Genomic DNA, 72,089 nt, shown 5'->3' with positions numbered 1-72,089 from the left:
CAACGGGTCAAGCGCTCCACACCATTACGCCAAGGCACCTTTGGGCATTCAGCAGATGTCTCCTGGTGCTTTTGAGTTTATATTTTTTATTCAAGCCTTGAAAAGTTCAAATTACTGCAGCATTGAGCTGTAGGAGGAACAGGACTTGAACATGGAATGTCTGTACTGAAAGCCTGATGATTAGACCATTGCACCATCAGTCAGACACTCTCAGGCTAAGTCTCCTGGTAATTTTGAAGTGATCTTTTGTTCGTTAGCCTTCAGTTAGTAAAGTTTAAATAACACAGAATCATATTAATCAGATGTTTCTTAGCGCTGTTGAGGTCTTCTTTTATATGATAGTGTAACAGCCGGGAATCGAACCCTGGTCTCCCACTTGGAAAGCCAACATAATAATCAAAAAACGATGGGCTATAACCCATGTTTTGTTTTTTTTTTCATTTTTTTCAAATCCTCAAAAATGATGAAAAACGGCGTGCTATAGTATGCCGTACGGTATGGGCTATAGCCCATGTTCAAAAATGATGAAAAACGAGTTTTTTTCTTTTTTTCAAAATTTAAAAAAACGATGGGCTATAACCCATGTTTTTTTTTTTTTTCATATTTTTCAAATCCTCAAAAATGATGAAAAACGGCTTGCTATAGTATGCCGTACTATATGGGCTATAGCCCATGTTCAAAAATGATGAAAAACAAGTTTTTTTTTTTTTTTCAAAATTTAAAAAAACGATGGGCTATAACCCATGTTTTTTTTTTTTTTCATTTTTTTCAAATCCTCAAAAATGATGAAAAACGGCGTGCTATAGTATGCCGTACGGTATGGGCTATAGCCCATGTTCAAAAATGATGAAAAACGAGGTCTTTTTTTTTTTTTCAAAATAAAAAAAAACGATGGGCTATAACCCATGTTTTTTTTTTTTTTCATTTTTTTCAAATCCTCAAAAATGATGAAAAACGGCGTGCTATAGTATGCCGTACTATATGGGCTATAGCCCATGTTCAAAAATGATGAAAAACTAGTTTTTTTTTTTTTCAAAATTTAAAAAAACGATGGGCTATAACCCATGTTTTTTTTTTTTTTTTCATTTTTTTCAAATCCTCAAAAATGATGAAAAACGGCGTGCTATAGTATGCCGTACGGTATGGGCTATAGCCCATGTTCAAAAATGATGAAAAACGAGTTTTTTCTTTTTTTTTCAAAATAAAAAAAAACGATGGGCTATAACCCATGTTTTTTTTCTTTTTTTTCAAATCCTCAAAAATGATGAAAAACGGCGTGCTATAGTATGCCGTACGGTATGGGCTATAGCCCATGTTCAAAAATGATGAAAAACGAGGTCTTTTTTTTTTTTCAAAATAAAAAAAAACGATGGGCTATAACCCATGTTTTTTTTTTTTTTTTCATTTTTTTCAAATCCTCAAAAATGATGAAAAACGGCGTGCTATAGTATGCCGTACGGTATGGGCTATAGCCCATGTTCAAAAATGATGAAAAACGAGTTTTTAAAAAAAAAAAAAAAAAAAAAAAAAACGATGGGCTATAACCCATGTTTTTTTTTTTTTTCATTTTTTTCAAATCCTCAAAAATGATGAAAAACGGCGTGCTATAGTATGCCGTACGGTATGGGCTATAGCCCATGTTCAAAAATGATGAAAAACGAGGTCTTTTTTTTTTTTCAAAATTTAAAAAAACGATGGGCAATAACCCATGTTTTTTTTTTTTTTTCATTTTTTTTTAATCCTCAAAAATGATGAAAAACGGCGTGCTATAGTATGCCGTACGGTATGGGCTATAGCCCATGTTCAAAAATGATGAAAAACGAGGTCTTTTTTTTTTTTCAAAATAAAAAAAAACGATGGGCTATAACCCATGTTTTTTTTTTTTTTCATTTTTTTCAAATCCTCAAAAATGATGAAAAACTGCGTGCTATAGTATGCCGTACGGTATGGGCTATAGCCCATGTTCAAAAATGATGAAAAACGATTTTTTTCTTTTTCAAAATTTAAAAAAACGATGGGCTATAACCCATGTTTTTTTTTTTTTTTCATTTTTTTCAAATCCTCAAAAATGATGAAAAACGGCGTGCTATAGTATCCCGTACTATATGGGCTATAGCCCATGTTCAAAAATGATGAAAAACAAGTTTTTTTTTTTTTTCAAAATTTAAAAAAACGATGGGCTATAACCCATGTTTTCCTTTTTTTTCATTTTTTTCAAATCCTCAAAAATGATGAAAAACGGCGTGCTATAGTATGCCGTACGGTATGGGCTATAGCCCATGTTCAAAAATGATGAAAAACGAGGTCTTTTTTTTTTCTTCAAAATTTAAAAAAACGATGGGCTATAACCCATGTTTTTTTTTTTTTTTTTTTTTTTTTAATCCTCAAAAATGATGAAAAACGGCGTGCTATAGTATGCCGTACGGTATGGGCTATAGCCCATGTTCAAAAATGATGAAAAACTAGGTCTTTTTTTTTTTTCAAAATAAAAAAAAACGATGGGCTATAACCCATGTTTTTTTTTTTTTTCATTTTTTTCAAATCCTCAAAAATGATGAAAAACGGCGTGCTATAGTATGCCGTACGGTATGGGCTATAGCCCATGTTCAAAAATGATGAAAAACGAGGTCTTTTTTTTTTTTCAAAAAAAAAAAAAACGATGGGCTATAACCCATGTTTTTTTTTTTTTTCCATTTTTTTTAAATCCTCAAAAATGATGAAAAACGGCGTGCTATAGTATGCGGTACGGTATGGGCTATAGCCCATGTTCAAAAATGATGAAAAACGAGTTTTTTTTTTTTTTCAAAATTAAAAAAAACGATGGGCTATAACCCATGTTTTTTTTTTTTTTTCATATTTTTCAAATCCTCAAAAATGATGAAAAACGGCGTGCTATAGTATGCCGTACTATATGGGCTATAGCCCATGTTCAAAAATGATGAAAAACAAGTTTTTTTTTTTTTTTTCAAAATTTAAAAAAACGATGGGCTATAACCCATGTTTTTTTTTTTTTTCATTTTTTTCAAATCCTCAAAAATGATGAAAAACGGCGTGCTATAGTATGCCGTACGGTATGGGCTATAGCCCATGTTCAAAAATGATGAAAAACGAGGTCTTTTTTTTTTTTCAAAATAAAAGAAAACGATGGGCTATAACCCATGTTTTTTTTTTTTTTTCATTTTTTTCAAATCCTCAAAAATGATGAAAAACGGCGTGCTATAGTATCCCGTACTATATGGGCTATAGCCCATGTTCAAAAATGATGAAAAACAAGTTTTTTTTTTTTTTCAAAATTTAAAAAAACGATGGGCTATAACCCATGTTTTCCTTTTTTTTCATTTTTTTCAAATCCTCAAAAATGATGAAAAACGGCGTGCTATAGTATGCGGTACGGTATGGGCTATAGCCCATGTTCAAAAATGATGAAAAACGAGTTTTTTTTTTTTTTCAAAATTTAAAAAAACGATGGGCTATAACCCATGTTTTTTTTTTTTTTTCATATTTTTCAAATCCTCAAAAATGATGAAAAACGGCGTGCTATAGTATGCCGTACTATATGGGCTATAGCCCATGTTCAAAAATGATGAAAAACAAGTTTTTTTTTTTTTTTCAAAATTTAAAAAAACGATGGGCTATAACCCATGTTTTTTTTTTTTTTCATTTTTTTCAAATCCTCAAAAATGATGAAAAACGGCGTGCTATAGTATGCCGTACGGTATGGGCTATAGCCCATGTTCAAAAATGATGAAAAACGAGGTCTTTTTTTTTTTTCAAAATAAAAGAAAACGATGGGCTATAACCCATGTTTTTTTTTTTTTTTCATTTTTTTCAAATCCTCAAAAATGATGAAAAACGGCGTGCTATAGTATCCCGTACTATATGGGCTATAGCCCATGTTCAAAAATGATGAAAAACAAGTTTTTTTTTTTTTTCAAAATTTAAAAAAACGATGGGCTATAACCCATGTTTTCCTTTTTTTTCATTTTTTTCAAATCCTCAAAAATGATGAAAAACGGCGTGCTATAGTATGCCGTACGGTATGGGCTATAGCCCATGTTCAAAAATGATGAAAAACGAGGTCTTTTTTTTTTTTCAAAATTAAAAAAAACGATGGGCTATAACCCATGTTTTTTTTTTTTTTTTTTTTTTTTAATCCTCAAAAATGATGAAAAACGGCGTGCTATAGTATGCCGTACGGTATGGGCTATAGCCCATGTTCAAAAATGATGAAAAACTAGGTCTTTTTTTTTTTTCAAAATAAAAAAAAACGATGGGCTATAACCCATGTTTTTTTTTTTTTTTCATTTTTTTCAAATCCTCAAAAATGATGAAAAACGGCGTGCTATAGTATGCGGTACGGTATGGGCTATAGCCCATGTTCAAAAATGATGAAAAACAAGTTTTTTTTTTTTTTCAAAATTTAAAAAAACGATGGGCTATAACCCATGTTTTTTTTTTTTTTTCATATTTTTCAAATCCTCAAAAATGATGAAAAACGGCGTGCTATAGTATGCCGTACGGTATGGGCTATAGCCCATGTTCAAAAATGATGAAAAACGAGGTCTTTTTTTTTTTTCAAAATAAAAGAAAACGATGGGCTATAACCCATGTTTTTTTTTTTTTTTCATTTTTTTCAAATCCTCAAAAATGATGAAAAACGGCGTGCTATAGTATGCCGTACTATATGGGCTATAGCCCATGTTCAAAAATGATGAAAAACAAGTTTTTTTTTTTTTTCAAAATTTAAAAAAACGATGGGCTATAACCCATGTTTTCCTTTTTTTTCATTTTTTTCAAATCCTCAAAAATGATGAAAAACGGCGTGCTATAGTATGCCGTACTATATGGGCTATAGCCCATGTTCAAAAATGATGAAAAACGAGGTCTTTTTTTTTTTTCAAAATAAAAAAAAACGATGGGCTATAACCCATGTTTTGTTTTTTTTTTCATTTTTTTCAAATCCTCAAAAATGATGAAAAACGGCGTGCTATAGTATGCCGTACGGTATGGGCTATAGCCCATGTTCAAAAATGATGAAAAACGAGTTTTTTTTTTTTTTCAAAATCTAAAAAAACGATGGGCTATAACCCATGTTTTTTTTTTTTTTTCATATTTTTCAAATCCTCAAAAATGATGAAAAACGGCGTGCTATAGTATGCCGTACTATATGGGCTATAGCCCATGTTCAAAAATGATGAAAAACAAGTTTTTTTTCTTTTTTCAAAATTAAAAAAAACGATGGGCTATAACCCATGTTTTGTTTTTTTTTCATTTTTTTCAAATCCTCAAAAATGATGAAAAACGGCGTGCTATAGTATGCCGTACGGTATGGGCTATAGCCCATGTTCAAAAATGATGAAAAACGAGGTCTTTTTTTTTTTTTCAAAATACAAAAAAACGATGGGCTATAACCCATGTTTTTTTTTTTTTTTCATATTTTTCAAATCCTCAAAAATGATGAAAAACGGCGTGCTATAGTATGCCGTACGGTATGGGCTATAGCCCATGTTCAAAAATGATGAAAAACGAGGTTTTTTTTTTTTTTCAAAATTTAAAAAAACGATGGGCTATAACCCATGTTTTTTTATTTTTTTATTTTTTTATCCTCAAAAATGATGAAAAACGGCGTGCTATAGTATGCCGTACGGTATGGGCTATAGCCCATGTTCAAAAATGATGAAAAACAAGTTTTTTTTCTTTTTTCAAAATTAAAAAAAACGATGGGCTATAACCCATGTTTTGTTTTTTTTTCATTTTTTTCAAATCCTCAAAAATGATGAAAAACGGCGTGCTATAGTATGCCGTACGGTATGGGCTATAGCCCATGTTCAAAAATGATGAAAAACGAGGTCTTTTTTTTTTTTTCAAAATACAAAAAAACGATGGGCTATAACCCATGTTTTTTTTTTTTTTTCATTTTTTTCAAATCCTCAAAAATGATGAAAAACGGCGTGCTATAGTATGCCGTACGGTATGGGCTATAGCCCATGTTCAAAAATGATGAAAAACGAGGTCTTTTTTTTTTTCAAAATTTAAAAAAACGATGGGCTATAACCCATGTTTTTTTTTTTTTTTCATATTTTTCAAATCCTCAAAAATGATGAAAAACGGCGTGCTATAGTATGCCGTACAGTATGGGCTATAGCCCATGTTCAAAAATGATGAAAAACGAGTTTTTTTTTTTTTTCAAAATTTAAAAAAACGATGGGCTATAACCCATGTTTTTTTATTTTTTTATTTTTTTATCCTCAAAAATGATGAAAAACGGCGTGCTATAGTATGCCGTACGGTATGGGCTATAGCCCATGTTCAAAAATGATGAAAAACGAGGTCTTTTTTTTTTTTCAAAATAAAAGAAAACGATGGGCTATAACCCATGTTTTTTTTTTTTTTTCATTTTTTTCAAATCCTCAAAAATGATGAAAAACGGCGTGCTATAGTATGCCGTACTATATGGGCTATAGCCCATGTTCAAAAATGATGAAAAACAAGTTTTTTTTTTTTTTCAAAATTTAAAAAAACGATGGGCTATAACCCATGTTTTCCTTTTTTTTCATTTTTTTCAAATCCTCAAAAATGATGAAAAACGGCGTGCTATAGTATGCCGTACTATATGGGCTATAGCCCATGTTCAAAAATGATGAAAAACGAGGTCTTTTTTTTTTTTCAAAATAAAAAAATACGATGGGCTATAACCCATGTTTTGTTTTTTTTTTCATTTTTTTCAAATCCTCAAAAATGATGAAAAACGGCGTGCTATAGTATGCCGTACGGTATGGGCTATAGCCCATGTTCAAAAATGATGAAAAACGAGTTTTTTTTTTTTTTCAAAATCTAAAAAAACGATGGGCTATAACCCATGTTTTTTTTTGTTTTTTGTTTTTTTCAAATCCTCAAAAATGATGAAAAACGGCGTGCTATAGTATGCCGTACTATATGGGCTATAGCCCATGTTCAAAAATGATGAAAAACAAGTTTTTTTTTTTTTCAAAATTTAAAAAAACGATGGGCTATAACCCATGTTTTTTTTTTTTTTTTCATTTTTTTCAAATCCTCAAAAATGATGAAAAACGGCGTGCTATAGTATGCCGTACGGTATGGGCTATAGCCCATGTTCAAAAATGATGAAAAACGAGTTTTTTTTTTTTTTCAAAATAAAAAAAACGATGGGCTATAACCCATGTTTTTTTTTTTTTTTTTTTTTTTTAAATCCTCAAAAATGATGAAAAACGGCGTGCTATAGTATGCCGTACGGTATGGGCTATAGCCCATGTTCAAAAATGATGAAAAACGAGGTCTTTTTTTTTTTTCAAAATAAAAAAATACGATGGGCTATAACCCATGTTTTGTTTTTTTTTTCATTTTTTTCAAATCCTCAAAAATGATGAAAAACGGCGTGCTATAGTATGCCGTACGGTATGGGCTATAGCCCATGTTCAAAAATGATGAAAAACGAGTTTTTTTTTTTTTTCAAAATCTAAAAAAACGATGGGCTATAACCCATGTTTTTTTTTTTTTTTTTTTTTTTTCAAATCCTCAAAAATGATGAAAAACGGCGTGCTATAGTATGCCGTACTATATGGGCTATAGCCCATGTTCAAAAATGATGAAAAACAAGTTTTTTTTTTTTTCAAAATTTAAAAAAACGATGGGCTATAACCCATGTTTGTTTTTTTTTTTTCATTTTTTTCAAATCCTCAAAAATGATGAAAAACGGCGTGCTATAGTATGCCGTACGGTATGGGCTATAGCCCATGTTCAAAAATGATGAAAAACGAGTTTTTTTTTTTTTTCAAAATAAAAAAAAACGATGGGCTATAACCCATGTTTTTTTTTTTTTTTTTTTTTTTTTAATCCTCAAAAATGATGAAAAACGGCGTGCTATAGTATGCCGTACGGTATGGGCTATAGCCCATGTTCAAAAATGATGAAAAACGAGGTCTTTTTTTTTTTTCAAAATAAAAAAAAAAGATGGGCTATAACCCATGTTTTTTTTTTTTTTTTCATTTTTTTCAAATCCTCAAAAATTATGAAAAACGGCGTGCTATAGTATGCCGTACGGTATGGGCTATAGCCCATGTTCAAAAATGATGAAAAACGAGTTTTTTTTTTTTTTTCAAAATAAAAAAAAACGATGGGCTATAACCCATGTTTTTTTTTTTTTTTCATTTTTTTCAAATCCTCAAAAATGATGAAAAACGGCGTGCTATAGTATGCCGTACGGTATGGGCTATAGCCCATGTTCAAAAATGATGAAAAACGATTTTTTTTTTTTTTCAAAATAAAAAAAAACGATGGGCTATAACCCATGTTTTTTTTTTTTTTTTTTTTTTTTAAATCCTCAAAAATGATGAAAAACGGCGTGCTATAGTATGCCGTACGGTATGGGCTATAGCCCATGTTCAAAAATGATGAAAAACGAGGTCTTTTTTTTTTTTCAAAATAAAAAAAAACGATGGGCTATAACCCATGTTTTTTTTTTTTTTTCATTTTTTTCAAATCCTCAAAAATGATGAAAAACGGCGTGCTATAGTATGCCGTACGGTATGGGCTATAGCCCATGTTCAAAAATGATGAAAAACGATTTTTTTCTTTTTCAAAATTTAAAAAAACGATGGGCTATAACCCATGTTTTTTTTTTTTTTTCATTTTTTTCAAATCCTCAAAAATGATGAAAAACGGCGTGCTATAGTATCCCGTACTATATGGGCTATAGCCCATGTTCAAAAATGATGAAAAACAAGTTTTTTTTTTTTTTCAAAATTTAAAAAAACGATGGGCTATAACCCATGTTTTCCTTTTTTTTCATTTTTTTCAAATCCTCAAAAATGATGAAAAACGGCGTGCTATAGTATGCCGTACGGTATGGGCTATAGCCCATGTTCAAAAATGATGAAAAACGAGGTCTTTTTTTTTTTTCAAAATTTAAAAAAACGATGGGCTATAACCCATGTTTTTTTTTTTTTTTTTTTTTTTTAATCCTCAAAAATGATGAAAAACGGCGTGCTATAGTATGCCGTACGGTATGGGCTATAGCCCATGTTCAAAAATGATGAAAAACTAGGTCTTTTTTTTTTTTCAAAATAAAAAAAAACGATGGGCTATAACCCATGTTTTTTTTTTTTTTCATTTTTTTCAAATCCTCAAAAATGATGAAAAACGGCGTGCTATAGTATGCCGTACGGTATGGGCTATAGCCCATGTTCAAAAATGATGAAAAACGAGGTCTTTTTTTTTTTTCAAAAAAAAAAAAAACGATGGGCTATAACCCATGTTTTTTTTTTTTTTCCATTTTTTTTAAATCCTCAAAAATGATGAAAAACGGCGTGCTATAGTATGCGGTACGGTATGGGCTATAGCCCATGTTCAAAAATGATGAAAAACGAGTTTTTTTTTTTTTTCAAAATTTAAAAAAACGATGGGCTATAACCCATGTTTTTTTTTTTTTTTCATATTTTTCAAATCCTCAAAAATGATGAAAAACGGCGTGCTATAGTATGCCGTACTATATGGGCTATAGCCCATGTTCAAAAATGATGAAAAACATTTTCTTTTTTTTTTTCAAAATTTAAAAAAACGATGGGCTATAACCCATGTTTTTTTTTTTTTTCATTTTTTTCAAATCCTCAAAAATGATGAAAAACGGCGTGCTATAGTATGCCGTACGGTATGGGCTATAGCCCATGTTCAAAAATGATGAAAAACGAGGTCTTTTTTTTTTCAAAATTTAAAAAAACGATGGGCTATAACCCATGTTTTTTTTTTTTTTTTTTTTTTTTAATCCTCAAAAATGATGAAAAACGGCGTGCTATAGTATGCCGTACGGTATGGGCTATAGCCCATGTTCAAAAATGATGAAAAACTAGGTCTTTTTTTTTTTTCAAAATAAAAAAAAACGATGGGCTATAACCCATGTTTTTTTTTTTTTTCATTTTTTTCAAATCCTCAAAAATGATGAAAAACGGCGTGCTATAGTATGCCGTACGGTATGGGCTATAGCCCATGTTCAAAAATGATGAAAAACGAGTTTTTTTTTTTTTTCAAAATCTAAAAAAACGATGGGCTATAACCCATGTTTTTTTTTTTTTTTCATATTTTTCAAATCCTCAAAAATGATGAAAAACGGCGTGCTATAGTATGCCGTACAGTATGGGCTATAGCCCATGTTCAAAAATGATGAAAAACGAGTTTTTTTTTTTTTTCAAAATTTAAAAAAACGATGGGCTATAACCCATGTTTTTTTATTTTTTTATTTTTTTATCCTCAAAAATGATGAAAAACGGCGTGCTATAGTATGCCGTACGGTATGGGCTATAGCCCATGTTCAAAAATGATGAAAAACGAGGTCTTTTTTTTTTTTCAAAATAAAAGAAAACGATGGGCTATAACCCATGTTTTTTTTTTTTTTTCATTTTTTTCAAATCCTCAAAAATGATGAAAAACGGCGTGCTATAGTATGCCGTACTATATGGGCTATAGCCCATGTTCAAAAATGATGAAAAACAAGTTTTTTTTTTTTTTCAAAATTTAAAAAAACGATGGGCTATAACCCATGTTTTCCTTTTTTTTCATTTTTTTCAAATCCTCAAAAATGATGAAAAACGGCGTGCTATAGTATGCCGTACTATATGGGCTATAGCCCATGTTCAAAAATGATGAAAAACGAGGTCTTTTTTTTTTTTCAAAATAAAAAAATACGATGGGCTATAACCCATGTTTTGTTTTTTTTTTCATTTTTTTCAAATCCTCAAAAATGATGAAAAACGGCGTGCTATAGTATGCCGTACGGTATGGGCTATAGCCCATGTTCAAAAATGATGAAAAACGAGTTTTTTTTTTTTTTCAAAATCTAAAAAAACGATGGGCTATAACCCATGTTTTTTTTTGGTTTTGTTTTTTTTCAAATCCTCAAAAATGATGAAAAACGGCGTGCTATAGTATGCCGTACTATATGGGCTATAGCCCATGTTCAAAAATGATGAAAAACAAGTTTTTTTTTTTTTCAAAATTTAAAAAAACGATGGGCTATAACCCATGTTTTTTTTTTTTTTTTCATTTTTTTCAAATCCTCAAAAATGATGAAAAACGGCGTGCTATAGTATGCCGTACGGTATGGGCTATAGCCCATGTTCAAAAATGATGAAAAACGAGTTTTTTTTTTTTTTCAAAATAAAAAAAAACGATGGGCTATAACCCATGTTTTTTTTTTTTTTTTTTTTTTTTAAATCCTCAAAAATGATGAAAAACGGCGTGCTATAGTATGCCGTACGGTATGGGCTATAGCCCATGTTCAAAAATGATGAAAAACGAGGTCTTTTTTTTTTTTCAAAATAAAAAAATACGATGGGCTATAACCCATGTTTTGTTTTTTTTTTCATTTTTTTCAAATCCTCAAAAATGATGAAAAACGGCGTGCTATAGTATGCCGTACGGTATGGGCTATAGCCCATGTTCAAAAATGATGAAAAACGAGTTTTTTTTTTTTTTCAAAATCTAAAAAAACGATGGGCTATAACCCATGTTTTTTTTTGTTTTTTTTTTTTTTCAAATCCTCAAAAATGATGAAAAACGGCGTGCTATAGTATGCCGTACTATATGGGCTATAGCCCATGTTCAAAAATGATGAAAAACAAGTTTTTTTTTTTTTCAAAATTTAAAAAAACGATGGGCTATAACCCATGTTTTTTTTTTTTTTTTCATTTTTTTCAAATCCTCAAAAATGATGAAAAACGGCGTGCTATAGTATGCCGTACGGTATGGGCTATAGCCCATGTTCAAAAATGATGAAAAACGAGTTTTTTTTTTTTTTTCAAAATAAAAAAAAACGATGGGCTATAACCCATGTTTTTTTTTTTTTTTTTTTTTTTTAAATCCTCAAAAATGATGAAAAACGGCGTGCTATAGTATGCCGTACGGTATGGGCTATAGCCCATGTTCAAAAATGATGAAAAACGAGGTCTTTTTTTTTTTTCAAAAAAAAAAAAAAAGATGGGCTATAACCCATGTTTTTTTTTTTTTTTTCATTTTTTTCAAATCCTCAAAAATTATGAAAAACGGCGTGCTATAGTATGCCGTACGGTATGGGCTATAGCCCATGTTCAAAAATGATGAAAAACGAGTTTTTTTTTTTTTTTCAAAATAAAAAAAAACGATGGGCTATAACCCATGTTTTTTTTTTTTTTTTATTTTTTTCAAATCCTCAAAAATGATGAAAAACGGCGTGCTATAGTATGCCGTACGGTATGGGCTATAGCCCATGTTCAAAAATGATGAAAAACGATTTTTTTTTTTTTCAAAATAAAAAAAAACGATGGGCTATAACCCATGTTTTTTTTTTTTTTTTTTTTTTTTAAATCCTCAAAAATGATGAAAAACGGCGTGCTATAGTATGCCGTACGGTATGGGCTATAGCCCATGTTCAAAAATGATGAAAAACGAGGTCTTTTTTTTTTTTCAAAATAAAAAAAAACGATGGGCTATAACCCATGTTTTTTTTTTTTTTTTCATTTTTTTCAAATCCTCAAAAATTATGAAAAACGGCGTGCTATAGTATGCCGTACGGTATGGGCTATAGCCCATGTTCAAAAATGATGAAAAACGATTTTTTTTTTTTTTTTCAAAATAAAAAAAAACGATGGGCTATAACCCATGTTTTTTTTTTTTTTTCATTTTTTTCAAATCCTCAAAAATGATGAAAAACGGCGTGCTATAGTATGCCGTACGGTATGGGCTATAGCCCATGTTCAAAAATGATGAAAAACGATTTTTTTCTTTTTCAAAATTTAAAAAAACGATGGGCTATAACCCATGTTTTTTTTTTTTTTTCATTTTTTTCAAATCCTCAAAAATGATGAAAAACGGCGTGCTATAGTATCCCGTACTATATGGGCTATAGCCCATGTTCAAAAATGATGAAAAACAAGTTTTTTTTTTTTTTCAAAATTTAAAAAAACGATGGGCTATAACCCATGTTTTCCTTTTTTTTCATTTTTTTCAAATCCTCAAAAATGATGAAAAACGGCGTGCTATAGTATGCCGTACGGTATGGGCTATAGCCCATGTTCAAAAATGATGAAAAACGAGGTCTTTTTTTTTTTTCAAAATTTAAAAAAACGATGGGCTATAACCCATGTTTTTTTTTTTTTTTTTGTTTTTTAATCCTCAAAAATGATGAAAAACGGCGTGCTATAGTATGCCGTACGGTATGGGCTATAGCCCATGTTCAAAAATGATGAAAAACTAGGTCTTTTTTTTTTTTCAAAATAAAAAAAAACGATGGGCTATAACCCATGTTTTTTTTTTTTTTCATTTTTTTCAAATCCTCAAAAATGATGAAAAACGGCGTGCTATAGTATGCCGTACGGTATGGGCTATAGCCCATGTTCAAAAATGATGAAAAACGAGGTCTTTTTTTTTTTTCAAAAAAAAAAAAAACGATGGGCTATAACCCATGTTTTTTTTTTTTTTCCATTTTTTTTAAATCCTCAAAAATGATGAAAAACGGCGTGCTATAGTATGCGGTACGGTATGGGCTATAGCCCATGTTCAAAAATGATGAAAAACGATTTTTTTCTTTTTCAAAATTTAAAAAAACGATGGGCTATAACCCATGTTTTTTTTTTTTTTTCATTTTTTTCAAATCCTCAAAAATGATGAAAAACGGCGTGCTATAGTATCCCGTACTATATGGGCTATAGCCCATGTTCAAAAATGATGAAAAACAAGTTTTTTTTTTTTTTCAAAATTTAAAAAAACGATGGGCTATAACCCATGTTTTCCTTTTTTTTCATTTTTTTCAAATCCTCAAAAATGATGAAAAACGGCGTGCTATAGTATGCCGTACGGTATGGGCTATAGCCCATGTTCAAAAATGATGAAAAACGAGGTCTTTTTTTTTTTTCAAAATTTAAAAAAACGATGGGCTATAACCCATGTTTTTTTTTTTTTTAATTTTTTTCAAATCCTCAAAAATGATGAAAAACGGCGTGCTATAGTATGCCGTACGGTATGGGCTATAGCCCATGTTCAAAAATGATGAAAAACGAGGTCTTTTTTTTTTCAAAATTTAAAAAAACGATGGGCTATAACCCATGTTTTTTTTTTTTTTTTTTTTTTTTTAATCCTCAAAAATGATGAAAAACGGCGTGCTATAGTATGCCGTACGGTATGGGCTATAGCCCATGTTCAAAAATGATGAAAAACTAGGTCTTTTTTTTTTTTCAAAATAAAAAAAAACGATGGGCTATAACCCATGTTTTTTTTTTTTTTCATTTTTTTCAAATCCTCAAAAATGATGAAAAACGGCGTGCTATAGTATGCCGTACGGTATGGGCTATAGCCCATGTTCAAAAATGATGAAAAACGAGGTCTTTTTTTTTTTTCAAAAAAAAAAAAAACGATGGGCTATAACCCATGTTTTTTTTTTTTTCCATTTTTTTCAAATCCTCAAAAATGATGAAAAACGGCGTGCTATAGTATGCGGTACGGTATGGGCTATAGCCCATGTTCAAAAATGATGAAAAACGAGTTTTTTTTTTTTTCAAAATTTAAAAAAACGATGGGCTATAACCCATGTTTTTTTTTTTTTTTCATATTTTTCAAATCCTCAAAAATGATGAAAAACGGCGTGCTATAGTATGCCGTACTATATGGGCTATAGCCCATGTTCAAAAATGATGAAAAACAAGTTTTTTTTTTTTTTTCAAAATTTAAAAAAACGATGGGCTATAACCCATGTTTTTTTTTTTTTTCATTTTTTTCAAATCCTCAAAAATGATGAAAAACGGCGTGCTATAGTATGCCGTACGGTATGGGCTATAGCCCATGTTCAAAAATGATGAAAAACGAGGTATTTTTTTTTTTTCAAAATAAAAGAAAACGATGGGCTATAACCCATGTTTTTTTTTTCTTTTTCATTTTTTTCAAATCCTCAAAAATGATGAAAAACGGCGTGCTATAGTATGCCGTACTATATGGGCTATAGCCCATGTTCAAAAAGGATGAAAAACAAGTTTTTTTTTTTTTTCAAAATTTAAAAAAACGATGGGCTATAACCCATGTTTTCCTTTTTTTTCATTTTTTTCAAATCCTCAAAAATGATGAAAAATGGCGTGCTATAGTATGCCGTACTATATGGGCTATAGCCCATGTTCAAAAATGATGAAAAACGAGGTCTTTTTTTTTTTTCAAAATAAAAAAAAACGATGGGCTATAACCCATGTTTTGTTTTGTTTTTCATTTTTTTCAAATCCTCAAAAATGATGAAAAACGGCGTGCTATAGTATGCCGTACGGTATGGGCTATAGCCCATGTTCAAAAATGATGAAAAACGAGTTTTTTTTTTTTCAAAATCTAAAAAAACGATGGGCTATAACCCATGTTTTTTTTTTTTTTTCATATTTTTCAAATCCTCAAAAATGATGAAAAACGGCGTGCTATAGTATGCCGTACTATATGGGCTATAGCCCATGTTCAAAAATGATGAAAAACAAGTTTTTTTTCTTTTTTCAAAATTTAAAAAAACGATGGGCTATAACCCATGTTTTGTTTTTTTTTCATTTTTTTCAAATCCTCAAAAATGATGAAAAACGGCGTGCTATAGTATGCCGTACGGTATGGGCTATAGCCCATGTTCAAAAATGATGAAAAACGAGGTCTTTTTTTTTTTTCAAAATTTAAAAAAACGATGGGCTATAACCCATGTTTTTTTTTTTTTTTCATATTTTTCAAATCCTCAAAAATGATGAAAAACGGCGTGCTATAGTATGCCGTACGGTATGGGCTATAGCCCATGTTCAAAAATGATGAAAAACGAGGTTTTTTTTTTTTTTCAAAATTTAAAAAAACGATGGGCTATAACCCATGTTTTTTTATTTTTTTATTTTTTTATCCTCAAAAATGATGAAAAACGGCGTGCTATAGTATGCCGTACGGTATGGGCTATAGCCCATGTTCAAAAATGATGAAAAACGAGGTCTTTTTTTTTTTTCAAAATAAAAGAAAACGATGGGCTATAACCCATGTTTTTTTTTTTTTTTTCATTTTTTTCAAATCCTCAAAAATGATGAAAAACGGCGTGCTATAGTATGCCGTACTATATGGGCTATAGCCCATGTTCAAAAATGATGAAAAACAAGTTTTTTTTTTTTTTTTTAATTTAAAAAAACGATGGGCTATAACCCATGTTTTCCTTTTTTTTCCTTTTTTTCAAATCCTCAAAAATGATGAAAAACGGCGTGCTATAGTATGCCGTACTATATGGGCTATAGCCCATGTTCAAAAATGATGAAAAACGAGGTCTTTTTTTTTTTTCAAAAAAAAAAAAAACGATGGGCTATAACCCATGTTTTGTTTTTTTTTTCCTTTTTTTCAAATCCTCAAAAATGATGAAAAACGGCGTGCTATAGTATGCCGTACGGTATGGGCTATAGCCCATGTTCAAAAATGATGAAAAACGAGTTTTTTTTTTTTTTCAAAATCTAAAAAAACGATGGGCTATAACCCATGTTTTTTTTTTTTTTTCATATTTTTCAAATCCTCAAAAATGATGAAAAACGGCGTGCTATAGTATGCCGTACTATATGGGCTATAGCCCATGTTCAAAAATGATGAAAAACAAGTTTTTTTTCTTTTTTCAAAATTTAAAAAAACGATGGGCTATAACCCATGTTTTGTTTTTTTTTCATTTTTTTCAAATCCTCAAAAATGATGAAAAACGGCGTGCTATAGTATGCCGTACGGTATGGGCTATAGCCCATGTTCAAAAATGATGAAAAACAAGTTTTTTTTTTTTTTATCCTCAAAAATGATGAAAAACGGCGTGCTATAGTATGCCGTACGGTATGGGCTATAGCCCATGTTCAAAAATGATGAAAAACGAGGTCTTTTTTTTTTTTCAAAATACAAAAAAACGATGGGCTATAACCCATGTTTTTTTTTTTTTTTCATTTTTTTCAAATCCTCAAAAATGATGAAAAACGGCGTGCTATAGTATGCCGTACGGTATGGGCTATAGCCCATGTTCAAAAATGATGAAAAACGAGGTCTTTTTTTTTTTTCAAAATTTAAAAAAACGATGGGCTATAACCCATGTTTTTTTTTTTTTTTTCATATTTTTCAAATCCTCAAAAATGATGAAAAACGGCGTGCTATAGTATGCCGTACGGTATGGGCTATAGCCCATGTTCAAAAATGATGAAAAACGAGGTTTTTTTTTTTTTTCAAAATTTAAAAAAACGATGGGCTATAACCCATGTTTTTTTATTTTTTTATTTTTTTATCCTCAAAAATGATGAAAAACGGCGTGCTATAGTATGCCGTACGGTATGGGCTATAGCCCATGTTCAAAAATGATGAAAAACAAGGTCTTTTTTTTTTTTCAAAATAAAAAAAAACGATGGGCTATAACCCATGTTTTGTTTTTTTTTTCCTTTTTTTCAAATCCTCAAAAATGATGAAAAACGGCGTGCTATAGTATGCCGTACGGTATGGGCTATAGCCCATGTTCAAAAATGATGAAAAACGAGGTCTTTTTTTTTTTTCAAAATAAAAAAAAACGATGGGCTATAACCCATGTTTTGTTTTTTTTTTCCTTTTTTTCAAATCCTCAAAAATGATGAAAAACGGCGTGCTATAGTATGCCGTACGGTATGGGCTATAGCCCATGTTCAAAAATGATGAAAAACGAGGTCTTTTTTTTTTTTCAAAATTTAAAAAAAACGATGGGCTATAACCCATGTTTTTTTTTTTTTTTCATATTTTTCAAATCCTCAAAAATGATGAAAAACGGCGTGCTATAGTATGCCGTACTATATGGGCTATAGCCCATGTTCAAAAATGATGAAAAACAAGTTTTTTTTCTTTTTTCAAAATTTAAAAAAACGATGGGCTATAACCCATGTTTTGTTTTTTTTTCATTTTTTTCAAATCCTCAAAAATGATGAAAAACGGCGTGCTATAGTATGCCGTACGGTATGGGCTATAGCCCATGTTCAAAAATGATGAAAAACGAGGTCTTTTTTTTTTTTCAAAATTTAAAAAAACGATGGGCTATAACCCATGTTTTTTTTTTTTTTTCATATTTTTCAAATCCTCAAAAATGATGAAAAACGGCGTGCTATAGTATGCCGTACGGTATGGGCTATAGCCCATGTTCAAAAATGATGAAAAACGAGGTTTTTTTTTTTTTTCAAAATTTAAAAAAACGATGGGCTATAACCCATGTTTTTTTATTTTTTTATTTTTTTATCCTCAAAAATGATGAAAAACGGCGTGCTATAGTATGCCGTACGGTATGGGCTATAGCCCATGTTCAAAAATGATGAAAAACAAGGTCTTTTTTTTTTTTCAAAATAAAAAAAAACGATGGGCTATAACCCATGTTTTGTTTTTTTTTTCCTTTTTTTCAAATCCTCAAAAATGATGAAAAACGGCGTGCTATAGTATGCCGTACGGTATGGGCTATAGCCCATGTTCAAAAATGATGAAAAACGAGGTCTTTTTTTTTTTTCAAAATAAAAGAAAACGATGGGCTATAACCCATGTTTTTTTTTTTTTTTTCATTTTTTTCAAATCCTCAAAAATGATGAAAAACGGCGTGCTATAGTATGCCGTACTATATGGGCTATAGCCCATGTTCAAAAATGATGAAAAACAAGTTTTTTTTTTTTTTTTTAATTTAAAAAAACGATGGGCTATAACCCATGTTTTCCTTTTTTTTCCTTTTTTTCAAATCCTCAAAAATGATGAAAAACGGCGTGCTATAGTATGCCGTACTATATGGGCTATAGCCCATGTTCAAAAATGATGAAAAACGAGGTCTTTTTTTTTTTTCAAAAAAAAAAAAAACGATGGGCTATAACCCATGTTTTGTTTTTTTTTTCCTTTTTTTCAAATCCTCAAAAATGATGAAAAACGGCGTGCTATAGTATGCCGTACGGTATGGGCTATAGCCCATGTTCAAAAATGATGAAAAACGAGTTTTTTTTTTTTTTCAAAATCTAAAAAAACGATGGGCTATAACCCATGTTTTTTTTTTTTTTTCATATTTTTCAAATCCTCAAAAATGATGAAAAACGGCGTGCTATAGTATGCCGTACTATATGGGCTATAGCCCATGTTCAAAAATGATGAAAAACAAGTTTTTTTTCTTTTTTCAAAATTTAAAAAAACGATGGGCTATAACCCATGTTTTGTTTTTTTTTCATTTTTTTCAAATCCTCAAAAATGATGAAAAACGGCGTGCTATAGTATGCCGTACGGTATGGGCTATAGCCCATGTTCAAAAATGATGAAAAACAAGTTTTTTTTTTTTTTATCCTCAAAAATGATGAAAAACGGCGTGCTATAGTATGCCGTACGGTATGGGCTATAGCCCATGTTCAAAAATGATGAAAAACGAGGTCTTTTTTTTTTTTCAAAATACAAAAAAACGATGGGCTATAACCCATGTTTTTTTTTTTTTTTCATTTTTTTCAAATCCTCAAAAATGATGAAAAACGGCGTGCTATAGTATGCCGTACGGTATGGGCTATAGCCCATGTTCAAAAATGATGAAAAACGAGGTCTTTTTTTTTTTTCAAAATTTAAAAAAACGATGGGCTATAACCCATGTTTTTTTATTTTTTTATTTTTTTATCCTCAAAAATGATGAAAAACGGCGTGCTATAGTATGCCGTACGGTATGGGCTATAGCCCATGTTCAAAAATGATGAAAAACAAGGTCTTTTTTTTTTTTCAAAATAAAAAAAAACGATGGGCTATAACCCATGTTTTGTTTTTTTTTTCCTTTTTTTCAAATCCTCAAAAATGATGAAAAACGGCGTGCTATAGTATGCCGTACGGTATGGGCTATAGCCCATGTTCAAAAATGATGAAAAACGAGGTCTTTTTTTTTTTTCAAAATAAAAAAAAACGATGGGCTATAACCCATGTTTTGTTTGTTTTTTCCTTTTTTTCAAATCCTCAAAAATGATGAAAAACGGCGTGCTATAGTATGCCGTACGGTATGGGCTATAGCCCATGTTCAAAAATGATGAAAAACGAGGTCTTTTTTTTTTTTCAAAATTTAAAAAAAACGATGGGCTATAACCCATGTTTTTTTTTTTTTTTCATATTTTTCAAATCCTCAAAAATGATGAAAAACGGCGTGCTATAGTATGCCGTACTATATGGGCTATAGCCCATGTTCAAAAATGATGAAAAACAAGTTTTTTTTCTTTTTTCAAAATTTAAAAAAACGATGGGCTATAACCCATGTTTTGTTTTTTTTTCATTTTTTTCAAATCCTCAAAAATGATGAAAAACGGCGTGCTATAGTATGCCGTACGGTATGGGCTATAGCCCATGTTCAAAAATGATGAAAAACGAGGTCTTTTTTTTTTTTCAAAATTTAAAAAAACGATGGGCTATAACCCATGTTTTTTTTTTTTTTTCATATTTTTCAAATCCTCAAAAATGATGAAAAACGGCGTGCTATAGTATGCCGTACGGTATGGGCTATAGCCCATGTTCAAAAATGATGAAAAACGAGGTTTTTTTTTTTTTTCAAAATTTAAAAAAACGATGGGCTATAACCCATGTTTTTTTATTTTTTTATTTTTTTATCCTCAAAAATGATGAAAAACGGCGTGCTATAGTATGCCGTACGGTATGGGCTATAGCCCATGTTCAAAAATGATGAAAAACAAGGTCTTTTTTTTTTTTCAAAATAAAAAAAAACGATGGGCTATAACCCATGTTTTGTTTTTTTTTTCCTTTTTTTCAAATCCTCAAAAATGATGAAAAACGGCGTGCTATAGTATGCCGTACGGTATGGGCTATAGCCCATGTTCAAAAATGATGAAAAACGAGGTCTTTTTTTTTTTTCAAAAAAAAAAAAAACGATGGGCTATAACCCATGTTTTGTTTTTTTTTTCCTTTTTTTCAAATCCTCAAAAATGATGAAAAACGGCGTGCTATAGTATGCCGTACGGTATGGGCTATAGCCCATGTTCAAAAATGATGAAAAACGAGGTCTTTTTTTTTTTTCAAAATTTAAAAAAAACGATGGGCTATAACCCATGTTTTTTTTTTTTTTTCATATTTTTCAAATCCTCAAAAATGATGAAAAACGGCGTGCTATAGTATGCCGTACTATATGGGCTATAGCCCATGTTCAAAAATGATGAAAAACAAGTTTTTTTTCTTTTTTCAAAATTTAAAAAAACGATGGGCTATAACCCATGTTTTGTTTTTTTTTCATTTTTTTCAAATCCTCAAAAATGATGAAAAACGGCGTGCTATAGTATGCCGTACGGTATGGGCTATAGCCCATGTTCAAAAATGATGAAAAACGAGGTTTTTTTTTTTTTTCAAAATTTAAAAAAACGATGGGCTATAACCCATGTTTTTTTATTTTTTTATTTTTTTATCCTCAAAAATGATGAAAAACGGCGTGCTATAGTATGCCGTACGGTATGGGCTATAGCCCATGTTCAAAAATGATGAAAAATGAGGTCTTTTTTTTTTTTCAAAATAAAAGAAAACGATGGGCTATAACCCATGTTTTTTTTTTTTTTTTCATTTTTTTCAAATCCTCAAAAATGATGAAAAACGGCGTGCTATAGTATGCCGTACTATATGGGCTATAGCCCATGTTCAAAAATGATGAAAAACAAGTTTTTTTTTTTTTTTTTAATTTAAAAAAACGATGGGCTATAACCCATGTTTTCCTTTTTTTTCCTTTTTTTCAAATCCTCAAAAATGATGAAAAACGGCGTGCTATAGTATGCCGTACTATATGGGCTATAGCCCATGTTCAAAAATGATGAAAAACGAGGTCTTTTTTTTTTTTCCAAAAAAAAAAAAACGATGGGCTATAACCCATGTTTTGTTTTTTTTTTCCTTTTTTTCAAATCCTCAAAAATGATGAAAAACGGCGTGCTATAGTATGCCGTACGGTATGGGCTATAGCCCATGTTCAAAAATGATGAAAAACGAGTTTTTTTTTTTTTTTCAAAATCTAAAAAAACGATGGGCTATAACCCATGTTTTTTTTTTTTTTTCATATTTTTCAAATCCTCAAAAATGATGAAAAACGGCGTGCTATAGTATGCCGTACTATATGGGCTATAGCCCATGTTCAAAAATGATGAAAAACAAGTTTTTTTTCTTTTTTCAAAATTTAAAAAAACGATGGGCTATAACCCATGTTTTGTTTTTTTTTCATTTTTTTCAAATCCTCAAAAATGATGAAAAACGGCGTGCTATAGTATGCCGTACGGTATGGGCTATAGCCCATGTTCAAAAATGATGAAAAACAAGTTTTTTTTTTTTTTATCCTCAAAAATGATGAAAAACGGCGTGCTATAGTATGCCGTACGGTATGGGCTATAGCCCATGTTCAAAAATGATGAAAAACGAGGTCTTTTTTTTTTTTCAAAATACAAAAAAACGATGGGCTATAACCCATGTTTTTTTTTTTTTTTCATTTTTTTCAAATCCTCAAAAATGATGAAAAACGGCGTGCTATAGTATGCCGTACGGTATGGGCTATAGCCCATGTTCAAAAATGATGAAAAACGAGGTCTTTTTTTTTTTTCAAAATTTAAAAAAACGATGGGCTATAACCCATGTTTTTTTTTTTTTTTCATATTTTTCAAATCCTCAAAAATGATGAAAAACGGCGTGCTATAGTATGCCGTACGGTATGGGCTATAGCCCATGTTCAAAAATGATGAAAAACGAGGTTTCTTTTTTTTTTCAAAATTTAAAAAAACGATGGGCTATAACCCATGTTTTTTTATTTTTTTATTTTTTTATCCTCAAAAATGATGAAAAACGGCGTGCTATAGTATGCCGTACGGTATGGGCTATAGCCCATGTTCAAAAATGATGAAAAACGAGGTCTTTTTTTTTTTTCAAAATAAAAAAAAACGATGGGCTATAACCCATGTTTTGTTTTTTTTTTCCTTTTTTTCAAATCCTCAAAAATGATGAAAAACGGCGTGCTATAGTATGCCGTACGGTATGGGCTATAGCCCATGTTCAAAAATGATGAAAAACGAGGTCTTTTTTTTTTTTCAAAATTTAAAAAAAACGATGGGCTATAACCCATGTTTTTTTTTTTTTTTCATATTTTTCAAATCCTCAAAAATGATGAAAAACGGCGTGCTATAGTATGCCGTACTATATGGGCTATAGCCCATGTTCAAAAATGATGAAAAACAAGTTTTTTTTTTTTTTTCAAAATTTAAAAAAACGATGGGCTATAACCCATGTTTTTTTTTTTTTCATTTTTTTCAAATCCTCAAAAATGATGAAAAACGGCGTGCTATAGTATGCCGTACGGTATGGGCTATAGCCCATGTTCAAAAATGATGAAAAACGAGGTCTTTTTTTTTTTTCAAAATTTAAAAAAACGATGGGCTATAACCCATGTTTTTTTTTTTTTTTTTTTTTTTTTAATCCTCAAAAATGATGAAAAACGGCGTGCTATAGTATGCCGTACGGTATGGGCTATAGCCCATGGTCAAAAATGATGAAAAAAGATTATCCTCGTTTTTCATCATTTTTGACCATGGGCTATAGCCCATACCGTATGGAATACTATAGCATGCCGTTTTTCATCATTTTTGAGGATTTGAAAGAAATGAAAAAGAAAAAAAAAACGATGGATTATAGCCCATTGTTTTTTTGATTTTTTGATTTTTTTTTTAATCCTCGTTTTTCATCATTCTTTTACCATCCCACTGAGCAATAGCCGGCTATTAGACGTGCGTCTAAAAATGGGATAAAAAACGTCATTTTGACTGTCCATCTAAATTCTAAACGGATGGTTAAATATAAGTTCCCGATTGTACCTCACATGCCAGTGTGGCACCGTAGATAAACCTGGGGTTTATAAGCACAACATTCCGGGTTCAAGTCTCCTGAAGAACATTTTCACTGTCCATCTAAATTCTAAACGGCTGGTTAAATATAAGTTCCCGATTGTACCTTACATGCCAATGTGGCTCAAAAGATAAATCTGAGGTTCATAATCCAAAGGTTACTGGTTCAAAACTAATACTCAACCAATGCTGCAGTAATTTGAACTTTTCAAGGCTAGAATAAAAAATAAAAACTCATAAGCACCAGGAGACATGTGCTGATTGCCCCAAGGTGCCTTAGCTCAATGGTGTGGTGTGCTTGATCGGTTGCCTCTGCTACCTCCTGCCTCTGGCAGGTTCAAGTCCCATGTCAGCAAGGTTGCTAGTGAGGACCATCGGGAGACGGTGCTCTCTCCCCCTGTTTCCTGAAAAGTAGCAGTTGGGGGTTATGTTTGAAAGAACCCTGTCCACCTAAAATTTTACAGATAAGAATTAGGTCAAACATTTAAAAATAAAATAGCAATTTGGCCCATCATCTGACAGACAGAATAGTCTGTGTATTTGCATACTGGGCCCTGATTGGTGGCCCAAAACTTGGTTGGAAAGTCTCTCTTTTATGTCTGGCTTCCAGGCCAGTTGGAAAAGGGCACACTGAGAGGTGGTAAGAGTATGTTAAATTGGACATTTTCATGGTAAAAGGTTAGCTGGACAGGGTTCTTTCAGACATAAGCCCCAACCGTTACATCTCAGGAAACAGGGGGAGAGAGCACCCTCTCCCGATGGTCCTCCAGCACCTTGATGTCATGACATGGGACTTGAACCTGCCAACTGCCTGTAGCAGAGGCAACGGGTCAAGCGCTCCACACCATTACGCCAAGGCACCTTTGGGCATTCAGCAGATGTCTCCTGGTGCTTTTGAGTTTATATTTTTTATTCAAGCCTTGAAAAGTTCAAATTACTGCAGCATTGAGCTGTAGGAGGAACAGGACTTGAACATGGAATGTCTGTACTGAAAGCCTGATGATTAGACCATTGCACCATCAGTCAGACACTCTCAGGCTAAGTCTCCTGGTAATTTTGAAGTGATCTTTTGTTCGTTAGCCTTCAGTTAGTAAAGTTTAAATAACACAGAATCATATTAATCAGATGTTTCTTAGCGCTGTTGAGGTCTTCTTTTATATGATAGTGTAACAGCCGGGAATCGAACCCTGGTCTCCCACTTGGAAAGCCAACATCTTAACCACTACGACAATTAGAGTTTTGAGGTAATCAGGCTGAGGCTGTGAGCCACTGCTAGAATAGCAGTAAATTAAGCTCAATAACTAGCATTAAACTTTAGGAAGAGTGGGATTTGAAAATGGACTCTCTGTGCGGAATAACCCCTACTACACCATCACTCAGTAACATCTGCCTCTTTGTACTGTTGAAGCGATCTTTTGCATGTTAGCCTTCAGATAGTAAAGTTGAAAGAATCAAGAGTTGAACATAGAATCACGTTCATCAGAGTGTAACACCCAGGAATCGAACACAGGTCACCTGCACTGAAGGACAACATCTTAACCACTAAGCCAAAGCAACTGCCTATGGCTCAGGGGAGATATGAGACTTTTGAGGTCATCAGGCTGAGGCTGTGAGCCACTGCTATACAATACAAAATAAAAAAAAACGATGGGCTATAACCCATCTTTTTTCATTTTTTCATTTTTTTTAAATCCTCAAAAATGATGAAAAACGGCGTGCTATAGTATGCCGTACGGTATGGGCTATAGCCCATGTTCAAAAATGATGAAAAACGATTTTTTTTTTTTTTCAAAATTTAAAAAAACGATGGGCTATAACCCATGTTTTTTTTTTTTTTTCATATTTTTCAAATCCTCAAAAATGATGAAAAACGGCGTGCTATAGTATGCCGTATGGTATGGGCTATAACCCATGTTCAAAAATGATGAAAAACGAGTTTTTTTTTTTTTCAAAATTTAAAAAAACGATGGGCTATAACCCATGTTTTCCTTTTTTTTCATTTTTTTCAAATCCTCAAAAATGATGAAAAACGGCGTGCTATAGTATGCCGTACGGTATGGGCTATAGCCCATGTTCAAAAATGATGAAAAACGAGGTCTTTTTTTTTTTTCAAAATTTAAAAAAACGATGGGCTATAACCCATGTTTTTTTTTTTTTTTTCATTTTTTTTCAATCCTCAAAAATGATGAAAAACGGCGTGCTATAGTATGCCGTACGGTATGGGCTATAGCCCATGGTCAAAAATGATGAAAAACGAGGTCTTTTTTTTTTTTTCAAAATTTAAAAAAACGATGGGCTATAACCCATGTTTTTTTTTTTTTTTTCATTTTTTTTAAATCCTCAAAAATGATGAAAAACGGCGTGCTATAGTATGCCGTACGGTATGGGCTATAGCCCATGGTCAAAAATGATGAAAAAACATTATCCTCGTTTTTCATCATTTTTGACCATGGGCTATAGCCCATACCGTACGGCATACTATAGCATGCCGTTTTTCATCATTTTTGAGGATTTGAAAGAAATGAAAAAGAAAAAAAAACGATGGATTATAGCCCATTGTTTTTTTTTATTTTTTGATTTTTTTTTTTATCCTCGTTTTTCATCATTCTTTTACCATCCCACTGAGCAATAGCCGGCTATTAGACGTGCGTCTAAAAATGGGATAAAAAACGTCATTTTCACTGTCCATCTAAATTCTAAACGGATGGTTAAATATAAGTTCCCGATTGTACCTCACATGCCAGTGTGGCACCGTAGATAAACCTGGGGTTTATAAGCACAACATTCCGGGTTCAAGTCTCCTGAAGAACATTTTCACTGTCCATCTAAATTCTAAACGGCTGGTTAAATATAAGTTCCCGATTGTACCTTACATGCCAATGTGGCTCAAAAGATAAATCTGAGGTTCATAATCCAAAGGTTACTGGTTCAAAACTAATACTCAACCAATGCTGCAGTAATTTGAACTTTTCAAGGCTAGAATAAAAAATAAAAACTCATAAGCACCAGGAGACATGTGCTGATTGCCCCAAGGTGCCTTAGCTCAATGGTGTGGTGTGCTTGATCGGTTGCCTCTGCTACCTCCTGCCTCTGGCAGGTTCAAGTCCCATGTCAGCAAGGTTGCTAGTGAGGACCATCGGGAGACGGTGCTCTCTCCCCCTGTTTCCTGAAAAGTAGCAGTTGGGGGTTATGTTTGAAAGAACCCTGTCCACCTAAAATTTTACAGATAAGAATTAGGTCAAACGTTTAAAAATAAAATAGCAATTTGGCCCATCATCTGACAGACAGAATAGTCTGTGTATTTGCATACTGGGCCCTGATTGGTGGCCCAAAACTTGGTTGGAAAGTCCCTCTTTTATGTCTGGCTTCCAGGCCAGTTGGAAAATGGCACACTGAGAGGTGGTAAGAGTATGTTAAATTGGACATTTTCATGGTAAAAGGTTAGCTGGACAGGGTTCTTTCAGACATAAGCCCCAACCGTTACATCTCAGGAAACAGGGGGAGAGAGCACCCTCTCCCGATGGTCCTCCAGCACCTTGATGTCATGACATGGGACTTGAACCTGCCAACTGCCTGTAGCAGAGGCAACGGGTCAAGCGCTCCACACCATTACGCCAAGGCACCTTTGGGCATTCAGCAGATGTCTCCTGGTGCTTTTGAGTTTATATTTTTTATTCAAGCCTTGAAAAGTTCAAATTACTGCAGCATTGAGCTGTAGGAGGAACAGGACTTGAACATGGAATGTCTGTACTGAAAGCCTGATGATTAGACCATTGCACCATCAGTCAGACACTCTCAGGCTAAGTCTCCTGGTAATTTTGAAGTGATCTTTTGTTCGTTAGCCTTCAGTTAGTAAAGTTTAAATAACACAGAATCATATTAATCAGATGTTTCTTAGCGCTGTTGAGGTCTTCTTTTATATGATAGTGTAACAGCCGGGAATCGAACCCTGGTCTCCCACTTGGAAAGCCAACATCTTAACCACTACGACAATTAGAGTTTTGAGGTAATCAGGCTGAGGCTGTGAGCCACTGCTAGAATAGCAGTAAATTAAGCTCAATAACTAGCATTAAACTTTAGGAAGAGTGGGATTTGAAAATGGACTCTCTGTGCGGAATAACCCCTACTACACCATCACTCAGTAACATCTGCCTCTTTGTACTGTTGAAGCGATCTTTTGCATGTTAGCCTTCAGATAGTAAAGTTGAAAGAATCAAGAGTTGAACATAGAATCACGTTCATCAGAGTGTAACACCCAGGAATCGAACACAGGTCACCTGCACTGAAGGACAACATCTTAACCACTAATCCAAAGCAACTGCCTATGGCTCAGGGGAGATATGAGACTTTTGAGGTCATCAGGCTGAGGCTGTGAGCCACTGCTATACAATAAAAAAAATCTAAAAACGATGGGCTATAACCCATCTTTTTTCATTTTTTCATTTTTTTTAAATCCTCAAAAATGATGAAAAACGGCGTGCTATAGTATGCCGTACGGTATGGGCTATAGCCCATGTTCAAAAATGATGAAAAACGAGGTCTTTTTTTTTTTCAAAATAAAAAAAACGATGGGCTATAACCCATGTTTTTTTTTTTTTTTCATTTTTTTCAAATCCTCAAAAATGATGAAAAACGGCGTGCTATAGTATGCCGTACGGTATGGGCTATAGCCCATGTTCAAAAATGATGAAAAACGAGTTTTTTTTTTTTTCAAAATTTAAAAAAACGATGGGCTATAACCCATGTTTTTTTTTTTTTTCATATTTTTCAAATCCTCAAAAATGATGAAAAACGGCGTGCTATAGTATGCCGTACGGTATGGGCTATAACCCATGTTCAAAAATGATGAAAAACGAGTTTTTTTTTTTTTCAAAATTTAAAAAAACGATGGGCTATAACCCATGTTTTCCTTTTTTTTCATTTTTTTCAAATCCTCAAAAATGATGAAAAACGGCGTGCTATAGTATGCCGTACGGTATGGGCTATAGCCCATGTTCAAAAATGATGAAAAACGAGGTATTTTTTTTTTTTCAAAATTTAAAAAAACGATGGGCTATAACCCATGTTTTTTTTTTTTTTTCATTTTTTTTAAATCCTCAAAAATGATGAAAAACGGCGTGCTATAGTATGCCGTACGGTATGGGCTATAGCCCATGGTCAAAAATGATGAAAAAACATTATCCTCGTTTTTCATCATTTTTGACCATGGGCTATAGCCCATACCGTACGGCATACTATAGCATGCCGTTTTTCATCATTTTTGAGGATTTGAAAGAAATGAAAAAGAAAAAAAAAACGATGGATTATAGCCCATTGTTTTTTTGATTTTTTGATTTTTTTTTTAATCCTCGTTTTTCATCATTCTTTTACCATCCCACTGAGCAATAGCCGGCTATTAGACGTGCGTCTAAAAATGGGATAAAAAACGTCATTTTCACTGTCCATCTAAATTCTAAACGGATGGTTAAATATAAGTTCCCGATTGTACCTCACATGCCAGTGTGGCACCGTAGATAAACCTGGGGTTTATAAGCACAACATTCCTGTTCAAGTCTCCTGAAGAACATTTTCACTGTCCATCTAAATTCTAAACGGCTGGTTAAATATAAGTTCCCGATTGTACCTTACATGCCAATGTGGCTCAAAAGATGAATCTGAGGTTCATAATCCAAAGGTTACTGGTTCAAAACTAATACTCAACCAATGCTGCAGTAATTTGAACTTTTCAAGGCTAGAATAAAAAATAAAAACTCATAAGCACCAGGAGACATGTGCTGATTGCCCCAAGGTGCCTTAGCTCAATGGTGTGGTGTGCTTGATCGGTTGCCTCTGCTACCTCCTGCCTCTGGCAGGTTCAAGTCCCATGTCAGCAAGGTTGCTAGTGAGGACCATCGGGAGACGGTGCTCTCTCCCCCTGTTTCCTGAAAAGTAGCAGTTGGGGGTTATGTTTGAAAGAACCCTGTCCACCTAAAAATTTACAGATAAGAATTAGGTCAAACGTTTAAAAATAAAATAGCAATTTGGCCCATCATCTGACAGACAGAATAGTCTGTGTATTTGCATACTGGGCCCTGATTGGTGGCCCAAAACTTGGTTGGAAAGTCCCTCTTTCCAGGCCAGTTGGAAAAGGGCACACTGAGAGGTGGTAAGAGTATGTTAAATTGGACATTTTCATGGTAAAAGGTTAGCTGGACAGGGTTCTTTCAGACATAAGCCCCAACCGTTACATCTCAGGAAACAGGGGGAGAGAGCACCCTCTCCCGATGGTCCTCCAGCACCTTGATGTCATGACATGGGACTTGAACCTGCCAACTGCCTGTAGCAGAGGCAACGGGTCAAGCGCTCCACACCATTACGCCAAGGCACCTTTGGGCATTCAGCAGATGTCTCCTGGTGCTTTTGAGTTTATATTTTTTATTCAAGCCTTGAAAAGTTCAAATTACTGCAGCATTGAGCTGTAGGAGGAACAGGACTTGAACATGGAATGTCTGTACTGAAAGCCTGATGATTAGACCATTGCACCATCAGTCAGACACTCTCAGGCTAAGTCTCCTGGTAATTTTGAAGTGATCTTTTGTTCGTTAGCCTTCAGTTAGTAAAGTTTAAATAACACAGAATCATATTAATCAGATGTTTCTTAGCGCTGTTGAGGTCTTCTTTTATATGATAGTGTAACAGCCGGGAATCGAACCCTGGTCTCCCACTTGGAAAGCCAACATCTTAACCACTACGACAATTAGAGTTTTGAGGTAATCAGGCTGAGGCTGTGAGCCACTGCTAGAATAGCAGTAAATTAAGCTCAATAACTAGCATTAAACTTTAGGAAGAGTGGGATTTGAAAATGGACTCTCTGTGCGGAATAACCCCTACTACACCATCACTCAGTAGCATCTGCCTCTTTGTACTGTTGAAGCGATCTTTTGCATGTTAGCCTTCAGATAGTAAAGTTGAAAGAATCAAGAGTTGAACATAGAATCACGTTCATCAGAGTGTAACACCCAGGAATCGAACACAGGTCACCTGCACTGAAGGCCAACATCTTAACCACTAAGCCAAAGCAACTGCCTATGGCTCAGGGGAGATATGAGACTTTTGAGGTCATCAGGCTGATGCTGTGAGCCACTGCTATACAATAAAAAAATTCAAAAACCGATGGGCTATAACCCATCTTTTTTCATTTTTTCATTTTTTTCAAATCCTCAAAAATGATGAAAAACGGCGTGCTATAGTATGCCGTACTATATGGGCTATAGCCCATGTTCAAAAATGATGAAAAACAAGTTTTCTTTTTTTTCAAATTTTAAAAAAACGATGGGCTATAACCCATGTTTTTTTTTTTTTTTTTCATTTTTTTTAAATCCTCAAAAATGATGAAAAACGGCGTGCTATAGTATGCCGTACGGTATGGGCTATAGCCCATGGTCAAAAATGATGAAAAAACATTATCCTTGTTTTTCATCATTTTTGACCATGGGCTATAGCCCATACCGTACGGCATACTATAGCATGCCGTTTTTCATCATTTTTGAGGATTTGAAAGAAATGAAAAAGAAAAAAAAAACGATGGATTATAGCCCATTGTTTTTTTGATTTTTTGATTTTTTTTTTAATCCTCGTTTTTCATCATTCTTTTACCATCCCACTGAGCAATAGCCGGCTATTAGACGTGCGTCTAAAAATGGGATAAAAAACGTCATTTTCACTGTCCATCTAAATTCTAAACGGATGGTTAAATATAAGTTCCCGATTGTACCTCACATGCCAGTGTGGCACCGTAGATAAACCTGGGGTTTAAAAGCACAACATTCCGGGTTCAAGTCTCCTGAAGAACATTTTCACTGTCCATCTAAATTTTAAACGGCTGGTTAAATATAAGTTCCCGATTGTACCTTACATGCCAATGTGGCTCAAAAGATAAATCTGAGGTTCATAATCCAAAGGTTACTGGTTCAAAACTAATACTCAACCAATGCTGCAGTAATTTGAACTTTTCAAGGCTAGAATAAAAAATAAAAACTCATAAGCACCAGGAGACATGTGCTGATTGCCCCAAGGTGCCTTAGCTCAATGGTGTGGTGTGCTTGATCGGTTGCCTCTGCTACCTCCTGCCTCTGGCAGGTTCAAGTCCCATGTCAGCAAGGTTGCTAGTGAGGACCATCGGGAGACGGTGCTCTCTCCCCCTGTTTCCTGAAAAGTAGCAGTTGGGGGTTATGTTTGAAAGAACCCTGTCCACCTAAAATTTTACAGATAAGAATTAGGTCAAACGTTTAAAAATAAAATAGCAATTTGGCCCATCATCTGACAGACAGAATAGTCTGTGTATTTGCATACTGGGCCCTGATTGGTGGCCCTAAACTTGGTTGGAAAGTCCCTCTTTTATGTCTGGCTTCCAGGCCAGTTGGAAAAGGGCACACTGAGAGGTGGTAAGAGTATGTTAAATTGGACATTTTCATGGTAAAAGGTTAGCTGGACAGGGTTCTTTCAGACATAAGCCCCAACCGTTACATCTCAGGAAACAGGGGGAGAGAGCACCCTCTCCCGATGGTCCTCCAGCACCTTGATGTCATGACATGGGACTTGAACCTGCCAACTGCCTGTAGCAGAGGCAACGGGTCAAGCGCTCCACACCATTACACCAAGGCACCTTTTGGCATTCAGCAGATGTCTCCTGGTGCTTTTGAGTTTATATTTTTTATTCAAGCCTTGAAAAGTTCAAATTACTGCAGCATTGAGCTGTAGGAGGAACAGGACTTGAACATGGAATGTCTGTACTGAAAGCCTGATGATTAGACCATTGCACCATCAGTCAGACACTCTCAGGCTAAGTCTCCTGGTAATTTTGAAGTGATCTTTTGTTCGTTAGCCTTCAGTTAGTAAAGTTTAAATAACACAGAATCATATTAATCAGATGTTTCTTAGCGCTGTTGAGGTCTTCTTTTGTATGATAGTGTAACAGCCAGGAATCGAACCCTGGTCTCCCACGTGGAAAGCCAACATCTTAACCACTACGACAATTAGAGTTTTGAGGTAGTCAGGCTGAGGCTGTGAGCCACTGCTAGAATAGCAGTAAATGAAGCTCAATAACTCTAGCATTAAACTTTAGGAAGAGTGGGATTTGAATATGAACTCTCTGTGCTGAATAGCCCCTACTACACCATCACTCAGTAACATCTGCCTCTTTGTACTGTTGAAGCGATCTTTTGTATGTTAGCCTTCAGATAGTAAAGTTGAAAGAATCAAGAACTCACGTTCAGGCCCAGGCCGTAGCGTAACGGTCTGGGCACCGGACTGGTAATCCAGTCGCAGTGTGCCGCGGGTTCGACTCCCGGACCCGACACGGCCTTTACTGCATGTCATCCCCCCATCTCTCTCCCGTTTCCTGTCAGCCTACTGTCTGTCCCTTCAAAAATCAATAAAAGGCGTAAGCCGCAAAAAAAAAAAAAAAAAGAACTCACGTTCATCAGAGTGTAACACCCAGGAATCGAACACAGGTCACCTGCACTGAAGGCCAACATCTTAACCACTAAGCCAAAGCAACTGCCTATGGCTCAGGGGAGATATGAGACTTTTGAGGTTATCAGGCTGAGGCTGTGAGCCTTCAGTTAATACACCTCTAAATGTTCAAATCCCTGTTCTCCTATAGCTTAATGCTGGAGTGTTTCAACTTTACTAACTGAGGGCTAACACACACAATTACCAGGAGATGTTCACTGTGTGTCTGACTGATGGTGCAATAGTCTAATGATCAGTCTCTCTGTACGGACATTCCATGTTCAAGTCCCATTGCTCCTATATATAGCACAATGCTAATGTTTCTCATCCTCCGCAACACCCATTCTCATACACCGCTATACTTTTAAGTATCTTGCGGTAGAGAGAACGTCATCATTTTGGACCATGGGCTATAGCCCATATCGTACGACATACTATAGCACGCCGTTTTTCATCATTTTTGAGGATTTGAAAAAAAATAAAAAAATGAAAAAACCGATGGGTTATAGCCCATCGTTTTTTGAATTTTTTTAGAAAAGAAAATATCCTCGTTTTTCATCATTTTTGACCATGGGCTATAGCCCATATCGTACGGCATACTATAGCACGCCGTTTTTCATCATTTTTGAGAATTTGAAAAAAAAAAAAAAAAAAAAAACGATGGGCCCATCGTTTTTTTAATTTTTGATTTTTTTTTTAATCCTCGTTTTTCATCATTTTGGACCATGGGCTATAGCCCATATCGTACGGCATACTATAGCACGCCATTTTTCATCATTTTTGAGGATTTGAAAAAAATAAAAAAAACGATGGGTTATTGCCCGCCATCAGGGGGTAGAAATTATACAGCTATACGCACACGCGTACACAGGCACAGACACAAGCACAGTGTAACCATTTATTTAGGTCCACATAAAGGAGAAACATAGGGGGAGACTAATATTGTAGGTGCAGTAAGGTTAGGTTGAAAACATTTACAAAATCATGGCATGTGTTTTAATGATACAATATACAGTATACTCTATGGAACAGTGTCTCCTCCCCCATATATGGCACCTGCCAATTATAGCAGAGACGCCACAATACTTATTTGCAAGCCAACTTTTTGGCTATCCCAAGTTGTTGAAACCCTTAACATCTAGTCACATGCACATACAATTTACAATTTAGGCATTTAGCAGATGCTCTTAATCCCGAGTGATTTACAATAAGCAGGAACAACACATGGTAATACATCAAATACATTAAAAAATTGTCATCAATAATTACTTTATTTAGAAAAATAATGCTGTTCGTAATGAACGCACGCACAGAACTTTATAGTACTGCCAAATATTCCAGTAAAATACAAAATTCTTCAAAATTGTATAAAGTACAGTACTTGAGTAAATGCACTTCGTTGCTTTACACCAAGGTCACAGCAGATGCTTGACCCACACTTAAAACAAGGCTAGGGCTGTAAATTCTATCAATAGATGTATTCTTTCTCATAATTCTCAGTCTAGGTTTCACTAGTAAAAGTTTCAGTGTTATTTCGGCGTCACTTTGTTTTGGTCTTGCCAGTCACTATAGTTGGAATAAAATATGGATATACCAAACAAACTATTCCAAGAAGCACTTGAAGAAACAGGTCGGATTCATATGCCGCATCAAGTCTTTTAGGGGTGCATATACGCTGGGTTAGACATACTGACAGTCCGATAGGCATTAGTCCGACAACATCGTCGCTCCTGACATGCGTGGCCGGTTACAACTAACCCATGGCAGGTTGAACCTAACCCATGGCACTGGCAGGTTGAAACTAACCCATGGCAGGTTGAAACTAATCCATGGCAGGTTGAAACTAACCCATGGCAGAACTAACCCATGGCAGGTTGAAACTAACCCATGGCAGGTTGAAACTAACCCATGGCAGGTTGAAACTAACCCATGGCAGGTTGAAACTATCCCATGGATTCCTGTGCAGGTTAGGTTTAGGGTTGGTTCTTTGTTAGCGTATCGGACTGATGCCTGACATGCACCCGTCTTCTATAGGGTAGGCCCTAAAAATGATGATGCCCTTGGACACGGGGAATTTTGGGTACTTCTGATTCCGGTTTGTGGTTTCCTGTCTGATGAGTATACAGGCAGGCAGGCAGGCAGGCAGACAAACAGACAGACAGACAGAGTTTAACACCCCTCCCTGGTCTAAGTGGTGCCACTCTCCTGTCATAGGTGTCCTGCATGTCCTATATGGGGGGGGGACCCCTAATGCCTTGCCAATGGGTCCCTGATTGGCCTTAATCCCACATAAACCCTTCCCTGGGGTTAAGGGATGAAGTCCCCATCCATCCGTCCGTCGTCTATTGATGAAATGTCATGAGGCCTAGTGGCAGCATAGCGGCAGCGTAGCGGACATTCCAGGCGGGGGCAGAGCCGAAAGGGTCTTCCAAGGTGCTAACAAGACACTTTAGGTGCGTGTGTGTGCGCGCTCACGCGCGCGCAAGAGAGAGAGAGAGATCAGAGAGTGTGTGTGTGCGTGCGTGCGTGTGTGCGTGCGTGTGTGCGTAAAAACTTGACCTTGTAGATCAGCTATTTGTGGCGTTGAAGTTTGACGCTTCACAGAGGTCACGCCGTTTTACGAAAACTCACACTTTCGTGACAAGTCGGGACATGATCGTGTGTACCGATTTCCATACATGTAGGTGGGAAACCGTCTTGTGGGGCTTCAAGCACAGACCTAAATAAAAATGGCCCATTTGTAAATATAGCTGTGTGTATTTTGTGATTGTGGTGAGATTTGTTGATTCATTGAATATCATACATACACACACACACACACACAGACACACACACACACACACACACACACACACACACACACACGCGCGCACGCACGCACGCACACACACACACAGTCTGCATGAGATAATAGTTAAGATAGACGATCCATGGTTAACAATAGAGCATAATATGTGTCTCATGAGCTGTCTCCTGCCTGCCTCATGCCTGCCTGCCTGCCTGCCTGCCTGCATTCTAGCCTGCCTGCCTGCCTGCCTGCATTGTAGCCTGCCTGCCTGCCTGCATTCTAGCCTGTGTTTACCTCGTTTACTGTAAATCACTCTGGATTAAAGAGCGTCTGATAAATGCCGCTGCCTGTGAGTGAGTTATTTTTCGGGTGCACATCTTTGGTCCGACATACTAACAGTCCGACAGGCAATAGTCCGACACCCTTCACCAAACCCTATCTAAAGGTGCTGCCACACTATCAAAAGAGCCGCGCACGTTTGCGGCTGCGCACAGCTTCAAAACAGCGTTTTTAGACAGCTGGTGGATAGGAATTAAGCTCCACCTCCGCGGACGATTGACGCGGAGGAGAGCGCTTCCGGGAATCTGGCCGTCGCGCAAGTCGTCCGCGGAAGTGGAGCTTTTTTTCCATGCACCAGCTGTCTAAAAACGCGGTTTTTAAGCGGTGCGCAGCCGAAAACGTGCGCGGCTCTTTTGATAGTGTGGCAGCACCTTAACCCTAACCGCACGCGGAAGCCACGGGTGACCGGACACAGATGTCAGACTATTGGTACATCAGACTAACGTATCCCCCCTTGTTTTTCTTTGTCTCTTTTATGTTCTTCACTGTAACAGAATCTATTGATTTTTACTTATTTTGTTTCATGCGTCCCGATGTCATTGAGTTGTATTATGCTATATAAATAAAACTGCCTCGTCTTACGTCATAAATCGTGATAAAACTATTACGAATCTCGTGAATATATGCACGCACGCACGTACGTACGCACGCATGCACACACGTGTACACTTCACATACGCACACACACGCACATACCCACACACACACGTGTACACTTCACCTTCAAATAAACAAAAGACACAGACGTGTCTCTGTGAGAGCATGACGGTCATTAAATTTAGACCCCCGCCCTCCAGAGAGGGAAATAGATCAGCAACTGTAACAACAAAGACTCTTAAGTCTTTAAAATGGATCCCGGGCAGGTGTTTGAAGGGTTAAAGTGGAACCCCAGGCAGTGTTCTTATGACTCTAAGCAGCACACGTTGTCCCGTCAACACTCTGGACGGCCCAAACAAACACAAACAAAGAGTTGTTTTGTAGAGTGGGCGGAACAGTCCAACTAGTGTTGATTTTGTGGCGGAGGCAGACATATATGCATGAGCTCAGAAAGTGCAGGATGTTTTACTACATGAAGTGAAAGCTACACTGAGAATTCTGAGGAAACATAAATCTATTGATAGAATTAACAGCCCTGCTTTTAAGAGTGTGGGAACAGAATGGACAGGCGACTGCTGTGACCCTGAGTCCAATTATGTGACCTTGGGTCTCATAATCATCTTTCATTTGATCCTCATCTGCTGAAGCCCCTGAGAACAACACACACCTTGTTGAAGGACACACACACACACACACACACACACACACACACACACACACACACACACACACACACACACACACACACACACACACACACACACACACACACACACACACACACACACACACACCCCTAGCGAATGCTCTGTTCCTCTGTAGTGTAGCACAGTGACTTTTCAATGTCAGGGACACTCATAACTCTTGACAAAAAGAACCAAATGGACCCTTACCCGTAACTCTCAGAGTTACACACACGTAAGAGGGCCCTTTGGAACCCCTCGCAAGGAACCAAGAGGGTCCCTGGCACACACTTTGAGACCCACAGGTGTAGCAGTGTTTCCAGTGAGCCAGCATGCACAATGTCAGTAGCCGATTCGCGTCTGACTTTAGCCAGGCTACAATGTCAGCACCCTGACTCTGTTCGACCAGAATGGAACAGAGCCTTCATTAGCATCATTGGTAAAACCTGTGAAGGAAGTAAGAGTCAGGCCCAATTAACTTATTTCAGTGTCTATTATTTTTTACTTCCACGGCTCTCCATCAGCCTCCTTATAATAGGGCCACTAGCCCCCCCCCCCCCCCCCCCCCCCCCACACACACACACACACACACCCCTCCCTCTCTCCCTCCCTCCACCAACAACAAGAGCATCCATCTATCTAACATACTTGCAGCTTCACTTGGACATCACTCCGCAATGTCCAGCAGCTCAACAATAACCTACACCTACAGGACAGATGTCAGAGGATTGACATTGTAAAACACCAGATCTATAGAACCACTGCCAGAGGATTGATACTGTTAAGATCAGATCTATAGAACCACTGCCAAGAGTATTGATACTGTTAAGATCAGATCTATATTATAAGTTTGTGTCTGGAACGACACAGGGATCTAAAAACATTGTCCGAGAGAGAGGGAGACTGCGTGGACAACAACTCTGAAACAGGTATAGAGCGGCAAATTTAATTTGACGATTAATTGTCACACAAATAATTGTGATTAACGATTTCATTTAATTTGTATTTCTTTATTTTTATTTTTTTGAACATTGGAACATTTGCCTTTTTGGCTTCGTAATCATTAACTGCACAGGGCAACGTAAAGGACGACTTCACCACTTTTCAAACTACCTGTATATTCATATAATTGGTCCTCACTAATGTTCATGATACAATATAGCAAAAATATATACATCTACTCGGTCTGTGCCTCATAGCAGGGCTGTGGGCAGTTCAGAAACCTGTCTTCCAGTGGCATCATCATTAGGCAGATACAAATAAAATAATATTATCCATATTTTCCATTATTGCAAGCCTGCAGTTTCTATTAGCCTGGATTCCCCATATACACTATGATCTGAGTGAGGAACAATTATATGAAGGTAGGTTGAAAAGTGGTGAAGTCGTCCTTAAATATACAAATAAATCATTTAAGAATTGTTATGATTCTTTCTTTCCAAAAATGCAGAAAATAGTGGAAATAGTTGATCTACAAGCTTACAAGTTGTAAACTTGTAGATCTGCTATTTTTGAGGAAAAAACATGTTTGGAAATGTATGGACATTTTTCAGCATGCAAACGATTGACGATTAATGCAAATATATGTTCTGGTGTCAGTGTCAATCTAGTGCACATTCTGTTGACTGTTGACCCTATCCGAGGGAACCAATAAGGTCCTACTGTCTACATTTCTTATTTTTAAAACTTAAACTGTCTACATTTCTGACTAATAAAGTATTCAATTAAATCAATCAACCTGTCTTTTACACACAGATAGTGTGTTGTGGAACAGCAGCATTTGCAGAAATTATATTTTTCTCATTCTATCTAGTGTTTTGACTCTCTTGAGTGTGTTTAGAATAATGACATCTCCCCATAGCCATATAACACCACCAGGAAAATGCGGAACATGCATTTTATTATTATGCAAATTAAACCACGAAGCCGATAAGCATATTTGGATATTTTACGAGCGGTTGACATCCCTGTAATAACAATCTAAATCTACAATGTAACTAGTAACTGAAGTTTTAAAATAATTGTATAGTGGAGTAAAAGTACAATATTTGCCTCTGAGAGTGGAGTACAAGTTAAAGTATTGGGAATAGGAAATAGTACAAATGCCTCAAAATTGTACCCAAGTATATAGGCCTACAGTAATTAAGTAAATGTACTTTCCACCACTGTACAAATGCCTTCTGAAGCAGTAGTTCTCAAACATTTTTGACCCCCATCTGAAAATGTTTTGTGCCAGCCTGCCAGGGACCCCCAGAAGAGAATTTCTGTAAAGAAATCCAAAACTCTTCAAGATTTGTCGCTATACATTTGCTGTCTTTTTTCATTCATGCATGACAAATCTTGACATAAAAGACAACACAAAGTGACACATTGCGAGCTTGTAGATGTGCTATTCCTCCTCCCCCTGAACCCCTGGGGGTCCCCGGACCGCACATTACCCAGACAGTTTTAACTGTCACGTCACCATCCCAGCTGAGTGACAGGTGGCCGGCCGAGACATCCATGGAATAGTCGTCATGTTTTTACACGACTCATTAAAAGGCTGCATGTGTGCGCGCGTGCATGTGTGTGTGTGTGTGTGTGTGTGTGTGTGTGCATGTGCGTTTGTGCGTGCGTGTGTGCGTGTGTGTGTGTGTTCACACAAAGTGTTTTGTTTTATCCTCAGAGGACACTTTGTACCCTTACATTTAGTTTTAATTACATTTAATTTGTAATAACATTATGCATTTATTTTTATTACAGGGTGTCCATTAATCCATTAATCCCCAAACAAACAAACAGCTGCCAAGATGTGGAAAGGAACCAAGAGCAGCAAAGCATCCTCTGTCAAAGGTATTATATTAATAATTGTTATTATAATATATGCACATGCATTTAATGCAATCATAGGACCTTTCTGTTTGGATGTATGGGCTGTCAATCAGATAGGACCTTTCTGTTTGGATGTACAAGGCCAGAAAGTAGATATTTTTTAGTTTTTTTGCCACATAGTAGGCGTTACCGCATAACTTACAGATATGATGTCACGCGCATAGCCTCAATTATTGTTATTATTAGTGGCAGTATTATTATTTCTATTTGTGGTATGAAGTTAGTTATTCATGTAAACAGATTATAATTAACACCAGACGGTGTTTTTCTATTTTTTTCTCACACCGAGAATAACAGATCTATACAAACACATCCCAGCACGATGAGCTCATATAGTAGATCTACAAACACGATGAGCTCAGATAGTAGATCTACAAACACGATGGGCTCAGATAGTAGATCTACAAACACGATGAGCTCAGATAGATCTACAGACACACCCCAGCACGATGAGCTTGTGGATCTACTATTTTCAGAGAAAATGCAGGCGGAGGGGCCTAGAATGCAGAGCCCATGGGAAGAGCACCGAAGTCTGACGTCAATATCGGTAGAGGGCGCTAAGTCCTCTGGTTTATGTACTTTTTATTTGCATTGTTATCCCTATAGTTGGATTTCAGATCACCTCATATAAGAACTGTGTTTGAAAAATAAACAAATCATCCCGGCCGCTTCACTCATATGGATATGAAGAATCAACTGACTGAGAGAAAACACTAATGTATACTGCTACTGAATTAGTTACATTTTCACTAGAAACAGACTGTATCAAATATGACTGACGGTCGTAAATGATACAGAGACACCACACCTCCCCGACAATTTTGCCGAAACAGTTTGTTTATTTTTGGACCACAATGTTTATAAGAGACGATTTTAAGATGAGCCAATGTTATTCTCCATAGAGAAATCACTTCCGTGAACCATGCAGGCAGAACCAGGGGATGAGCAAGTGACGTCAGGACTTTGGCGCTCTATGTGGTCTACTAACATTAAAGTGGTTAATGATAGTTAGAGATGTTTAAATTTAGTTTTATCATCTACTCAGGTTTTTGTGATTCACCCCAGACAGTTTCTTGAGATGCTTGATATTTAGATATTTGATATTATGAACCGATCAGTGATGACTTCCTGTCCTTTTACAGGTTACTCCCTGGTCAGTCAATATATCCAAAAATTCGAAGGAGAGTCGGGAACCAAGAGAGGTGAAAACACTCGCTCGCCTTATTTTGTTTGTTTTGCCAGGGCTCCACTGAAACGCCAGGGCTCCACTGAGGCCGTTGCGTAACAGTACTGTATTATAATACTGTTGATATAATAGAATACATTTTCGATTGCTGCATCTACTCCATTTCTCGCTTCAAATGTTTTCAAAAACATTCCTGAGAGAAACATTTAGTTGAAATCCCAACCAATTCCAATCAGAATCAAGCGTTCAACCAAACCGTAAATGCGTTTAATTATACAATGCAATCATATTTTATAATTATGTTTTATATACATGACTGGACCGTCTGGACGGCGGTGTGACAGCGTAAAAATATCAAACCAGGGCCATTTTTGACGTTTGTCACCCAACGCAGCGCAATGGAACGCAGCGTCGGCAGTGGAGCCACCCTTCGCTGCTTAAAAAGAGAACATTCCCTGACACTGACACGCAACGCTGACACGACGGCGATGGCTGCAGCGGAGCCCCGCCGTAACCCTAATCCTATGCCAGTGGCTGCAGTGGAGCCCCGCCGTAACCCTTATCCTATGCCAGTGGTTCTCAACCTTTTCAGGGCCCCAAAATAGAGGCGCATGCATGCTCCATGATCGGCAAATTATTTATTTATTTACTCAACCGGTGAATGAGTTAAGTACTTTACTTGAGGATATTTACTTTACACCAGTGGTTCCCAAAGTGGGGTGCGGGGACCCCCGGGGGTCCTTGAGCGAGTTCCAGGGGGTCCCCTGCAATCAAATGGACCCTTATGCGTCTGTTACTCAGAGATTGTACAAATGGAACCAAATGGACCTTAACGGGTCCATTTGGTTCCATTTGTACAGAGTTAAATTAACTTTGATTTTACAATATAAATGGGGGTCCCAGAGATAGACATGCCATTAAATAGGGGACTGTAGCCTAATTCAGGTCAACCCGGGGGCCCTTGAAATGAAAATGCTTGAAAATCATTGCTAGAGCCGAAAGATCTTCTCTTATGGGGGTCCTTGACATATGTTTTCAAATGGGGGTCCGTGGCCTAATGAGTGTCAATTTGGGGGTCCTTGACATGAAAGGTTTGGGAACCACTGCTTTACTAGCCTGGCTAATAAGCCAGACTAATATCACAGGCAATTTGTTTTGCCAACGGCTGATTCGCGTCTGGTTTATTAGCCAGGCTACTGCTTTACACCACTAGTGATGTATGCAGATCCCGTGTCATGTTGTGTTGTGTTGTGTTGTATTGTGCCTGTGTGCTTGCGTGCGTGTCAGCAGTGAAGAAGAGATCTCGTCTTCCTCAAACTGGTCAGTTTGAAGACGACATCCCTGAAGGGGAAAACACTCCCGTCTTCCTGAAGAAACCTGTTCCACTGACCGTAGAGGAGGGTGAGTCTGACCTCTGACCTTACTGACCGTAGGAGGGTGAGTCTGACCCCATGACCTCTGAACTTACTGACCATAGAGGAGGGTGAATCAAAGCCCAAAGTAAGGCTATCCAACGTTGAAGATTCCACTACCTACTGGCGAAATGTGTTTCATGGAGGTGGACGGACGTTCATGACATCACGTGCGTAAGCCCGGACCTCGGGGCTAGGCTAGGCTAAACTTCCGCTCGCTCGAGCCATTGAGTTATACTTATACTTCCGCCAGTCTTCTGGGTGCTTCAAAACGCCGCTGAGCAACTTCCACTGAAATGAATAGCTTGGGAGCGGGGCTAACGCTCCGGTTCGGTCTCTATCATTTATAGCTCTATGGATGAGTCTCAAACCAATATGAATACAATATGAACACTCACATTTAAATACTTTTGAATCATTTCAAATAAAGTAAAATGATTCAAAGCATTCTTGTAGTTTTTGAATGGACTTCATAGATGTATTAATATTTACCATGTATGAAGCGATACAATGGACTTCATAGATGTGGTCAATGTTTGCGTAACTTTTAGGGAACGCGGCGGTTTTCAGGGCCAAGGTCACAGGTCAGCCCAAACCGCAGGTGATGTGGAATCGGGCGAAAGGCGACATGTCGGACCAGGACAGATTTATGAGTAAATATGACGAGTCCACAGGCGAATGTTTGCTACAGGTGAGTTTATAGAGCTAAGAAAAAATATACAGAGAATTTTCTTAATTTGTTAAACGTTTTTCTATATGAACAAATTATTTGGGGCATGTGCATACTTATAGCACAAAAAATAGCAGCAATGAGTTATAACAGATTTACAAGTGCACCTTTGTAACACCTTGTGAAATTGTAAATCAGCTATTTTAACTCTGAAAACAAGTGTGCCGTGAGGTTTGCAAAACACTGACGTATCTCTACTCACCGTGTGCAGAAGTATACATTATACATTGCTATTTGTATCTGTACATTCCTAAGGTATGTGTTTTTATATAAATTGTTATATTTTATTGGTAGATTCCTATGGTATGTGAGGACGATAGAGACACGTACAAATGTTTTGCGGTCAATAAATATGGCAAGGCTGTCTGCACGGCTGCTCTGAATGTCATAGTGGGTAAGCTATCATGTGTGTGTGTGTGTGTGTGTGTGTGTGTGTGTGTGTGTGTGTGTGTGTGTGTGTGTGTGTGTGTGTGCGTGCGTGCGTGCGTGCGTGCGTGCGTGCGTGCGTGCGTGCGTGCGTGCGTGCGTGCGTGCGTCCGTGTGTGTATTGTGTCCACAATTTCCTTCATTACCATAAACATCAAACAAAAGTTCATAAATGTTTGTTTGGTAGATTATATTTAGTCTCTATGGCAATAACTTGTATAATGTTACTGATGCTGCGTTCACACGGGCAGATGCAAAGATACAGTTTACGGAAGCCAGCGACATGAAGATACAAAGATGCATCTGACGTTTGTAGCTGCTGCAAAAGCTGAGATGGGTTCACCTTCCAGATGCAAAGCTACAAAGCTACAACTACTGCTACTACTAACTTTGGGGCAGGCCCGTATAGAGTTTAAATGGACAGGTATCAGTCAAAAGGGAGACATCGAAGAGGAAGGATGGATGGGGAAGGATCAACATATGGAATGTCAGAACAGGTCAGCTCCATATATGAGATCTAAGGGTTTGAGGTTAGATTTTCTGGCCAATATTGATGACATCAGGGATCTTCATATATGGGCTTAATATTGATGACATCTCCATCCCTGATGATGTCACGTGATGTCACGTGCTCTCTCTCACCCTGACACACTGACGGGAAATGCACGATTCCATAGTTAACATTATTTTCGCCCCATACGGAGGTCTCCGTCCTATTAAATAATTACGCCCAACGCCATATATGGAGATTAATCAAAAGACATTACTCGTTTCATAACAGAGCGCACCAGTCTACAGTCTGGGAGTGTCTATTGGGCAACATTCGACCCGGCTAGTCCGTCATCCAAAGTGGTCCAGCTCCATTTTAAAGGTATATTCAGTGATTTCACTCAAAAAACCTTAGGTTTCGTTTTTGGCTGTGGGACCCAGCCTTTCGTCCAATCAGGATAGAGAGTCAAAAACGAAACCTAAGGTTTTTTGACCCCCAGGGGTTAACTGGGGGCAGGGAGGAACTCCTTATATGGCCAGCACACTCTATAGTAGGGAGGATTATCACAACAAAACAAAACAATAAGTGATATTTGAATTAAGTGAAATCACTGAATATACCTTTAATGAATGGGATTAAAAATCATTAAAACGTGAATAACTCATGTTCCTTAGAAATGAGGCTCCATTAAAGTAAATAAACAGGCTTTCCGACTGTATAAAAGTGATTGTCGGCCCAGGCCGTAGCGTAACGGTCTGGGCACCGGACTGGTAATCCAGTCGCAGTGTGCCGCGGGTTCGACTCCCGGACCCGACACGGCCTTTACTGCATGTCATCCCCCCATCTCTCTCCCGTTTCCTGTCAGCCTACTGTCTGTCCCTTCAAAAATCAATAAAAGGCGTAAGCCGCAAAAAAATATCTTAAAAAAAAAAAAAGTGATTGTCATTAAGAATCGTTACAATAGAGACATGATCTACCAAAAACACATTTATGAACGTTTTGTTTGTTAGATGTTTATACTGTATCATATCATGGGGCGGCAGTGGCTCAGGAGGTAGAGTGGCCACTCTAGAGTTAGAGTTAGTGTCCGTCCTCTGAGTGTCCAGCAAGACTCTGAACCCCTAATTGCTCCCGATGAGCAGCTCGGTGCCTTGCATGGTTTCCGCCGCCATCGGTGTGTGGACGTGTATGTGTGTGAATGGGTGAATGTACTGCACAATCTAATAAAGTGCCTTGGATAAAGGCGCTATATGAATGCACCATTTACCATATCATCTCATAATATAATCAATCATCCATGTCCATTCCATGTGTAGTTGTATTCAACAAACAGAAGGAGGATGTTATGCAGGATGTTGGTGAGTAAATAACTTTCAGTTTCTTGTAGAAAGAAAGAACCTAAAATTAAAAAAATATGAACTAACTGTCAGACTCTGTTCTGTTTTAGTTGCTCCAGACCCTTCGGAGTTCAGGAAACTGCTCAGGAAAAGGTACCAAAACTGAGGAGAATAGGTCGCATGCTCGCTCACACACAGTTATTAGTGTTTAAGTGCTCAGAATGGGATAAAGTTGGGAGCTTGATAAAGCATTAATTCAAGGTCACACTAAGCATAATGATAGTTCACAGCCGCGAGCGAGACTGGCGAGATAATGGAGGGCAATCACTTCCAGGTCTGCCAATGTTTATGTTTCTTCAATGTTTATGTTGCACATTTCACTGGAACTGGCCTCACGTTACTGCCTATGGTAACGGGAGGGAATCGGTTAAAAAGTGCTTCTGACTAAACCTACATTGGAACCTCAAATCTCCTAACTCCAACCTAGTTCCCCATCTGTCTTGGTCATTCTAATCAATGATGGACAAAACAACTATTTATACTATTTCTTAGTCCACTTGCGCTGTATTTTTGAGTAAAGTGATGATAATATAATAACACATTAAAGTATCTGAGAATGTATAAAGTCACCATACAAACTTTGATGAGGCAGTGTTGTGTTGTTTTCAAAATCTTTGTTGTTTTTTTCCCCCTGAAAAGTTAATATTTTAGACTTTCTGCCTGGCAGCAGAGATATGCACTATAACACCAACTCTTATTCGAGCAAAATGCATCATGTCGTATACTCACCTGAAACAGACCGAAGTCGTGCACTTTCAGCATTTCTCTCGTTGCGTCGTTATCTCAACAGTAAAGAGCCAGAAGCTCCTCAGCTGCAGCAGCAGGTGCAGGTGGTGAAGAGGGAGGACGGAGGGGAGGTGGACGAAAGCTTCTGGGACATCCTGATGAGCTCGGAGAAGAGAGACTACGAGAGGATCTGCGCAGAGTTCGGCGTCAAAGACCTGAGGGGGACGCTCAGGAGACTGGAGGAGAAGAAACAGGAGAGAGAGGACGAGCGGTCAAAGGTCATTCATCCTCAGTCACGTTGGGTTAAAACGGGTGCATAACAGCCGACGTACTAACAGCCTACTAACGTGTAAAAGTCGTGATTATTGTTATTATTGTTGTGTTGTGAACTTGGAAGTACCACAGACCAGGATCTCAGCAGTGAGTGGATTTATTCTGACAAAACAAACAATGTGGCAATCACTGCACTGTTCTTCAATGTGTTCAGCATTAACATGTTGGCTTTCATAGCACAGATGAAATAGGAAGTTAATAATAACAATACATACAATATATGTACCTGACAAAACAGACAACGTGGCAATTAAGCACTGCTCTGTGTGTTCAACATTAATATTTTCTGTAAATGCAGAAATGAAATACAATGATACAGTACAATGAAAATACAGTTTGTATCCTAATAACTCTGGGTACACACACACACACACACACACACACACACACACACACACACACACACACACACACACACACACACACACACACACACACACACACACACACACACACACACACACACACACACACACACACAGTTAGGTCTCAGTGTGTGAGGGTAAATGAGGTCATGTCTTCTCTGCTGCTCTCCTCCACTGGTTCTCCCCAAGGCTGTTGTCTCTCCTCACTATTGTATATTCTGTATACCAACGACTGTTGTAGCCATCACCCTAACAGGTATATTGTCAAATTTGCTGATGACTCTGTAATTGTTAGCCTCCTTGAAGACAATGAAGTACAGCATGGGCCAGTTGTCAATGACTTCATATCCTGGTGTGACAAGTCATTTTTACAGCTAAATGTGACCAAAACTAAAGACGTGATCATCAGCTTTAGACGGACTCCTCCCAGTCCTGCTCCTACACTCATCAAGGGCACAGAAATTGAAGTCGTAGAGAGCTACAAATACTTGGGTGTCGTTCTGGACAACAAACTCTCCATTGACTCTCATGTTGCCTCTACTTCTAAAAAAGTCCAGCAGCGTCTTTTTTTTCTGAGGAAAATGCATTCCTTTAATGTCTCATCTGTAATGATGACTCTTTTTTATAGAAGTTTTATTGAATCTGTAGGCCTACTCGTGTTTTGTATGGTTGCCTGGTACGGTAACCTGACCCTAGCAAACAAGAACAGGCTCAGCAGCCTCGTCAAAGTGGCCAGTAAGATTTCTGGGAGAACCCAAGCCCAACTTATAGATCTGTACAAGAGGCAGATGCTTAAGAGAACCTCCTCCCTCCTGGAGGTATCGGATCACCCACTTCGGTCTGAGTTTGAACTGTTGCCCTCAGATCGTCGGCTGAGGGTGCCCGCCACAAAGACTAATCGGTTCAAACTATCCTTTGTCCCAGCTGTTATTCAACTGCTGAACAGCAAATAGCACTTTATTCTTGCCCTTTTGCACATACTGCCCACTAATGCACTTTTGCTGACTTTGCTATACTACTGTATGTCATGAATTCTCTGTCTCTAGTGCCCTGTTCTTAGTCTTGTATTGAATGTTGTTGTTGTGTGTATTTTGTGTGTATTTGATCTGGCTGCAACCAATTTCCCGCAAGGGACAATAAAGCTAACCTTGAACCTTGAACACACACACACACACACACACACACACACACACACACACACACACACACACACACACACACACACACACACACACACACACACACACACATATATATAATGCACAATTGCAAATGAAAATAATAAAATAATCTGTAGAGCAAAATAAACACAACCTACTGCTTTCATAGCACAGATAAACTGCGCAATAGGTTACATAATTCCCTTAAGGCAACTGCTCGAACTCTTAAAGTGACAGAACACCCTAACCTAACCCTAACCGCACACGGAAGCCAGGGGAGTCTTAACCGGCAACGCATGTGTCTTAACCGGCCGTGCATGTCGGACTGTAGGCTATACAGTATGTCAGACCAACTCCAGTTTAAACATTATGTTTACACTTCATTTCATCTCATGTACTGTACATCTCCATCAGTATGTTGACTAGTGACTACATCCCATGCATTTCATTCCATGCACGTGCACGCATAGACAACCTAGGGGGCCCCTTCCCTTTTACCCGTCTGTGAAAAGCTGCCCTCTCCAGACCACAAATGCAGCATTAATGCAAAATGCAGCCCCTTTCCTTTTAGGGTGAACAGGATCAGAGACATATTATATTATATGTTATATAATATTGTATATTGTAGGGTGAACAGGTGTTTTGTTGATGTTGTTGTTGTCATCTCGGCACCACTAAAGAAGAGGGTCCCAGCCCTCAGTGTGTTCTCCGAGAACTAAATAAAGATTGAAATGAAATGAAACAGGATAATATAATATTTATATATTGTATATTGAAGGGTGAATAGGATCATATTATATTAATATATTGTACATTTTAGGGTGAACAGGATCAGAAAAACATCCTGAAGTCTGTGGGGAAGAAGACGGTCCTCGGCGTTCGTGACCGTTCACCTGAACACGCTGGACGGTACCAAGTAGATGTGGATCGAGGGGTCAAGATGCGCAGCACAGAGTTCAAAGGTAAAAATATAGTCACCTATGACCAGTGTTCTGCCCTCGCTGCTTCGAGGCACAGTTAGGCAGAAAGATAACTCCAGACAAAAATATCGGGTGTTCAATCTCTTTTACTGAAGTCCCAGTTTGATTCAAATGTAGCATAAATTATCATTAATTTGACATAGATAATCATGATGCATATGCAAAACATACTCACAGACAATGCTTTGTCCCACAACAAGGAAAAAAGGACATCTGTCTGCCTTCACACACCAAACTGAACTGAACAAACTAGTGTGCTGCACTGCTAATTACCATCTAGCACACCTTGAGCAGGCTCAGAAGAGACCTAATTACACAATGTCAAACACCTGTCTTAAAACAAGGTACACTCTTCAAAATAACTTGTGAAATAGCACCACCCACTGGCGGACATAGTCTCAGCCAGCACAACCAGGACTGTACCAAGTACATGAGAACCTGGTTGCCTCATTTCTCTCTAATTCTATGCTGTGTGCATACGTGTTCCTGCCTAACTACTTGATTTCTATCTCTTTTGTGTTAGTCTGCAATGTGGGATTTGTTGTTAAGATCGAGGAGGTGAAGGCCCAGGAGGGAGAGGATGCCGTGTTCGAGTGTGTGCTCACTCTCCCCATGTCCAAGTTAGTATATAGCTTTCAAGCACTCACCCGCACCATTTCTGTAAGACCAACTACATTATTAGCTTCAGTTTTAGCCGCGGCCTTTGCAAGCTCTTTTCTCAGAAACTACTGTGCTGCATGGATTCGAACAAATCAGCGATGTTCGTAAGTCATTTCTGATTGTCCGGTGATCGCGATTGGAACATTGGCGTCTTCTAGAGCAAGGATGGCCACATTTTAGCTCGCTAAAGATGGAACCCAAAAACGGACATGTGTCATAGTGGTATTGCTTGTAATCGTGGCACCAAGCACCACCACAGTTGTCCACCAGGTGGCACTCGGTAAAACGTGTCAACCCTAATAAGATATTAAGTGTCACTGTTAACTCTATTAAGGTAATAAGTGTCAACTCTAATAAGGGTCTTGTGGTGTCCTCCAGGATCAGATGGATGGGGAAGAACGCCATGCTGCAGAGTGGAGATAAACACAGATTTGTGGCATCAGAAGATAAACTGACCCACAGGCTGCTCATCAAAGACGTCAGGCAGGCGGACAGAGGAGTCTATGCCGCTATCGCTGGAGCAAAGTCCTGCAGTGCCTGGCTGCTGGTGGGAGGTATGGAACAGTCATGTAGTCCTGTAGCGCATGGCTGCTGGTGGGAGGTAAGGAACAGTCCTGTAGGCTGCTGGTGGGAGGTAAGGAACAGTCCTGTAGTCCTGTAGCGCATGGCTGCTGGTAGGAGGTAAGGAACAGTCCTGTAGGCTGCTGGTGGGAGGTAAGGAACAGTCCTGTAGGCTGATGAATCATGTTGTGGCTTATGAATCATGTTGTGGTTTTTGATGTCCTCACAGCCGACGCGGACCCGGCAGACGCAGGGAAGAGGAGAGAAGGTAAAACAACCTCGGCCGACGGAGCAGGATCGGGATCAGAGACTGACCTGGAGAAGATGAACCGGGAACAACAGGAAAAGGAGATGAACGAAGCCATCATGAAGATGATGAAGGTAATTAATGAATCAGCGATGAGGAAGATGGATGAGTCAGCCATGAAGATGAATGAATCAGCGATGAGGAAGATGGATAAGTCAGCCATGAAGATGAATGAATCTGTGATGAGGATGAGGAATGTATCATCCATGGGGGTGACAGAAACAACAGAAACCGCAGAAGGAGCGATGACGGCCGAGGAGTTCTTCTCTGCGGCTGATGGCAGGCTGACCGGCGGTGATAAAACAAGTGATGGTAGTAGACGCGGAGTGACGATAGCCAACGGTGAAGACAGGAGCGTCACCGACGCGCCAGGAACCAGAAGGGACACGCTGACGCCGTCTGATCAGGCGTCAAGAGACGGCGATACGTCTGGAAAGGTGGGGAGGACAGAGCATGGGGAGGCGGCAGGGGGACGAAGAGGACATGGCGGAGAGGTGGCGGGGGGCCGGAGTGGTGACGGTGTGGGGTCGGCGGGGGGCCGGAGAGGAGGTGGTGTGGAGGCAGAGGGCTGGAGAGCAGACGGCGTAGAGGTGTGCAGGGGCACACAAGCTATCGATGCGTCGCTTTGCGACGTGTCGATAGCTTGTTAGATCCACTATTTCCGCTATTTTAGAAGTGGGGCTTATGTTTTAAGTAATTTTTTTGCCAACCCCCTATTTCTTTGTGAAATTAGCCTATGCCTCTGGAGGCGGGGGGCCGTAGAGGTGACGGCGTGGCGACGGCGGGAGGCCAGAGAGAAGGTGGCATGGAGACAGCGGGAGGCTGGAGAGAAGGCGGCGTGGAGGTGGTGGGAAGCCGGAGAGAGGACGGCAGCGTCGCATTGGATCCAAACGGTGTTGGACGAGTCACCAAAAATGACGGAGTGGATCTGATGTTGGATGACGACGAGAACAGGCGACGCACACAAACACGTGTGCAGACTGCTTCGGACGGAGTAGCTGGTAAGAAAACACTGCACTGTAAACTCGCTTGAATATCAATGTTCTCTTCCAGGTTTTATTACGCGGGGTCTAAGCTGCCAAGCACAAACAGTACACATCCAGCAGGCATTTAGCAGGTGCTCGTAATCCAGAGTGACAAGGACAACACAAGGTAATAAATCAAATACATAGAAATTGTCATCTAGGATTAGGCCTACTGGATTATAGGTATATAACCAAGAACCCATCATCAGTCAAACAGCCCTCCACCCCCCAAAAGGAGAAAAGAAAATCACACTTGTGTGAAGTGAGGGGCACTCTTATCGTCATACATCATCATACATCACATTCCGTGCTCAGCCAATCAAATCATTCAAATGTTGGTACACAAACACACAAAGCTGGGCATAGGAGGGGCTAACGGCCAATAATCTGTACATTGAAACTATGCACACTATAGGGTGCCAGATCAACAATGATCTGGCATATGTCTACATAACATGCTATCTAAATTAGCCTTTGCATAATCCTGCAAGGTCGTTGCGGGAGGCCAATTAAGTGCTAAGGGCTAAGGTGGAGTCTGAAGAGCGTTATTAATGTATTAGGCCTATACTAACTGCTACATTCTGCACATAAATCAGACATCCCGTTAGTCAGACTCACCTGTGCTGCGGGTTAAAAATCACCCGCTGCTTGAACCAGTGAAAGAAATCAACGCAAATGTACTTTTTAAACGTTTGTTTTCCTTCTTCCCTGGCGGATCTCAAAGCTACAGATCTCGAGACAAATGAATGATCTGTGCATTTATTTGCAATTGTTTTATCTTATTTATAATAAAACAAGTGTATATTAATTTGCAATTGCATTACTAATCTGATTCATTGTATCACCCAGCGCATGACGTTAGGAGAGGAATCAGTTGCTTGCTGTAGAATATATTTGCGAGAATAACCTATTTTATCACAAACGTATGCTACATACATGCATGTGAGACACATTCATTGTGTCACGAACACATGTTTTATTAATATTCATTAAATCCTGCCATGAAATATATATTATATAACATCATTTCATTGAATTGCAATAAATATATAAATAACCTCGGCCTAGATAGTAATTTATTGGACCGCTGTGCTGTTTCTGTTAACACCAAACGTCCGTATTGTGAGCTTGTAGATCGGCTACTTTTGGTAATTCTTTACCAAAAGTAGCCGATCTACAAGCTCACAATACACGTCACGATGCTTATATCGGCTATTTTTGGCGTATTCCCCCCCAGGCATAGCAGGGGTTCATGTGGTTAATGCTGATGATGTTTTCATATTGTCAAGGTGGTGCACTATCCTATTTCTGGATACTATGGATATAATATTAATTTATTGATAATAATCATTAGGCCTACAGTATGTTATTTTAAGAGAATAACCTTTTTTTATCATAAACATAGGCCTAAATGCCTGCAAACATATTTTCATTAACCTATTTATACATTAATTCCTTCCTTCATTCATCCATGAATTTAAAAATAATTTAACAAACTGTCCTTGTCAGGGAGGTGGCTCTCTATGGTTTACGACAGCCTGCAGGCATTTATTTGATAAAGTGTTTCTAGCGAAAATGTAACTAATTCAGTAGCAGTAACATTAAAGTTTTGACTGGTTTCTTGTAGTCAGTTTATTCTTCATACCCATACGAGTGAAACGGCCGGGATGATTTGTTTATTTTTTAATTAGGCTATCTGAAAAAACCCTATGGGGATTCCTGACCCCTGTAGGACAAATTGATGACGCCTGACCTCTGTAGGACATAATTGATGACCCCTGGACATTGTGGACAAGCGGCTTGGTCTATATGAAAACGAGGCCATTGAGGAGTAGTAACGTTTTTTTTAAAGCTATTAAAAAGAATACAAAATAAATAATCTTGAACGTAAAAGTTAAACATCTGGAATATATTTTTAAACACTTCAACAACACAAAACCTGTATGGTTCAATTTACAATTTTACAATTTAGGCATTCATCAGACGCTCTTAATCCAGAGCGACTTACATTAAGCAAGAACAAAAAAGCATGGGAATACATCACAAAAACATTTATCATGAAACATGCGTAAGCTAAGAAAGTAACAGTGGAATATCTATATAATGAAACTATACATATAAACTATACATATATACTACTATGCTATACATATGTACTATGATGTGCTATGACTACATACAATGCAATTATAGTGCTGTCTAAATAACATGCTATAAGTCTGTATCAAATGCTATCTAAGTCTACAGAAATGCTATCTAAGGGGGTGGGGTAAGTGCTATGGGCCATGATGGAGTCCGAAAAGGTGGGTTTTCAGACTACGGCGGAAGATTGAGAGTGATGCTGCAGTTCTGACAGCAATGGGAAGTGCATTCCACAGTTTTGGAGCCAGAAGGGAGAAGAGTTTGGGACGTGTGGAGCGTTGTCCCGGCGTTTTTAGTGAGGGTACTTCCAGCTTCCCTGCGTTGGCTGATCTGAGTGCGCGGGAGGGTTTGTAGGGTTCGATCATACTTGCAAGATATGGGGGAGCCATACCTTTGGTTGCTTTGAATGCCAGCATCAGAGTTTTGTATTCTGTGCGGGTTCCCTGGCACAACGTATTTTCAGATGGAGAAAATACATGTTCAGGGTTTAAACCGCGGGTTTAAACAGCATTAGGAAGCAAGTCCAAATAAATTACTACACTTTAGAAGCAAGGCGCCCGCACTCCCCCCAAACAATAACTGTACATACCACTATGTACTAAGTGACTTTACCGAATGTTGCTTATAATAAGGAGGCATGGCAACTCTGATGTGTCTACCAGTAGGTAACTAAGTACATAAACTAAAATATGGTACGTTTATTCTATTGGCATTCATCCATCAGTTCATCCATTCCACATTCATCACTCGTCAGTAATATTCTAAACAGGTGATATTGAATTATTCATATTGTGTTTTAATATAAACCCAAGTGATAATGAAGCAGGTGTCTGTGGTGACAGAGATGTATTCATATAATCAGGTGATAACGAAGCACTAGATGACTGTGGTGACAGTGATGAAGACTACAATGATGAAGGCTATGGTGAGGAAGGACACAGTGTGAAGCCGACGGACCAACACACACAACATGATCATGTGACTGGTGGTGAGAGCCGTTTAATGTAACCCTCAATCCTTTGTAAACTTGACCTCACACAAAGATCCCCCCCACCACACACACACACACACACACACACACACACACACACACACACACACACACACACACACACTGTATCTCAGACCCCCTGTTGAAGACCCCTGCCAGATCTCCTATCTGTCCTGTGATGCCCTGATACGATGATTTAATGTTACTTTTGTCTTAATTATTTTTCATTTGAAGGTAAAAGCACAGGCGAGAACACAGATGTTGTCCTGATGCATTCTAGACGTAGAAGACCAGCGCATCTTATACAGGACACAGAGATCGGTAAGAAAACTATACCTCATACAGTGGTGGGAAGTAACTATAAGTACATTCATTCCAATTGCCAATAATTTTACTTGTACTGTGTGTGTGGGAGTGTGTAACTACTTATCCGATCCGATACAAGTTACTTTGTAGATTTGGATTGTTGTTATTATAAAACATACATTAAACACTTCTTCAGCCTTTTAGCCATTTGAAAATAGCAGATCTACAAGCTCACAATGTTTCGCGGTGCGACACATTGTGAGCTTGCAGATCTGCTATTTAAAATAAATACTTTTTATACATTTGAAAACTTGAAGTTGGACATTCTGCATAATTACATTCTGCAACAAGTACATTTTGATGTCAATATAGTTTTGTACTTCACTCACTCAAGTATTTCTATGTTGCAGTATTGATACCTTTACTTAAGTACTTTTTCCACCACTGAAATCATGCAGTATACAGAATAGTATGTATTATGTATAGTATATACCCTGATTATTAACCTGATATTAACCCCAAAACTACTCCAAAACTAAAGGTTTTGGTTGTTGTAAAATATGTACCTGTTGGGTTCTCACAAGGATAGTACTGTTTTCAGAGAGAGGGGTGTAGAATGTATAGAAAGAAGTAATGTCTAAGGCTAAAACAGCACAGCAATACTATGGTGTTTAAAGGGGAATGTTCTACATTGAACTAAGTCATTAATATACCTTAAAGTTGTTGTGTGGAAATATAAGTTCTCCTGTCTGCCTGCCTGCCTGCCTGCCTGCCTGCCTGCCTACCAGGTGCAGGAGTCCATTTCGTCAGAGGCTTGTGTGACGTTACCACCATTGTGGGTCAGAGAGCAGAGATGAGCTGCAAGCTGAGCGCTGACCACTGTGACGGTTGCTGGTTCAAAGACGGCAAGAAGGTATCAAACGCATGCCGCAAAACCGTTATCTAGGTTTTTTATCGCCTTCATTTGGGATATGACTTGAGGGTACAAATGTAACCTTACAGCCACGTTCAAGGCCATTTTCTTTATATATATTTTCATATGGGATTCCGGGGTAAGAAGGGTTATATGCCTTTTACTCGAGGGACAATGCCCGGGACCCAAAACTAGTGTAAACAGCCGAGAAATACTAGGGGCATGCCATACTGTGTGTTGTAAGCTCAATATCACTGCTTCCAGACAGTGGAGTCACGAAGATGCCAAAAGCTGTGAGCGCCAGGCGTCACTTCCGGGTTTTTAAGACACCTGGTGGATGGAAATTAAGCTCCACCCACGCGGCAATTTGCAGTGCTGGCAATTAGTTTCCGGTTTTCTGGCCGACGCTGCAAGTTGCCGCGTGGGTGGAGTTTCATTTCCATCCACCAGCTGTCTTAAAACCCCAGAAGAGACGCCTGCCGCTCTCAGCTTTTGTAATCTTCGTGACTCCACTGTCTGGAAGCACCCTGTCAGTTTGTCACCTCCTCCTTCACATTCAATATATCCTGTGATATTTTGTGGCCAGATGTAATTTCCTGGGGTCTAGTAGGACTATAGTAAATAATAATAAAATAAATCGCTGTAAAATTTTGTAAAAAAGAAAAAAATGAAAGAAAGAAATGAATGCCCCCGGCCCGCCCCTGTCAAAAATAGCTAAAATCATTCAAACGAAAGAAAGCAGCAAGTGGAAAATAAATCACACTCGTGTTTTACTTTCTCTAATAACAACCTGAAACATGAACCTTGGTTGAAAAAAAAACGAAACAAAGTTGTCTTTAAACCAGCAAGTGCGGGTGCTCTTACCTTCTTACCTTGGTCCATTATGTCACATTGACTTTACAGATCAGTCCAGCAGAGGGCGTCCTCATCATCAGCCAGGAGGGTTGCAGTCACAGGCTGGTCATCATCAGCTGTGAGGAGGAACATTCTGGAACATACCGCTTCGAGGCCGACAGACGCAAGACAGAGGCCACCGTCCAGGTCAAAGGTCAGAGGTCATCATCCATGCAGTAGACATAGGATCTTTACTACTTCCAGGCAGCCTCCATTTATCTCCATTAAAAGCAGGATATTCAAAGCCCTGTATCTCTAAAGCTTCGAGCGCTGTCCATGGTGAGCCGTCACGCATCCAATGATCCAATGACTTTGTCATTCCCTCCGGATTTTTTTTTTGTTGAGGCACTGTAATTAATTAATCAAAATTAATCACGTTTTAATCGCCTATCAATGTTTGACCTTTTTCAATTAAAGCTGATTGTGGAATAGTACACGAGTGAATCAATGAGTAAGGTTTTTTTAATATAAATGTCCCATCCACTGGGCCAAGCAAAGCGGTCTGATCGCCTTCTCCTCTCATTGCGTGCACTGCTTACTCTGCATAGCCTGGAACTCATCCAGTGAGAAAGGTTCCGTGGTGCAAAAACTTTTCTGTAATTAAATTAATTTAAATGAATCAGATAAAGTCCCAGCCCTAATTTAAATCTGCGTTTCCACCTCCCTGCCGCTGCAGACCCGCCCCGGGTCGACCCCGGCGACCTGGCCTCGTTCTCGGAGCCGCTGACGGTCAGGGCGGGTCACAACGCAGTCTTCAGGCTGCCCTTCCTGGCGGGCGGCGGCGGAGGACCCGCGACGATTGGCTGGTTCCTGGAGGGGGAGGAGCTCCACGACCAGGACGTCGGCAGTGGAGGAGGCGTGAAGATCGAGAGGTTCGATCAGAACAGCAGACTGCTGCTCAGCAAGGTGACGCGCAGGACCCGTGGGACCGTCACCCTGAGGCTGAGGAACCAGCACGGGACCACCGAGGCTACCACACGGCTCATTGTACTGGGTGAGTGAGACAGGTAACCACCGAGGCTACCACACGGCTCATTGTACTGGGTGAGTGAGACAGGTAACCACCGAGGCTACCACACGGCTCATTGTACTGGGTGAGTGAGACAGGTAACCACCGAGGCTACCACACGGCTCATTGTACTGGGTGAGTGAGACAGGTAACCACCGAGGCTACCACACGGCTCATTGTACTGGGTGAGTGAGACAGGTAACCACCGAGGCTACCACACGGCTCATTGTACTGGGTGAGTGAGACAGGTAACCACCGAGGCTACCACACGGCTCATTGTACTGGGTGAGTGAGACAGGTAACCACCGAGGCTACCACACGGCTCATTGTACTGGGTGAGTGAGACAGGTAACCACCGAGGCTACCACACGGCTCATTGTACTGGGTGAGTGAGACAGGTAACCACCGAGGCTACCACACAGCTCATTGTGCTGGGTGAGTGAGACAGGTAAGAGGTAACCACCGAGGCCTTCACAAGGCTCATTGTACTGGGTGAGTGAGACAGTTTTAATATAAGATTTTAGTCAACTAAATATACAAAATCTACTCGACTACTACTAATTGGTTTGTTATTTTTTAATCTATATCAAATCTTCAAAGGTAGCAGATCTACAAGCTCACAGTGCTATCTTTGCCAAATATTCCCCCCATGCAGAATAGGGATGCTGGGGTTCAAGTGGTTAAACGTTAAAGGTATTTTCAATCTATCCAATAATGGAGTCCTCTCAAGTTTTCCTCGAGAGACATAACTGTATATTAGTTGGAAAGATTGACATATTTACATAATATGCCATAAATGCAAGGTTCTATAGTAACAATGTCATTCAGGGGTGTGTTTGGTTCTTTGCATGTGGTATCAAAATACACACAGCAAGTTGGGAAAGTGTTCCATCTAGTGGTTAGCGGAAGTACTACACATTTTAACAGAACTATTAAGCCCCATTCAATAATGTTCCAAAACAGCCAGTCTACAGAGCTTTTAGACGTTTGTGAAAACTGTTTTTATTAATAGACACACCACATTGAAAAACTCACTCACTGCATAATTTAAAACTAAAAGCAAACACCTATCAGTGATCGCCTCAGTAATGGCTAAGAAAATCACTCGTCCTGCCTTTGAACAGACAGGGTTAAACTACACCATGGGGGACATACAGAGGACATGTGGACATATGTGTTGCTGTTGTACATCCATAACAGTTGAGGAGGTCTGAGGCATATATGTTGTTTAATGGCTGGATGAGGAGTCCCCATGAGCGTTGTTTTCATGGTGACGCTGGTCCAGTACAGTTTCCAGACAGAATTAAAGTCAAACAGATGATTTTCCTTACTGTTACTGCCATCTCGCTGTATTTTTCCTCCTTGATGGGACCAATTTTCACTCGCAGCCTTCAGCAACGAAGCACCGTCTCTCTGTAAAATTTGTTTTTTCTAATCCTTGGTAACTGCCCGTGTTTCGATAAATCCCTGTAGTATTGCAGCGTAGGACCAGCACGAAGTAGTTGAGCTGGCTTTGGATTCCTCCTTTGGAGTAGGGAGGGAGCTCGGAAGGCTGCGACTGTCCTCCATGAGTGCCATCTCCTTGAGGAGACATGTGGACATGACAGGGGACATGTGGACAGACAGAGGACATACAGGCGGGGGACATTGGACATACAAAAACATTAAAGCCACTGCATTCATCTTTCAGATAAGCCCACCTCCCCCCTGGGTCCAGCAGAGGTGCTAGAGAGCTCCGGTACTTGCATCCACTTCAAGTGGAGACCCCCCAAAGACGATGGAGGGTCAGAGATCACCAGCTACACCCTGGAGAGACAACAGGTGTGTCAGTGTGTGGTGGTTGTTGTTGTTGTTGTTATGTAACTGTTGTATCAGTGAATTCTGTTGATATGCAAACATCCCATATATTATTAGACCTTTATTAGACCATATTATTAGACCCTATTAGACTAGTAATATATACGAGTGATAATACAAAAGCAAGATATGGAGAGAGTAAACAGTGTGGCGGCGTAGGTGCTCTTTCAGAGCGGTTTTGAAGAAGGGTGAGAGGAGTCACACTTTTGTATGACTGTTGGAAGGACATTCCACATTCTGGCAGCTCTGCCACCATTCATTTTTCTGCGTAGGGCAGGTTGCTGTATGTTGTAAATTACACTATTCCGTCGTCATGTCCGTCGGCGGTACGTAGCGGAGCGATGTGCTCGGTCCGGCACCTCAAAAAGAGCAAGACTTTATTCCTTCTTCCTTCTGGTTTCAGGCTTGTACTGTAATGTATACTGTTGAATATTATAGGGATCATTGTTGACTCCTAATGCTAACAGTTGCTACCCTGCTGTCTGTTCAATGAACCAAGGTGGGCCGTAACACCTGGAAGAAGCTGGGAGAGACTTCAGGTGTTCCTTGTTACAGAGATACAGATGTGGAGCTGGGGAGGAGATACTGCTACCGCATCAGAGCGGTGACCTCTGAGGGCTTCAGTGACCTTCTGGAGACCGAAGACCTGCAGGCTGGGACGCTAGGTTAGTGGATGCTAGGTTAGTGGATGCTAGTTAGTGGATGCTAGGTTATTGGATGCTAGGTTAGTGGATGCTAGGTTAGTGGATGCTAGGTTAATGGATGCTAGGTTAGTGGATGCTAGGTTAGTGGACACTAGGTTAATGGATGCTATAGGTTAGTGGATGCTAGGTTAGTGGATGCTAGGTTAATGGATGCTAGGTTAGTGGATGCTAGGTTAATGGATGCTAGGGTAATGGATGCTAGGTTAGTGGATGCTAGGTTAGTGGACGCTAGGTTAATGGATGCTATAGGGTAGTGGATGCTAGGTTAATGGATGCTATAGGTTAGTGGATGCTAGGTTAGTGGATGCTAGGTTAATGGATGCTAGGTTAGTGGATGCTAGATTAGTGGATGCTAGGTTAATGGATGCTAGGTTAGTGGATGCTAGGTTAGTGGACGCTAGGTTAATGGATGCTATAGGGTAGTGGATGCTAGGTTAATGGATGCTATAGGTTAGTGGATGCTAGGTTAGTGGATGCTAGGTTAATGGATGCTAGGTTAGTGGATGCTAGATTAGTGGATGCTAGGTTAATGGATGCTAGGTTAGTGGATGCTAGGATAATGGATGCTAGGTTAGTGGATGCTAGGTTAATGGATGCTAGGTTAGTGGATGCTAGGTTAGTGGACGCTAGGTTAATGGATGCTATAGGGTAGTGGATGCTAGGTTAATGGATGCTATAGGTTAGTGGATGCTAGGTTAGTGGATGCTAGGTTAATGGATGCTAGGTTAGTGGATGCTAGATTAGTGGATGCTAGGTTAATGGATGCTAGGTTAGTGGATGCTAGGATAATGGATGCTAGGTTAGTGGATGCTAGGTTAATGGATGATATAGGTTAGTGGATGCTAGGTTAGTGGACGCTAGGTTAGTGCTTTAGTTAATGAATCCACCAAATGGGTCACAAAACGGGTCACAATATATATATATATATTTTTGTATGAATGTTTTCACCGTCATTTCCTGTAGCGTTTCCTGGAGCTCCAGCCCCGCCCACGGTGGTGAGCTCCTTTAAGGACGTCATCAACCTGTGCTGGGCGCCCCCTGCTGACAGTGGAGGGTCTCGCATCCTGGGATACATCCTGGAGAAACGCAAGAACAACAGCAACCTGTGGACTGGCATCAACCCTAATAATGAATTAATTAAAGGTTTTACATATTATTATTATATACATATATTAACATGTGGAGTTTCATCAACCCTGACAATGAATTAATTAAAGGCTTTAATTATTATAATTATATACTCATCAAACCAGAAAGAGCGAGTGTCTTCTCCTGCAGCGGCGATCAGACGCGGCACTGCCGGGGGGGGGGGATTATTTAGAAGGCTTTATTTAAAAATAACATGGTAACATATTACATACTTTAACATGTATCTATGTATCATAATATATGTAACAACATTATATACGCATCTACTGTATGTATCATATTATGTATCATTCTAGAGAAGAAATGCTCCGTGACGGACGTCGTAGAAGGAATGGAGTATGAGTTCAGAGTTGCTGCTATCAACCTGTCAGGACCTGGTGAATACAGCAACCCTTCAGAGTTTGTTCACGCCAGAGATCCTAAAAGTAAGTACTAATAATTAATCCGGTTCACTAATTTCACACAATGTATTGTTCATCGCATCTGTAGCGAACCCAAGCCAGAGAATGGTGAAGCGTACTGATGTTTCCAGAAGGTTTTATTTATGCTCAGCCTTAGACCTTGTTTTGAACATAAAGTCCTTTCCTTTGTGTGAAACACCTCTTTTCTGGACAGACACCGCAAGAACTATAGGACAAATAAACAAGATAAAATGAGCTCTTACAACATACAAACTTTACAAACCAGGTCATAAAACAATAACATGTAGAATAGGCCTTTAAAACACACACAAAACATAATTATGAATAAACACAATGTTTACATAAAAGCAACACCTCTCTGTTAATATAAACATATCCAAAGTAAATGCACAGAATCATAAAACACAAACACATTACAGTACCTTGTTCCCGTTCTAACTGGATAAAGATAAAACTGTTGCTGCTGCTTGCCTCAAACATTTCCTTCTGATTCTGAGCAGCCAGGTGAGTGCAATAACCATTCAAGAAAACCCCCAGTGGAAAGTTACCAGGCTCTCAGCCACACACTGAACTCAAACCAAAAACCCCTTCAAAATAAAAGTATGACACAAAAATAAGTCGCATGCAAATAATTACAAAAACAAAATACAGTGCCTTGGGTCATTTACAGCATCGGCTAATAAATCCTCAGCCACCTCTTTAATAGTTTAGTGACACATACTGGGCCATTAATGAGAACCGCGCAGGGAATTTGCTTCATTGTAAAAACCTACCTCACACAGAGAGCCTCCAGAGAAGGTGACAGATATGAAGGTGACAGATATAGATGTGAAGGTTACATATGTGAAGGTGACAGACATGTCAGCCAACAGAAGGTAGAAGGGCTCGTTGGTGCTCAACAGGAACAACTTTAATCAGAAAAGATATACCTGGGCACTTTCTCATTTTTTGTTATATATATATATTTAAAATAATACCCACATTTTTGACAATTTTGTCCCCCCCATACTATCTATTTTTTTTGTGTTGAAATATAAAGAAAGAGTAAGTACCTCAAGTTGTATTGCTGTACTTTAATATAATAGGGTAAAACATACGTGGGTTTAGTGATGGTGTGACAAAAGTTGGGTTTAGTGTTCTATAGGGTTAATTTGACCCTCTTGAGCACCCCACACCTGCAGAGCCTCCAGGGTTAATTTGAGCCTCTTCCACATCTGCCGAGCCCCGCGGGGTTAATTTGACCCTCTTGACCACCCCACATCTGCAGAGCCCCGGGGTTAATTTGAGCCTCTTCCATCCCACACCTCAGAGCCTCCGGGGAAGGTGACGGCCGTGAAGGTGACGGAGAGGTCCTTCAGCCACTTCTCTCTGTCCTGGACCAAGCCGGAGGTCAAGGAGGGCGTGCAGGACGAGGCCAAGGGCTACTTCGTGGAGGTCCGACAGACCGAGGTGTCAGAGTGGTCGCGCTGCAACGTGACTCCGGTCCTGCTGACCTCCTACTCGCTGAAGGGTCTGAGGTCCATGGACATGTACTGGGTGCGGGTCATCGCCACCAACCATGGAGGAGACAGCCCGCCGCAGGACCTGGACAAGTACATCCTCGTCATGCCCTTGCCCAGTACGTAGAATCAATCTTATCTTACAGTCAATAAATGCACCATGTCTCTGTCTATACATGTGTACGTACATCTTTAATCTGCATATAACTTGAGAACCTTTTTCCCAAACGACTTCAAATGTGCCACACGCGATCCACACCACCACATGGAGTGCAGGCTGGTGGTGGTGGTGCCGTGTCATTAGTCAGAAGGTTCATTGTTCCGAAATTACTATCCCTATCTCTAACCCTAACCTAAACCTAACCACAAGCACGGGAGCAGTGCATGTTCGGACTAACGGGACTTCGGATCTATGGGTAGTTCCCGAGTTGGTGGGATACAACGACTTAGGCTCTTCCAGTGGACCTAATGAGCCTAACTCCCCTCACCTGTAAAATTCCCAGCCTCTGGTCTAGTTACAATAAATGCACCGAATCACATGTACTGTATGTACGTATGTACGTCTGTAATCCACACAACTTGAGAACCGTTCTCCCCACACGCAGATGATCCGATAGTGTGCAGTGCCATGACAATGGATATAACGGGTATTGTATAACAGGGTGGGGCCTGCATTCCCAATTTTCATTGTTCCAAACTTCGTCCCCAGGTAGGCCGGTGCCCGATAAGCACAGGTCTAGTAATAACAATGATCGTAATAATAGTAGTAGTAATCATAATCATAGCACATGTTTTCAGATGGGGGCCAGTGTAACACTATAGCCTCAGAGAACGCAGGCTTTAGTGTAACACTGCTGTCTGCTGTAGCACCACTGAATTTGTGTAATTTAGTATTTGGTGTGTGTGTGTGTGTGTGTGTGTGTGTGTGTGTGTGTGTGTGTGTGTGTGTGTGTGTGTGTGTGCATAAACTGACCATGAGTGGCCTAAGAATAGCTGGCATGACAAAAAGCAAAGCCAAACAACTTGCCAAATACTATTCTGTTTCGGCTGTTATAGGCAGTTTGTCTGTGTGGAGAAGGAGGTGCCATGTGTATCCTTAAGTGAACATGAACTGTCAACCCCGTTATATTTGTTTCCTTGTAAAATTAATTGTAATTTGTGGATTCAAATAAAGAAATCGAAATGTGTGTGTGTGTGTGTGTGTGTGTGTGTGTGTGTGTGTGTGTGTGTGTGTGTGTGTGTGTGTGTGTGTGTGTGTGTGTGTGTGCGCATGTGCGCGCGCGTGAGACTATTGTCATGCCCTGCCCAGCAAAACATGTCTAAAACCAGCACTTTTTTTAATGCAATGGAATGGCTCCAGTCTCTGTGTTTAAGAGAATCAAAAGCTGTTATGTGCGATGCCACTTAAGCTGCAATTCTCGTCTTTGCATTGACATTGCATTTTTTATTATTTAACCTTTATTTAACCAGTAAAAACACATTGAGACTGAGTCTCTTTTGCAAGTGGGAACTGGCCAATAGGCAGAAACAAAATGACACTTCAATGCTACAGTGTACTACAGCGTACTGTACATGTCAAATTACACAACAGCCAAATAATACATCCACGACGTACCGGACTCCATCCAAGACCAAGGACTCCATCCTATTTTTATTAAACTTGCTGCACCCTTAATATGTGAACAAATAACGCATATATATAATTTGACACAAATGTCTGCAGTTGGTTTCAAAGCTACCTGTCTGAAAGACGTCAATGTGTGAAAACGGGAAATACCCAGTCTGAGTTTTTAACCATTTCATTGATTTCAAAAGGGATTTCAAAAGGGATTTCAAAATCCCCACAATATGTAACTGTTTTTAGATCGTTTTGAAATGTGTCTTAGCTTCTATTTGTAACCTATGTAATTCATTATTACACCTATACACATATTATACATATTACCCTTTGTTTTTCTTTTTCTGATCTTCTGATATATTGCGAGGTTTTTTATATGATATTGTATTACTCGACGACACTGAAAATTAGTTTAATTACTGTAATTTCGATAATAACTAAAACTTTAATGATTGAATGAATACCTCAAGAAACCTATACAAAATATACAACAAATCTCCAACAATGGTACACTAACAGTGAACATAATGGTACCCTAACATTGACCATAATGGTACACTAACAGTGTGTTCAGCTACACAGCAGACAGTTCATTGACTATTCATTGATACTATTTTAATGGATAATATAAATGTTTATTTCAGTGAGACTTACTGCAGTATATATTTGATGAAAGTATAATGTAATAATGTATATTATTTATTTTCAGTCAGACCGCGCTTCACAGACAACAAGTTGAAAACCTTCATGGTCGTCAGAGCAGGAAATTCTGTCAGGATCAACATCAACTTTGAGGTGAGATAACCCCATTATGAACAATATAACAAACAAACAATCTAATTACCGTAGTAGACATATTGACATGCAGAGATATGAGAACTCCAGACTTGGACCTGAGACTCGACTTGGAGCCTCAAAATCACTTATGAAAAACGAACAAAATAAATACTTGGACACTGCTTGGACTTCAACGCTTTGACTCGTGAGTGACTTGGCTTGAGCACATGTTTTGACTTGAGACTTCAAGTCTTTACATCTAACAAGTTTAGGCCTTGTTTGGGATTCGCAAGGAAAGGTTATCAGACTTCACTCTGGACTCAAGACTTGATACTCATACGGACATGACATCTGACCTCTTCGTTTCGTTTCTCTGAACTTGCCCTGTAAAGTATTGAGATTGAGACCCTTATTTACCTTATAAGTTGTAGTCCCGTATCCATTCGTCACTGGAAAAAGAAATATTGACATGAGCATGTTTACAGTACATATGATTGGTTGGCACTTTTAATTTCGTTGTACACGTTGCAATGACAAATACAGATCTATCTATCTATCTATCTATCTATCTATCTATCTATCTATCTATCTATCTATCTATCTATCTATCTATCTATCTATCTATCTATCTATCTATCTATCTATCTATCTATCTATATCACCAGGCGTCTCCGCGCCCTGACGTCCTGTGGCTGAAGGACAACGCCCCCGTCTCCAAGCGAGTGACCGTCAGCAACTCTGAAGGCTCGTCTCAGATGCTCATCCCGACGTCGGAGCGCTCCGACTCGGGGGTCTACACCGTGCTGGTGAAGAACATGGTGGGCCAGGAGACCCTGTCCATGGAGGTCCGGGTCACAGGTGCGACCGCTCAGAATTATTATATTATATTATATTTAGGGATCCCAATGTCCCAATCTTTTTTTTGTTGTTGATCTGATTCATCATTTGATTTGGAGTATTTTGCCATATCACAGTAATATCCAAAATGGCAACATCCAGTCTAATATCATGATATGGATATAATATTGATACTATAGGGATGTCCCGATCACCTTTTTTTTGCTCCCGATCATTTGAAAATGACGTGATCGGATCGGGACAACCCTAATTATATTCATATATTAAATAACCTTCTCTAACAGGTGGTCCTTGTCTTAATTATAGAGCATAATGTGCATGCATGAAGTGAGTGGCAAATTGAGTGGCAAAGTGAGTGACAAGGTCAGTTTAACGCAACGTTGTTTAATGCAATCAGACTTTTCTGTTTTTTTCCCCTCCACTCAGTAGTCGTTCCCGCATAACTTTCAGGTGTTATTTTACTAATAAATCGAGAGATCAGGTGTCATACTTCTATGTAGGCTATATTCGTCTTTCCTTTCCTGAAAACTACAAATAAAACACATTTCACCAACCTCTTTAGTGTGAAATAAAAATGATTGTGATTATAACCTTCCAGATGACCCCAAACCTCCCGGTCCCATCGAGCTGGAGGAGAACGTGTCGGGCACGGTGACCGTCAGCTGGGATCCGTCTCCGGACGAGAAGCGAGACGACCACCTCCACTACGTGGTGTCCAAGCTGGACTCGGCCAAGCGCACCTGGAGCACCGTGGCCGAGCGGCTGTTCAACCACAAGCTGACCGTGTGCAACATCATGCCCGGCCGGGAGTACCACTTCAGGGTGTACGCCCAGAACGACATGGGAACCTCCGTCCCGTCCGAGTCTCCCACCTGGGGACGGGAGAAAACCAAAGGTACACACAGTCCACTTTTCACAGTCAGTTTGCACTCTTCAGACACAGGCAGACAGAGATGGGCACAAAAGGGACAGACAAGACGGTTAAAGCTGGTTCTATGAAAATGGGTATTGCATCCCAACTTGCGTCATTCCCAAGTAGGCCGGTGGCCGACGGGCACAGGTCTAGTATCTTCAAATCTCTGCATGCTTGTTCTTTTCCTTGTAGAAAAATTTGTGGTGAACATCCCGACACAGAAGAAATGCGATCTGCGCTGTGCTCCGGCCTTCATCGTTCCGCTGAAACTCCACAACGCCCCCCAGGGGTACGAGTGCTACATGAGCTGTGCCGTCAAGGTTAGCAACGTAACTAATTAATTAACGTTTTACAGTGCGGTTATTGCACCGATATCACTGTGGTCACGGTAAACATATCAGTGTATTCTGTGATGTCCTAATGACATAATGACACAATGACCTAATGACGATATCCTAATGACACTGTGTTTAGTGAGTTTGTTTGGTCATGTTTTGCTATAAGCACAGGATGTTTTTTTTTAAATGTGCTATATAAATATATTTTGATAACGACTAAATTGGGGATAAAGGGGGGTAAAGAGCAACAATTCATGAATCAATAAATCTGTCTGTCTGTCTGTCTGTCTGTCTGTCTGTCTGTCTGTCTGTCTGTCTGTCTGTCTGTCTGCCTGCCTGCCTGCCTGCCTGCCTGCCTGCCTGCCTGCCTGCCTGCCGGCTGCCTGCCTGCCTGCCTGCCTGCCTGCCTGCCTGTCTGTCTGTCTCAGGGCGACCCCAAGCCTCGCATCACGTGGTTCCGGAACAACGTGAGCCTGAACACAGACCCCAATTACTACATCTCCAACACCTGTGGGGTTTGTTCTCTGCTCATCCTGCGTGTGGGAGCCAAGGACATGGGAGAGTACAGCGTCAGTGCAGAGAACCACCTGGGGAGGGCACTGTGCTCCACTATCCTCAGTGTCAGAGGTAATAGCCAGAGGGACTTCACTTTTTGAGCGGTGCCAAACTGCTCCAATGACTGGCTGCGTCTGTATGTCTGTATGTTTTTAGTATGAACAGCTGCAGAAAAGTGTTGTTGAGCAGCCTGCACCTCTCATTTCACACGGGGGGTGCAGATCAGCTATTTCCGCCAAAAAAATAAGTGTTCTGTATATATGGAGTGTTTAAATTAGTGTAAGAACTGAACAGAATAAAGCATTCATGCACGTGTTCTTTGTTTCTCTTCCTCCCACAGAATGAAGAAACAGCCCATTTGGTGGAATAAAAAACATCCAGTGGAAATTCAGTTTGAATTATTTGTGTTTTCAAAAATGCATGATGGTTGTAAATGTGCTTTAAAATATCACGCACTGGTTGTAGCAAAGGAATAAGATACATTATTGTTATTATTATTATTTTTATTAAATGTAACTCTCTTCACAATGATTTAACTACAAATATAAGATAGCATTTCACGAGTCCATTTACTTGTAGGTCTACCATGAAATGAATTAATACATAAAGATGAATGTATAAGTTGGAAGGAAAGTTGCTACAGTGCCACGTTGCTTTTACATTATAACTCAAGGTTTTTAGATATACAGTATTATATGGACCCAAAATAGGTATATGGACCCAAATGTCATGTGTGAAATTGTGTGAAATGTGTGAAAAAAGAAAATCTGGAGGGGAAAGGAATAATGTGTTCCTATTCCTTACACACTCTACATCCGGCCGGGTAAACTCCCCCTGAAAAGAAGCAGCTTGGACTCCTCATACATAGAAGGAAGTATGCATGAGGTCAGTCTGCTGAACTCCCCAGGTTGGCAGAGGAAGTGTAGCGCAATTAGATAAATGATACTGGGTGAAAAAATGGGTTGCAAAATCGTAAAAAGAAAAAAACTAAAATCTGCCATGGACAAGGCCAAGTCTTTGCCACAGACAAATGTACGGACATATTGATGACCCCTGCTAAACTACAGTACATCATGCGTTCTTTCATTGTGAAAGCATGCACCAAATAGTCAATTTTACATCAAAGGTGACCACAGCCCAGTCTGTTACCGTACATATAGGCTACTAAATGTGTAATATACTGAATATGAATGTGTTTAATATAAACTATGGTAACATAATACATGTGTAATAAACACTATTAAATCATATTTCTGTCAGTAATAACCAGTGGTGTAATGTAACTAAGTACATGTACTTAAGTACAATTGTGAGGTATTTGTAGCCTACTTCACTGGATAATTTCCAATTTTCAATATTACTCCACTACATTTCGGATCTAAATAATATACTTTTACTCCACTACATCGATTTAAAAACTTTAGTTACTATGTACTTTGATTGTTATTAGGCTACAGTAACCACTTCAGGCCAATACATTTCAACCATTTGAAATTAGCCGATCTACAAGCTCACAATGTGTCGCGATGCAACACATTGTGAGCTTGTAGACCTGCAATTTTCAAAAGATGTGTATACATTTGAAATCTTGAAAATGGCACATGATCTGAATAATGACTATTTTTACTTTTAGTACTTAGTACTTAGTATCCTACATTAGTACATTTTAATAATAATAATAATAAAGCTGCATTGTAGCACCTTTCATGACATGAAATGCAGCTCAAAGTGTTTTATAGAGAAATGGAGAAATGTTGATGCTGATACTTTTGAATTACATTATATTTTGAATTCCGGACTTATATGGAGACGGAGTAGTTCTGCATTGCAGTATTGATACTTTTACTTTTAAGTAAAACAATGCATTACTAGTAGCCTATTTTTTCCACCACTGGTAATAACGTGTCATCTTCTCATTGGATGCAATTGGTTATATAGGATGCTGCTGCTGCAGCCACATGGTCGCTCAGAGGCCACGCCCACTGAAAAGTACATTTACCAAAGCATACTGGAGACTAGTAATTAAGTATAAATGTTTTTTTTCTTTCAACATATATTTTTTTACTTTACTTGACTCATTAGGTTTGTATTTAGAAATGTTGAATCCAGGGACTTTTATTTGCAACATATATTTCAAAATTGTATAATTACTTTTTTTATTTTACTTATTTATGTATATTTACTTCAAGTAAAAACATCTTGAGTACTACATGTCCCAATGAGCCACGCCTCCCACGTTGCTCTGGTTGTTGCCATGTCTGCTTATTATAAGCAAATTGTATAGTAGTGTAGTGTAGTTATAAATATAAATAAAACAAAAATATTTGCTTATTTGGGCTTACTTCCTAATGTTCCTAATGTTTAAACCAGTGGTTCTCAAACATTCAGTCAAGGAGTCGTACATCCAAAATGTATATGTATTACATATAGGCCTACTGTTGTCTGGAACTATTTTGTGCCAAACCCTCGTGCAATCCTAATATTTCACACCTTGCAACAATGAGAGCTTGTAGCTCTAATCTTAGCCTTTAGTAGATCGGCTATATTTTCAAATAGCTGTGTGTGTGTGTGTATGTGTGTGTGTGTGTGTGTGTGTGTGTGTGTGTGTGTGTGTGTGTGTGTGTTTGTGTTTGTGTGTGTGTGTGTGTGTGTGTGTGTGTGTGTGTGTGTGTGTGTGTGTGTGTGTGTGTGTGTGTGTGTGTGTGTGTGTGCGCGCGTGCGTGCGTGCGTGTGTGCCTGTGTGCGT

General features: G+C 38.4%; 1 protein-coding gene across 1 annotated transcript; it reads left to right on the top strand.

Moving 5' to 3' along the window:
* Positions 1–42,224: 42,224 nt before the first annotated feature.
* LOC310861959 (immunoglobulin-like and fibronectin type III domain-containing protein 1) lies at positions 42,225–69,821 on the top strand (the record flags this gene model as incomplete). Its single annotated transcript, XM_083769696.1, has 27 exons — positions 42,225–42,336; positions 43,114–43,227; positions 43,790–43,929; positions 44,263–44,362; positions 46,201–46,242; positions 46,332–46,374; positions 47,072–47,285; positions 49,686–49,827; positions 50,369–50,465; positions 50,884–51,059; positions 51,296–51,963; positions 52,107–52,374; positions 55,403–55,465; positions 56,626–56,750; positions 57,654–57,798; positions 58,321–58,638; positions 60,344–60,474; positions 61,010–61,175; positions 62,178–62,327; positions 62,660–62,788; positions 64,095–64,403; positions 66,612–66,697; positions 67,345–67,537; positions 68,136–68,432; positions 68,643–68,770; positions 69,217–69,415; positions 69,684–69,821. The coding sequence occupies 27 exons, from the start codon at positions 42,225–42,227 to the stop codon at positions 69,686–69,688; spliced, it is 4,560 nt and encodes a 1,519-aa protein (XP_083625822.1). The 3' UTR covers positions 69,689–69,821.
* Positions 69,822–72,089: the final 2,268 nt, after the last annotated feature.

This window comes from Protomyctophum parallelum (genome assembly GCF_964188405.1).
Source record: "Protomyctophum parallelum genome assembly, chromosome: 7".
In the NCBI taxonomy this organism is placed as follows: Eukaryota; Metazoa; Chordata; class Actinopteri; order Myctophiformes; family Myctophidae; genus Protomyctophum; species Protomyctophum parallelum.
The sequence above is the reverse complement of the archived record's forward strand: the minus strand, read 5'-3'. Positions and strand labels throughout refer to the sequence as shown.